At 48.5% G+C, this 61,335-nt stretch overlaps 3 protein-coding genes across 4 annotated transcripts; 1 reads left to right on the top strand and 2 right to left on the bottom strand.

Moving 5' to 3' along the window:
• The first annotated feature begins 10,042 nt into the window (after positions 1–10,042).
• Positions 10,043–20,635, top strand: ITM2C (integral membrane protein 2C). Its single transcript, XM_026040137.1, has 6 exons — positions 10,043–10,063; positions 15,323–15,454; positions 16,837–17,025; positions 17,490–17,600; positions 18,165–18,315; positions 19,198–20,635. Exons 1-6 carry the CDS (start codon positions 10,058–10,060, stop codon positions 19,287–19,289), a joined length of 681 nt encoding a protein of 226 aa, XP_025895922.1. The 5' UTR covers positions 10,043–10,057; the 3' UTR covers positions 19,290–20,635.
• Positions 20,636–26,395: 5,760 nt separating this feature from the next.
• LOC112947932 (G-protein coupled receptor 55-like) lies at positions 26,396–28,082 on the bottom strand. 2 transcript variants are annotated; one of them, XM_026040110.1, is made up of 2 exons: positions 27,742–28,082; positions 26,396–27,512 (listed from the first exon to the last, which is right to left on the bottom strand). In XM_026040110.1, exon 2 carries the CDS (start codon positions 27,433–27,435, stop codon positions 26,503–26,505), a length of 933 nt encoding a protein of 310 aa, XP_025895895.1. In that variant the 5' UTR covers positions 27,436–27,512; positions 27,742–28,082; the 3' UTR covers positions 26,396–26,502. The 2 variants fall into 2 exon arrangements, with proteins under 2 accessions (XP_025895895.1, XP_025895896.1); XM_026040111.1 differs by having other exon boundaries at positions 27,785–28,082.
• A 16,269-nt stretch (positions 28,083–44,351) lies between these two features.
• On the bottom strand, positions 44,352–45,341 carry GPR55 (G protein-coupled receptor 55). The gene has a single exon (XM_026040019.1). The coding sequence runs from the start codon at positions 45,339–45,341 to the stop codon at positions 44,352–44,354; it is 990 nt and encodes a 329-aa protein (XP_025895804.1).
• Positions 45,342–61,335: the final 15,994 nt, after the last annotated feature.

Below are 61,335 nucleotides of genomic sequence, written 5' to 3'. Positions count from 1 at the left end.
TTGCCAAGGATTTATCACAGCTTCATCTGTGTTTTCCTTTTTTTCTTTTTTTTTTTTTTTTTCATTTTGAAGCTTAGCTGCTGTTTATTCTTCCCCTTTCCCTCTTACCTTTCCCTCTTACTCTAGTTATTCTAGACCTTCCCTGGCTTTTTACATGAATAATTTTCCTATCTGTATTGCTTTGCTATAGGTGTCTGTCTACTCGAGCCAGAGAACTATCTCACTGGATGCAGCAGCTTTATTTTTCTCTTGCCRTTTAATTTGTTTCTCCTCATATATCACCACTTTTTGCCCCAAAGGCTTTGGCTCTTGCAGGGCTATTCAAAGTGCCATTTCTTTTAGCTCTTTATGTTGTAATTCAAGATGATGTTCGTGCCACCAGTGAGAAAATATTTCCCCTATTCTTTYGCTTGGTCTATCTTTAAATGAATTCAAAAAATCAATTTAAAGGCAGATGTAATTGCTGAAGAGTCGTTGCCCAACAGTGTGTAGGAAATCTGTATTTCCAAGTGGACCTGGTTGGATCCAGTTGAAATTCCATGYGACTGGAGGCAGGAATCCAAGCATGGAGTGAGGTTAGTAAGTAGCAGGGAGAGCAACACTTCAGTGTGTGGCCTTGTTGGAAGGAAATTGCTTGTTTTGGAGAAAAAACCTGCTTTGCATCTCACTTAAAACTAGCATCTTCTGACTCATCTCTCTAAAAAAGCCTGAGGTATGCAGGCCATTTAGAATATGGATTTTGTTAAATGTGTACATCCACATCAAATTTTAATGCCAAGCTCTTTTTTTAGAGGGTTTGTCTGGAGATGCTGGTGTATTCAGCTGACCTAAGCACATCTTGGCTTCTTGCTCAGAAAATGCACTAGTCAGAACGATTTCTGTCACTTTTCCTAAGTGGAAATTTCATGCCAAAGGTTTCCACCCTGTGTAATGCAGGAGAGTTTTCCAGCCGTGTGCTTGGGAGGCCGAGCCTAGCTCCCGCTTGCAGGATCACGGCTTTGGGAATCATCGTAGGGCTGCACGGGATACCAGCCTTGGTGCTGTGTGGCCATAATAATGTTAAAATTAGAAGCTGGATCAAGGGGGTACGCCAGGAGGATAAAGAATATGCTCATTAAGATGAATTTCATATGTTTCTTCAGAAGGATGTCTCTTGGGAAAACCAAAAGTCATAAAAGCTTAAGGTCCTTTTTAAGTCCATGAGAACAGCTTGGTGTGCACCACTGGAGATAAACGCTTGTGATTGRAGTTGTCCTTTCCCAAAGCTGAGGCAATGCTATGTGTTTTTTTTCCATTTCTTCCACAGCAAACTCCATGTCCTCAGTTGTCCTTGAAGGTGGTGCCATTGCAGTTTCTTCTGTCTGCTCATTGTGGTGGCCTTGAAAAACACCTTACTGCCTCCCACAAACAAGCTCGGGCTCATCAAAAATGTGAGTGTTGAAGTTATGTTCTTGGTTGAAGTTATATTCTTGAGGTAAATCTTCAAGTTCTGTTTGGAAACTTGAAGGAGATGATTCATTTTGTTTCTGGTTGGGACAACAGCCAAGATTAAAAGCTTAATAAGTTTTAGGCCTCTTTCGTCAAATTTAAGGATTTTCTGTAGTCTGTCGCTTGATAAATGTGTACATGTTCATAATTAATTCAAGGCACCTAAAGAAGGTAATCAATGTAGTACAGTACTTGAGATGTGAGCAAGCCAGTTTCTGCCTTAAAACAACCTCTAAAAATTATGGAGAAATCAAGGAAAACATGGCTTTAAGATAAATCAGAATGTATTACAGGCCTTTAGACTCTCAGTGAGTTTGAGAAGTAGAGATGGGGAGCTGCAAAATACCCACTTGGATGTAAGATTTCAGTTGTGACTGCTGAATTTCCTCATCTTTCTCCATCTCAGCAATGATRGAGCACTGGGTTTTGTCACCAAGTACACAGATAATTACATAAATACAGGATTTAAGGTTTTGCGATAAACTTCTGTATTTAGATAAAACTTTATTGCTGTGGAATGTTTCTTAGGAAAGTAGGAGAAGAATGTCACTAACTTAAACAGTATTTTGGCCAAGCTAGAGTTTTTTTAATTGTTTCTTCAGGCTATTAGAACAGTGGGGAAACCCCACAGCTCATTTCCAGCCAGACCTGTGTGTTGTGTGTGTTTAATGTTTAAGGGGCCTTAAGGATATGCAGAAATAGAGATYAGGGTTAAATCTTATCTGTAAATCTCATCAGAACAAGGCTCTAGAAGGCAAGCAAGCACAGGTACAGCTAACATGGATCAGGAGGAACGTGCTGCACCAGTCTATAGACTAGACCTATAGACCTATAGCCTATAGACCTATAGAAAAGCAAAAGATGAATAGTTGGTTCAGAAAAGGAGGTTATGAACAGCTTGTAAATATATTTGCTGTTCAACTCCAAAGGTAAGATGGTTTGCCTTGCAAGGTGGTTGGCCTCTAGGGCACAATCTGTGTAATTTGGTACATACCRTATACTCGTGATTGGAGTTTTGGCTTCAGGTTATCTGCTGGAAGAAATGGGTGTTTTAGGKAGAACGAAGGAGTGAAAGAGCCAAAACGCACAGTGGCCCAAAGTGTTCTTGCCTCTTGAGGCTATTTGGGAAGCTGGAGGCCAGTTCCCAAATTGGTGATGCTGATATTCCCCRTTCACCTGGTKTGGGTAAAACCTGCAGGCAGAAGGSGAGAGGGATAGTGATAAAAAGAAAATGATTAAAATATCAGGGAAAAGCACACGCCGATCCCTCTCCTCCTAGGGATCAAAAGGACATTGGACTTGGCTGCATCCCAGGGTGAGCTGTGGTTATCTTGTTACTCGGAGGTGATTATTCCTATCTTGTCTAAATTAATGCTCTTTTGCATTGCGACTCTCCCTCTCTGGCTTCTCTCCTGGCGACTGCTTCTTTCTCCTTAATTGCRYTTCTCTCTCCCTCTCTTTCTCTGTCTTTCTCTGCCGTTGATTATTTCAGCTTTGAAGCTATAGGGAATATAAAATTCAAGTTCTTGGCACCCACTTTATTCCAGGCTTCCCACGTGCTAGGTGATCGGCTAGGATACAGTCATTGTAAATGTGCTTCCCAGCAATCTTGACCCTAACAAGCCTCTGGAGTAGTCTGGGTCTGCTTTCACAGTGCTTCAGCRAGTAAAACAGGGTGTAAAAAGAGGTACCCAGGGGAGAGAAGGAACATTTGGACATCTGTACTTAGTCACCAAAAATACATGCATGTGCAATATAGGGTTTGATTCTCTTGGATGGCCTTCAACACTACGAGACTGGTTGGCTTTTGCAGCACTGTAGAGAGAAATAATTCATATATTTCTTAACAAATACCACAAAGAGATTCACTGTCGTAGTAAGTACGATCAGGAAGATTTGCTTTTGCGTGGTGAGGTAGAATAGCTGGCTTGTCTAGGTAGATCAGATGAGATAGTCTGGTTGTGGCTGCTGTAATTCACCACTGCTGCAGTAATCAGCTGCATTATTTATTTAGTCATTTATTTAGTTCATGCATCGGGGTCTTTCTCTGCTTTTCACTTRTATTTCCTTACAACCTCAACATATTTTTCCCTTTCTGTCTCTGAAACAAGAGAATAATCTCAAAACTAGCATGGGGTAATTGAAACTTTGCACAAAAACTTGGAAGAGCAGGAAGCTATGGATTTACTTCTTGTGGCTGAATGTTCCTTCTGAGCTATATTTTGTCTTCTAGCCTTCGGTGGTATAAATTAAATTTCTCACGACCRCCTATTGCACCTTTGGTAATTGGCAGCACCAGACAGTTTTGCAGCAGTGGTTTTGGAGTTTGCAGTACTTGCTGTTAGCTGGAAATTTCTATGAAGCAATGAGATAGACAACAGCTATGACAACATCGACAGTTTTTGACAGGCTTAAAGTCCCTGTTCCAAAAATAAAACAATCCATTTTATTCCGTTAAAATAGCTTTGCAAAGCCTAGGAGTTGCTCATAAGTGACTTAATATATATTTTGGCTCGTTGCTCTCCAGATTGAACCACGATCCGTTTTGGCAGAAATCTGCTGGAGAAGAAATTACAGCCCAAGGTGCAGTGCTGTTGTGGCTGGTGGTTTGAGCTCGCGTCCACCAGCCGGGCAGGCCTGCCCAGGCATCTCCGACTCCACGTGCATCAGGTAATCCACCAAAAACACCCGTGCAGAAAACAGAGAACCTGTCGTGATCATTTTTCCATTTTGAAAGCTCAGTCCTACCAAAAAGAAATTGGTAAAATGTCCTCGGGTGCTCCCAAATCTCTTTGCTCCTTTCACATCCAAAGTGCTTGCTTTAAAAATCACAACGTGCATCTTTCTTAACAGATAATTTCAGCAGCAATCAGTCTGACAGGCAAAAGAGTTCATTTTTCTCTTGCAATAATTGTGAYGTGAAGACAGTTACCAGGTGTTTCTACAGGCTCAACAGACGTGGACGTTCAAGTTGATTATGTTGATGCCCAGGAAATAATATTCTGCAGCCCTTCTCCCGTAGCTCTGCTGCTCCTGAGCTGCTGCTCCAGAAGAGGCCCCACCAGAGGGACAGGTAGTGCTGCCTTCACCAGAAAAAGCTCTTGGGATTGAGACCTGTCTCGCAAGGTGACTTAAAGCCACTTCATGGAACCACTGAACCATTTAGCAGACATCCTGGAAAAAAATTCAAGCTTCCAAGCAGGAAATTGCTTGGCAGCTGTAGAGAGGATTTCATGTTGGGAAGGAGAACTGAGAGAGGAAGGGCAGGTCGGATGCTTTAAGATGTGGTAATGTATCTTCCCACTGTGTTTTGGTGCCTGTCTTTGCTTTTGAGCGTGGACCATAGGGATTCATTTCTGAGGGCTGAGCTCACAGGTTGTGATCCAGCAGCTCCTACTTGTGTGCCAGACGTGGACCTGAGCATGTGTTAAACCTGTCCAGACCTTGGACAGCTTTTCCTTCTCTAGCTTGGGTGGAAACTAAAGCCTGCTGTCTTGCCTGCCTGCAAGAAATGCTCACCTCTAATACATATATATACACATACAAAAAAGGAAAAGGTAGAAAATAATAGAATATCAAGTCATCTGGGGTGATGCACAAGCTCCAGGTGTTTCTCGTTTAGCTTGTTTAGCTTTGCACTGAGCACAGTATTTCATAATGTCCTAAGTGSTGAATATTTTGTCTGTCAGAGTGATGCATTTTAATTCAATTTGCTGTTTTAAATTCAGTTATTTGTTCAAGGGACTTTATTGTCCGGAAAGACGTGTTGAGCTTAGACATAAAGTCCTCCGACTGAAGAGGGCTGTTAGGGATATGGATTAGGAAGATGCTGTTTCACATAGATTCCCCAAAAATGGAGATTTCTTTGTCCAGTTAGCTCCATAGCTGGTGGATTTTGATCCTGACTCAGTTCACGTGGAAATTTYGGACCGACGCTGCTCACGCTGGCTGGTTGCAGCAGTGCAGGGTGGATGGGTGGCCTTGCAGGAGGAGGGCTGAGCATCAGAGCCACAGGTAACTTCAGCCTCGGCTCGGACCAGCTGGGAACCCTTGTGGGTTCTTGGTTTGAACTCCTTAAGCGCCTTTAAATAGTGCAAGCAAAAAAGAAAGCTTTACAGAACTCAAGCTATTCTCATCTATAAGAATATACAAAGAATATACAGTGTTCAGCAAACAATTAAACACATATTTGTTTCCATGCTCTTTTTTGTTTGTTTTCCAGGGAATGCTGGAGTATTCTCTGTGCTGAGACTGGAATCTTTCTGTGCTTAGCAGCCCTCTGTCAGCAGATGTCTTCTTTTCTGAAACAGTCTTGCTTTTCTTCTAGGATGTTGTGTCCTTTCCTGGTGTTAGTCTAAAATATTTGTTGCTGTAAAAATATGCTCTTTGTTCTTCTCATGTGCCCAAGGTTCCTTTGTTTCTGAATTTCATCTTTTCTTTGAACCTAAAAGATCTAGCACCAGTTTGACCTTGTTTTCTTCTTTCAGTGTTATCCCATCCTCAGAGAATGAATATAAAAAGGAAACTGGCTTTATCAAGAACATGGTTAGTCTTTTGATCTCCAGAATTACCCCGGGCTTGGCCTCTAATGCRCTTTGCTCAATCTATGCATGGATAAGCAAGGTAATGACACTGCCCTTTAACATAAGGGACCTGAGACGAGAGGCAGTGAAAGATGGTCAAAAGATAAGGAAGCAAACAGATTTTGGATGAATAAACCGGATTCCAGAGGTTGCCCTACCCGCTGGTGCCAGTGAAGCTGTAGCATTTAGCACTGCCTGTGGAAAATTTCATCTGTRGTGCAAAATCTAAGTGTGTTTTGGTCAGGGTAAAGGACTGGTTTGAAAGTTGGGCCTCTCACTGTGTTCTTGTCAAGACAGGGTAATCACTTAGGAGCTAGGAAAGCGGGATCAAAGGAGCCCTGTCTTTGGGGTTGTAAATATCTGGGCAGGATTGTTGGAGAAGTGATGATTAAAGGTCAGAGCACCCTGATGAGAAAGGTATGGAAAAGGCAAAGAAAACAGAGAACTAATTTCAGTTCTTGTTTCGTTTCATCAGGTGCTGTATGAAGGTGGTGGAATAGCTGAACAAAGCAAACTGTGATAATGACTAGATATTTAAAGGAAAGTTGGAAAYAAATGAGTCATCTGCTTCTGTTGAAGTAGAGAGGAATATATTTCAGTTAATTTCAGTGGGGTACAGAGGGAATTTTTAACAAAAGGAGAAAAATCCCAATTCCTWTCAATTCCATTTAATTCCCTTTAAAGTCCTTTTAGAGTATGGAAGTTACCAACAATGTCATGCTATTACCAGAAGCATTATTACCTGCATCCTTCTTTGCAGCTGAGGCGATGGGCCTGGTTGTTAGCCAGCACATCCGTGTTCACGGGTGTGTGTCTCAGGTACCTAAAGCGACATTAGCAAAGCCRGTAGTAGCTGTCACTGAGACACCCAGAGAAGACTCTTGGGAAGACTCTTGTAAGGCCTCCAGATAACATGGAGAGAAAGCAAAGGATTATCTGCAGTAGATTATCCCCTGCAACGCATCATCTGTTCACTTGGAAGTGTGTTTTGTTGGATTTGACATTCTCCAGCAAGAGGTTGAGTATTCAGAAGGAATACTTACTGGGGAAAGATTTTACCACAGCCTTTTCCAAGAGATTCCTGCTGTTTCCTGCAGGTTTATACTTCCCTCACGTTATCTTACAGGGCCTCTTTGCTCATCAGAAGCACTGCTCTTTTTTTTGCTTTGTTTCAGCAGGTTTTGTTGCTGCTTGTTTCCCTGATAGTAAATTAGGCTGCACATGAAGGATGCCTGAGGTTCCTGGCGCTCAAGCAGGTGATGGACCTCTAAGCTCTCAAGCAGGTGATGGACCTCTAAGCCCCCTCCTCAACCGAGTAAGCTGATGGTGTCAGGGAAGCTCCCTCCCAGCTGAGCTGGTCCATATGGTCTGTTCCCCTCCATCCGTGGCTGCGAATACAAACCTGGGAAGTGGGAGGTGGAAAGGGGATCACGTGCGCAGTGGGAGCGGGGGCTGAGGAGGACCAGGCTCACGTGGGTCTCGTCAGCACTCGGTCACCTAGGCGATGGATCCCGCTGCTATGGTAACCTGGAGGCGACGTCACTCGTCGTGTATGAATTTGAACAAGCAGGAGGGCYGCGAGGTGTTTGCAGTGCTGTCCTCCTGCAGCCGTCTGCTGCCCTTCTGAAACATCTACAGGAGTTGTAACACGGTAGTCTGAGTTGTACTGATTGAGTTATTGAAGCTGCCTCCTGGGAAAGACCTGACTTTTGTGCCCAGCTTTGAACTTGGGATATTTTTGAGGAGATTTTTGAAGAATGGCGATGCTCTGGCTTGCTCTAGGCCTTCTGAACGCCAGCCTTGTAGGATGTGTCTCTTGTAGTCAGTTAGCAGCTGCCCTGGACRTCATGTGAGATGAGCTCAGCTTTAGAAAACACAGTCACAAACAGTGAAGTGTGTGTGTGTGTGTGTGTTTGAGATACGATTCACAGCAGCTTGTTTCACAAAGAAATACTATTTCTTCCTCCATCCATTAGGGCTTTTGCCTCCCATGGGAAGCTGAATAAAGCTGCGTCCTGGAAAAGCATCTTCCTTCACTGAACACCACAGGGACCCAGCTCTTCAGGGAGCCGAGATGCAGCTGCCGTGGGCATGGAATCCCTCTCCCGTGAGTGTGATAGGAAGTAAATGAGTTGCTGCAACTCTCTGTTTCTCCCAAGAAAATCCACCTTCACTTCGTTAATCCCTTGGAATCCAACCTCAGTTTCCCTGCTCTGCCTCTCGCCTCCAAGCTGGCTAGAACAGAGACTAATGAAGTAAGGGGACAAGGAGCAGCTGTCATGGGTAGGGTCACCAAATTGCTTGTGCTTTTGTGGAACTGAACAAGATTAGGCCAGAGCAGATTAGGCCACGCTCAACGCTGTGCAAAGGCAGCCGGCCTTGGAGTAAAAGTGGCTTCTGAGTCGGGGATATTGGCTGTCCCACATCTAGATGTCCCGGCTCTGCAGTTGAATGAGAATTAATTTGGCGAAGGTCCTCTCAGGTGTCATATTTGCTCCTTTTTCCTTGAGGGCTTCTGGRTATGAGCATGGCACTTGCTGGATGGGGACGGATTTGCTTTCTTGAGCTTGGATTTGTGTGGGCTGCCAAGYAGAGGACGCTCGGATAGCGAAGGCTGCGCTGATTCCTGCCCATTCCTGATTCCCACCTTGACTTTGTTCAGCGTGTGCTGCTCACGCTGTGAACAGCAGCTCTCCTGCTCTGGAAGCTCCGTGTCAACCACCAAACACGGAGATTTCAATTGATATTAATTGCGTTGTTGGTATTTGTAGGATGCCATGTCGGAACAGGGTTGGTCACTGAGAGAGAACCCCCAAAGGAGGGAAAATCTGAGGACTTCSGAGCACTTGTTTGACTTGGATTTGCAGACTTTTTCATCCGCGTTTCCAATGGGCTGGCCGTGGCTTGGCTGCTCCTCTCTTTTCCATCTTATCTCTGTGTGTTACTGGGTTCCAAGGCAAGAAACCAACAGAAGGGCCATATCTAAGGAACCAGCATGAGGAGGAGGACACCTGCCATGGAGTTTGCAAATGTTTTGAGCAATGACTTGACATCAGGCAAAGAAATGCAGTAGAGACAGACGAGATGAAAGAGAAGAGGGGAGCAACAGGCTCTGTTTTGCTCAGCAACAGTACCTGGGTTTGTTGGTACTGTGAGAACCAATGTCCTTGGCTTTGAAATATATGCCCTTTTTTCCTTTTTTTTCCTTTTTTTTAATTAAAAAGTACTGCCTAAAAGATGGCAGCTAGCTTTTGATAGACTTGGGTTTATGAAAGAGGGAGCTCCAGAGCTTGATAGTTTCCAGGAGCGAGGCTGAGCCAGGATAATTCTTAATATTAGAAGAAAATTACCGACCTGTTATTTCTGAATGATATTTCTGAATTCTTAATGATAATTGACTCCCACCCGCCCTCCCAGGCGGCCCAGTGCTTCCTGCTGCTACCCAGCCATAAACTGGGCCTGAAGAAGGAGAGAGGAGGAACCCAAGGCTCCCTCTGGGATGGAGGGGCTATCCCAGGAAATGCCGCCCAGCTGCAAGTGGAWGTGGCCACATGCCTGGGATCCGGGGGCTGCAGGTGATTGCTTTGCCTCATGCAATTATATGGGGTCGTTAGAGGTAGATTGCAGCAAACAGAGCAAGGCAGCCTCCTCATTTGAGCTCTCTTCCTTTAACATAATTATATGTTTCCCTTTTTTTAAAAAAAAAAATATATGTTTTTTATTGTTTATTTTGTTGTTAACCCGACCTGCCCCTCTAATTTCTACCCAGCTAGCCTGTAATCACTATGGTACAGGAAAGGAAAATAAAGGTTTACTTTTAAACGTGGTTTAGTTCTGCCCGTTTTTACAGCACAGCAACTAGTACCAGCCACTATTTAGAACTGCAGTGGGACAAGAGGATGATTTGAGGGCTTTAAAATTCACATTCTTCTTTGAGCCTGATGAAATGATGGATGATGAATGCACCAGGATGAACCCTGAAACAGATGCAGGTCAGTAAAAGACAAATTCTAGTTGGCTTAGCAGATATTAAAGCAATTTCTGGGGCTATTTCTTTAATCATTTGTGTGTTTTTTGTTGTTATTTTTCCCTAAATTAASTAGTGTGTTTCTGAAGAGTTAAAAGTAGTAACATAGCGGACAGTTTCTCTGCTAGAGGTTGATAAAATCCCTACTGGTCCCTTACCTTGGAAGCGCTATCCTGCTGCTGTGCTTAATGAAAGATCAGTCAAATAAATTGTTCCTGGAATTGAACTTAATTACCTGCAACAGAGAGAAACCTCATTATTGGGAGCTAATAAAATACCGTGTGGTTTTTAATGATGTCAGGAAGGTAGCAGTTTTAAACTGAAACCTGCTTGTTTAATAATGGAAAAGATGCTAGATTTGAGGAAGGTCTTTCGTATGTGGTGTGTCACTCCTCCAAGGAAAGAGATATGTGTTTTAAGCTGTGCTAGTGAGAAACTGCAAATTTTTGTCAGTCCTGATCCCCTAAGCCTCAAACTAAGGGGCCTGGAGCTGGAGGATATTTCTTATTGAAAAATTATCCAGGTCTGTATCTGATRTGAGGACATATTTCAGAAAGACCTGGCTGTGACTGATATGTTTTAAAGCTTTAAATAAGCAGCAGAGCTTGAAGTATTAGGTTTGTAACATGACTCATTTTATCATCTTCTGGATACTTTTCTATAAATTAAAAAAAAATGTTTTGGGTCCTTTACTATTTTTTAAYCTGCTGCTCTAGGGATAACTTGTGTCCCCCACCAATTCTGCATTTTTTTTTTTGTGTGTGTTAGAGTGAAAAATGATAGAAATGCCGGAGCTGGGCTCAGCGGCTCTGCAGCCTCGTGGGTCCTTGTGTGCGTCTCCATTCCCGGGATCCCGGAAGCGAGGCGGGCTTGGGGGGCGACGTGAAGCTGCRTCTCGGTGCCAGCAGCCAGGGAGGGCAGTGGGGTTCAGGGGGGCCCTCCTGCTGGGGAGAGGAGCAAGATGTGGACCTGGACAGGTCGAAAGAGGAGATGAATTGCGTGACTTTATCACGTTATTAGCCGCACGAGCCCTTGGCACCGCTGTTACGGGCGGTGCTGGGGGTGCCTGAGCGCAGGGGCCCCCCCAGGGCGGGCGAGGGGCCCGGGCGCCCCTGGGTGCCCCTCTCGCGGCGCTTTGCAGGGCCGTGTCTGCGTGCAAGGCTCGGCCAGCCTGATGCAGGGACCCCCCTCGGCCTCGCTGCCCGCCGTGCCAACAAACCCATCGATCCGCCGTGACGCAGGATCGCGTGGGGCGGGTGGCGGAGAAGCTCCGGGAGCTTGGCGGGGGCGGCCGCGGCACTCCGCTCCTCCCCGGCGCGCGCGGGCGGCAGCGGCGGCTCCGGGGCCATGGTGCAGATCGGCTTCCCGGCCGCGCCGGCCGCGCTCAAGGCGGACAAGGCGGCAGCAGCGGGAGATGGAGCCGCGGCGGTGGCTGTAAGTGCAGGGGGACCCGGCTCCGTGGTGCTCTGGCAGCATCCTGGGGCTCCAGGGATGGGGGCGGATGGGGAAGGTGCTGGGGGTGGATGAGCCGAGCGCGGCGCCGGCCCCTGGGCGCCTCTCGTTGCGAGCAACACTCCCCACCTCTGGGATCTGCTTCGGGTGACAAGGAGGGCACTGGCTGTATCCGCAGGGATTGCAACCCCGCTGGCAGCGGGAGCAGGGAGGGGAGCGGGGCCGGAGGAAACCAGGCTCTGCATTCCCGTGAAAGGGACAAACCAGCACGTTTGGTCGTCAGCCGGAGGCTCTCCTGACCTGCGGACATCCCGCTCCTTATAGGATGGTCCCATGTYGGAGCGTGAGGTTGATGGGGTTTCCGTTTTTCCACGGCTGGGAATTGCCTGCTCCGTTGTACAGAACGTGCCAGGAGCTGCTCCTAGCGCAGGGATCTCCGGCGTGGAGCACGGACGTGCACATCCGTGCTCCACGCCGGAGATCCCTGCGCTAGGAGCAGCTTCGTGTGCTCTCATGCTCTGGATATGCCCCTTGTATCCTTATCCTCCAAGGGAATGCGGCCAACTGCGATCCTGCAGCCCTTTCCAGGCTTTCCTCGGGTTTCATTATGGGCCAAAGAAGGTGCTTGGCTTCTTCCCACCTTGGATGTGGAGCCCTGCAAAGGCTGCCGGAGAGCTGGGTATCCTGCTGGCCCTCTGGCTCATGCTGCCATGAAAGCAGCTGGAAAATCATTCCTTCTGCTGAGCTGCTCAAGCTCRGGCAGGATCCGGGTCCTCCTCACGAGCTCGCTATAAAAATAATAATTTTTATTATTGAAAAAATAATAAAAATGCAACCAATCATGAATCCTGCCAGACTCCAGCCATCAAAATCATTCCCATTCAGGTCCTGCCAGGTGAATAAAATTTGCCTTGAGTAGCAAATGCTTTTTGGGGCTCCCTTCACTGCCTTGGGTGTTTTTCCTACCCCAGAAGTGCTGTGTCACTCTTTGAAGTCCACGTAGTCTAGAAAAGATATTAAAAATATGTATTTCCAGCTGGTTCTGTGGCCGTCTGGAGCTGAGCCGTGGGACATGGGAGCCAGACGGGGTAAGGTCTGTCACAGGACAACAGGAGACGGCTGATCTTGCCGGCATTGTTTTCCATGACATTCGGGGATGCCGGATTCCTGGGCGAAGGTCTCCTGGCGCGGCTGAGCCGGGGCTCCTGCATCCCATGGACGTCGGCATGGGCTCCCTGTGCATGGACGCGGAGCCGGACGCGGTGCCGAGGCCTCCCGAGAGGCCGAGGATGAGGAGGCTTCACGCGCCGCCCTCTGCATCCCGCTGCCCTGCAGCTCGGTTGGAGCCAGCGAGAATCAGCAGTTTAAACCATCAGGAAATACGTGCAATTTGGAGGCGTTTTCAGCGATTTAAGCACTTGTAAATATAGCAATCCTGTGGTCATTAGAAGGTAGGAAGATTGACCGACCTTGAGTACACGTCACTTCGAGGTTATGCAGGCAGCAAAATATTGTTCTTTTGTTGCTGCTGGAAAATGGTTTCAGATGTGGAATAGCAGTCATGGAGTTTTAATAGAGCTCCAGGCTTACGGAGTGACTTGGGAATAGCTAGGTATGTGTTGAACGGCGCTGGGAAGTGCGATGCTTGTGCTAGTTAACCCCACGGGAGCAGAAACAAGATGCCCACAGCTCTCCAGTCCACACGGGATGTTGTATCTTTGGTTACTTCCCCGTAAACCTTCTGATATTAGTAATGTAATTAGTAATTAATTTATATTTGAAATGAGCACAGCAAAGGGTCTAGTGAAAACAGGAGGCAGTTTGTGAGAGAGAATTACTGTGTCTAGCAGAAATGCTAAATGTGCCTGAATTTGGAACGGCGGCGCTCCCTTTCAGCGAAAAGGTGCAGATGAAAGAGCTGGAAAGCAGCAGGAAGAAAGAGGGGATCCTCCCTCCAACTCCGCCCTTGGGAGGCTTTTTCCCCTCTGGACTCGTGTTTGAATCCCAGGTAACAGGTGGAATCCTCGGCATCCCTGTAATGCCGATGCTGTTAGAGCTTGGGGAAGGACAGGATGATGGGATTTGGGAGAGGGAGGTTGTTTTAGTTGTTATCATCATCATCATCATGTTTTAAATCCGTCCCTCTGAATTTGCTTTGCAGAGTTTTCTCGGTATTTTAGCCTCCAGCGTGTGAAGCATCCGCGTTGGGACCTTTTTTTGCCTCTTTTCTCGGCCGTTTCTTTCCCCTGGGCCCTGCGGGCCGGGGGCTCTTGCTGGGGGTCTCCTACGAGCAGCCTTGTTTTCACAAGGGGCTTCGCTGCCTCTGCTGGTGCCATGGCTGGTTCTGCCCTTTGGAAACAGGGGAGGGAGAAGCTGCAGCTGGAAGTTGTTGTGCCTGTGCCAAAAAGAAAAGCCCAAAGGAAAATAAGAGCGTCACGGAAGCAAATTCCTCACTCCTGTGCGAAGAGGGGGAAGAAGCAGCCGCTTAGTCCCAGAACGGGATGGAGAAGGAGAGGGGCGGCCGGCGCGGCGCCGGTCCCCTGTGGTTGCTTTGGAAGCTGTATGTCCTGTGCTGTATGTATCTATAGCTGTGTGTATATGTGCATATGGTCTTCCCCCTGGTCTAAAGCCTTGGCAGCGTTTTGAATCTGGGATGGCTCTGCTGTTYGTTGTGGGTTATAGACCCCCTCACCCCACCTTTACAGTCAATGGAGGGAGTTTTAATGCAGGTCTGTACATTCTGTAGCTGATTTTGAAGCCAAACATGGGACTTTGTATGCTGGAAACGGAGGCCTTCAGGTTCTTTGCGTTCCCCTTGAGTCCATCTTGGCCTTTGGTTGCTGAAGTGAATGGGGAGCAGGATCCATCGCCTTCCCTGCTGTGTGTTTCTCAGACCCGGCTCCTCCGGGGACACGGCGGCTGYCTGGAGCACAGCTGGAGTCACGGAGCGCCCCGTCCTCCTGCTGCGCGCTTCCCTTGGAGCAACGAGCGGGATTCGGCTCCGGATTCCGTTGCGTGGGATGGAGGCCTCCCCTCGCCGCGGGGTGCTCCCCGTGCCGCGTCCCACCGCGTTTCTCTCCTGTTTGTCGGTCGTCAGAGCCACGGCTTTGAACAGGCTCCCTCCTGGAGGTGCCTCTGTAGACACTGGCCAGGCCGTGGCCTCTTCCTCAGGCCCTGCTCCACCTGGAGGGAAAGGAAGGGTTGGGAATCTGCCCGTCTCGCTGGGCTGAGGGTCCAGGGCAGCTTTGACCTGGAGCCTCTGCAGAACCTCCCGTCCTCTGCCCGTGTCGGGGGTGTTCCTTAGTGGTGGTCCTTAGGAACAGGAGCTGCTCGTTCCCTTTCAGATCCGGCTTCCAGCTTATAGGGACTGTCAGGAAGGAAGAGACTTGCCTTCCTGCCTCACGTTTTGAAGGATTATGTTAGTTGTGAAATGTTGAGCATCTTGAGTAGGGTTGACTGGTCCTAAGAGGTGATGGATGCGACCTTACAGGCCACCTTTTGACGGTCTAATTATGTATAATGTGTGTATATGTATAATAAGGGTATAATATATGCATATATGTGTGTGTGTACATAAATATATATGCACAGGAGGCGGTGGGAGAGGCCTAAAAACGCCTTTCCCTCCATGCCAGAGGGATCTGTCACCCGGCGGCAGCTTTGCAGGGCCGCGGCCTGCATTCCCCAGCCCCACCGCAGGCCCCGGTGCTGTGGYGTGTTATAATATATAATCTATACATTCACCTGACTAACGCTCTGCCCTTGCCCGCAGGAGGAGCCGGCGGCGCCGGCGCGGAGGGCGTCGCTCAGCGGCGTCTGCTACCTGAGCGTGGGCCTCCTGGTGCTGCTCCTGGGCTTGGCCTTCGCCTCCATGTACGTCTACAGATACTTCTTCGTGGCCCAGGTATGGGAGCGCCTGGGGGGCTCTTGGAGAGGGGGGAGCCCAAACTCCTCCAGCCTTTCCGAGGGGGCTGCTCCTTGCTGCTCTGCAGCGCGGCCGTTGCCCCGGAGAAATGGGGCATGTCTGAGGTGGTGGCCCAGGCTCATCCCCGTGCAGCTGCTGGATGGGCCTGTGGAAATTCTCCTCTTCCSGCCCCTTGTTGCTTCTGACTCCACAAAAATATCCTGCCTTGTAAATGCAACCCTACAGCTCTTAGCTGCAAACYTGCTTTGGAGAGTGGCTTCTTGTGGGGGCAGAGGAGACACCGAATCCCAGGATGGTTGAGGTTGGAAAGGACCTCTAGAGACCGTCTAGTCCAACCCCCTGCTCCAGCAGGGACACCCGGAGCAYGGGGCACAGGGTGGCACCCAGGCGGGTTTTGGGTCTCCTCTAGAGCAGGAGACTCCACAGCCTCCCTGGGCAGCCTCTGCCAGACCCCAGAGGGAACAGGGAGATACAGGCAAGACAGAGCATCTTTTTGCCATTTTTTGTTTGTCTTTGAGCCCCGCACAGCAATACCATAAGCACAACAAAAATAGCTATTGCTATTAATAAAACATGTGAAGAGTAGGTTTAGAAAACTAGGTCAGAGTCTACAGAAGTTGGGCCTGCAACCTCAGTACATTTTGGCACCTCTTTCTTTTTGCACCACCTCCCCAAGCCTGAGCACTGCACCGGTCCTGTTGTGCACTTAGGCAGCAATGGTYGGGACATTAAGAGTGAGACAGAGCAGAGCGGCTTTGGTAGGAAGCTGCTGAGCTTTGGGCTTGGCTCAGGGATCGCCCGGCAGTGGAGTCGGGTTTTATGTGAACCAGGGTGCTTCAGGGAGCCGGGCTCCTGGGCCTTCATGTTCCAGGTCTGCAAGGGCCACCTGTCATCTGTGATGTGAGCGGCTCCAGGAGGCAAAATTGCAGTTGGTTTCGGTGCCTTTGCAACACGCATGCTAAGATGTGCTTAGAAATGGTGCTTTACTCACCGTGAGCTTATATGCCCTGTGTAGGAAAATGCAATTGCTGGAAGTTACCGATGGAGGGATGTGGATAACCCTGATGTAAAATGTAGGGCTGGTAGTTTGTGAATTCTCTTGTGGAATCTGACATGGAATTCAATCCATTTGAATCTGGTTGGTGGGAGGGGAGACAGTCTTGCTTGGATGGGACGCAGAAGTGTCCTGGACAAGGGTTTTCTGCCCTACCTTCCTGACAACCGTTTTCTGTTGGAATGATCTTGAAGCGTTCCCAGGTGCCTGTGCCAGGAAGGGGTCTCCCTGCACTGCTCCCAGCGTTTGTGTGGTGGGAAGCGGGGCCCGCCCGTGCAGGATGTGCCCCTGGCTCTGCTCCCCACAGGTGCCCCGCGAGAGCCTGTTCCACTGCGGCGTCCTCTACGAGGACTCCCTCCACTCGCCCCTCCGCGGGCAGCTGGAGCTGCGCGAGGACGTCAGGATTTACCTCGAGGAGAACTACGAGCAGATCAACGTGCCCGTGCCCCAGTTCGGGGGCAGCGACCCGGCCGACATCATCCACGACTTCCAGCGGGTGAGGGCGCCGCTGGCCRCCGCCGCGGCGCGGGCGGCGCGGGCGAGGAGGAGGAGGGCAGGAGACGGCGCAGGGTGATCTCTGGGGTCCATCAGTCCCCAAGGGTCATGGTACTGAGCGCTCTCCTCAATGAGGAGAAACCTCTTTGAGGTTTCCCCCCTGCCTGTTGTGCCGTGGCAGTGAGTCCCTTGGGAGCCAAGGGCCGGCGCCTTGGTGTGAGGGAGATGGAGGCGAGGGCAGCAGAAGGGCGTTTGTGGTGGCGGGAAGGGCCACCAAAGGGTTGGTGAGACCCCCGGGTGGAGGTTAGAGGCTGCTCTCCTGGGATGAGAGTGATCGTGGAGGAGACCCCTTCCCCGCTCCATGGAGGAAACCCCTTCCCCGCTCCCCGCGCCCTCCTCCTCCCGCACGCGGGAACGTTTCACCGGGAAGTGCTTAATCCCTCGCTCCGTCTGCCTGCCCCGCAGGGCCTGACCGCCTACCACGACCTCGCGCTGGACAAGTGCTACGTCATCGAGCTCAACACGTCCGTGGTGATGCCCCCGCGCAGCCTCTGGGAGCTGCTGGTTAACGTGAAGGTGCGGCCAACGCTCCCGTGCGCCTCCACGCTCCGGGCAAACCAGCTGCCGTGTCCGCAAAGCCTCGGCCCTGGCAGAGCTGCGTTTGTGCTCAGCGATGGCCTCGGGGTTTTTAGCCATAAATAGCCCAAAATGGGGCTTTTGCAGGCTGCACATGGGCACTGGGATGCAGGCAAGCCCTKGGTTGTGCTCGCTGCAGCTGCAGCATGGCAGGGTTAAGCTGAGGGGCAGAAAGTTGGGACTGGGGTAATCCCTCCCTTGGAGACATGCCTGGTGGCCGGTCCTTGCCGTGCTCCCGCTTGTTTGCCAGCATTCCCTGCCGTTCATCCTGTTGCCGCGAGGTGCCGGGAACCCCTCGGGGCAGCGCTGCGTTTAGCAGCAGCTCGTGCCCAACCAGCCACAGCTTTGGGTGGTGGCAGGTGGCCAGAGCCTGGCACAGAAGGGAATGGGAGAGCCGGGAGCACGGAGGCTGGCAGCGGAGCCTCCGGGGAATTAGCAGCATTGGGAACGCTGCGCGCACCCGGAATAATCAACGTCCCTTTGACGGAGCCGGTGTCGTTTCAGAAGGGGACGTACCTGCCGCAGACCTACCTCGTCCAGGAGGAGATGGTGGCGACGGAGCCCGTGCGGGACGTGGAGCAGCTCGGCGCCTTCATCGGCCGCCTSTGCCGCGGCAAGGACACCTACGGGCTGCGGCGGCGGCGCGCGCGCCCACGTGAGCGCCCCGCGCGCCCTCCTCATCCTCCTCGGTGCTCATAGCCCTGCCGGCCTCTCCGCGCCCGGAGAGGAGCTTTCCCAGGGAGCACAGTCCTATGGGAGACCCTTGGGGGTGTTTCAGCTGTGCCCACGTCTATAGCGATGCTACTGCAAGCGAGCGCGGGCCGTTTGAAGTATTTCCATCGCTGTGTCTACCAGCCTCGTAGAGACATTGATGGAAGTGGCTGCAGGAGCCAGCACTTGGTTTTCACGCGGGCTTCTGGGGCTGGACCGATGGCAGGGCTGTTGGGAACTGCCTGGACAGCTTCCCTGCTGGAGACACCTGCTTCAGTGGCAGCTCTGCAGAGTCGATTAGACTGCAGACTGCCTTTAATTAATTAGGTTCCTAGCAGTATTGAGAGAGCAGTGAAGAGGCAGCCTTAGACTGCCTGGTAGCGATTTCCTGAAAATCAGCAGTCCTTGCGTCCTGATGCCAGGGTGGTTGCAAAAACTCTGTTTTTGTGTTTGAGCGTGTTTGATTTTAGATACCGAGGTCTTTAAAGCCTCCTCAGAGATGTTAACCTGTATCTCGGGGGCAACCTCGGGGTGCTGAGGGCCTGCAGGTCCCAAAGTCCCCTCGGCTCTAGTTCCTGGTTGCTTTTCCAGTGGGAACGGCAGATTTCCAGGCCTTGCCTGGCTCTGTGCAATGCTCAGTGGGAAGCACGTGGGGCACACGCTGCGTGAGGCCAGTCCCCTGCCTGCCACCCACCCCGTGTGCGGTTCCCTCCTGTCCTGAAGGGGCTGTAGCCGTGAGATGCTCATAGATGGGAGCATTAATGCTTATTATTATTAATACTTGATTTCTTTTTTCCCCACTCTCCTCTTTTTTCCTCTCTTCTAGGTATAAGTCGACGTGAGGCCGGGAGCTGCCGTCGCATTCGTCACTTTGAGAACACTTTTGTGATCGAAACGGTTATCTGCAAGACGTCGTGAAGCCCCTGTGCAGCCCTGCTGTTCCTTGGCTTTGCTTGCACACACACACATGTTTTTAACCCTCTCTTTAGACACGATCACCCCYCTTGCTTTTCTTACACCCTTTCCTGCTTGTGCAGCTCTAACTTCTTGCAGCGGCTTCTCTTCTCTCTGTACTCCCTGCTTGAGACGTTTTGCTGGGCTTAAATTTACGCCGTGGTCAGAGAGGACCTGTGAGTAGAAGCGACCTGTTTGAGGCCAGGGGTGCTGGAAGGGACTGCCCTCTCCCTGGCCGAGGGGTTTTGTGCTGGTGCCGCCGTGGCAGAGCCCTGGGCTGTGCCAAGGAGCAGGCTAACGGCTTCGTTGGGGCTGTAATGGTTGGAAATATCTGTTGGGAGGTGCCAAGGGGACACACGGCAGCGAGGCTGCAGACACTGCTCTGCAAAGCTCAGCAGGTTGGGGGGTTTGCTTAAACCCGGTGCCAGGCAGGTCTGTCCCTGCTGGGCCCAGACCTGCCTATGGAGCAGCAGGCAGCGGCCTGTGCAGAGCAGATTCCTCGCTGGTTTTAAGAMAGAGAGAAATCTGCTCTCATATCACCCCTGATGAAAGCAGGTTCATCTTCAAACAGGTTTTGATAGCAATTCCTGCAGCCATTGGCACGATCTGCAGACACCATCCTGGCACAGATATGTGTAGAAGGGCAAGATTCAGCAGACTGATGCACTGCCGAGAAATTGGTGAACAAAACTACATTTCTGTTGATCATCAGAGGGAGGAATTGTAGAGTAATTAGATATTCTTCCCTCTGTTCCAGAAATACAGTTAAAATTAATTAGGCTCTTGAAATGCAGGCAGTTTTTTGGCTTGAAAGAACAGGGAGAGTTTCAAATTGGCACGTTCTTGGTAATTGGTTTCCAGCAAATCTGGACTCAGTCACCATCTGTTGAAATGAGTTTATTGTTTCAGAAAGAGGAAGGAAAAGGAAATGCAAGTACAATCATTAACTCAGCACAACCAAAAAATGTCAATATATTTTAGAATGGAACTTTTAAGTAGAAATGATGTGAGCTAAACAGATGAAAAACAAAACAGGATCCCAAAGTAGTCGCTTTGTATAACAGGATTATGGCCTTAGAGGCTGAGAGTGGGTTTTTGGTTAGCATAGAGTTGGCCAGAAACATTGTGTGTAAGCAGCTAGAGGAGGCTTTGGTCCTGTGCTGCCTTGTGCTTGATGTAAAATGAAGAATCTCAGGCAGGCTGGTGGGGAAGGAAGGTTTTCCACTGCCACAGGGGCATTTGCTTTCCTATAGAAGGGCTCTGCTTTCTCAGTGCAGCTTAGTCTTAGCTCCAATGGGGCGCTGTGGAGCGGGTGACAGCGAGGGACATGGAGGCTTGTGTCTCGTGGTGGGTGAACAGCAAGCTGGTAAATTTAAGCCCTGCATTTGTGCTTGTTTGTGGGAGGCTCGGGGATCTTCTCCCCTCCTGCTGGCTCTTGTGGGTCCCCGGCGGCCAGGACGGGCTCCTGGCGAGGAGCTGCCGCCTCCGGGATGCCTGGAGGGGCAACGTGCAAGTGCTCCGTGTCCGTCGTGCGGTGGGTCTCTTACCTCTGGGGGAGCATCTGTGGGGTAAATAAAACCTTCCACCTGTGGTGTGCGGAGCGTGTGCTCATTGGGGAGCGCGGGGCTGCGTGGCCGAAGCTCTGGAGCTGAAGCTGTTGTCCGTGGTGGGTGCCATCAAGGTGGGACTGCTGCAGGTGGCAACGGTGGCTTTGGAGCCGTGTCTGGAAAACGCAGCGTTCCTCTGCGCCTGTTCCTTGTGGCTTGCCCAGGAGAGAGGCCCGTGAGCAGGAAGTTGGGATGTGCGTTGTGCGCCGCCGAGAGATTTACTGTGAAAATTAAAACGTGCTCTCCTAAGAAATAAATAGGGAATGCTGAGGAGGTGAGTTCATTAGGTATCTCGTAAGACCACGGATCAGTAAAGACAAGGAAAAAGTAGATTTTGTGTTGGCTACAAACGCCTCAATAACCGCTCCTTGCGGCTACTCATTTCTCATTGTTACATTTCCCCTTCCCCGATCGCTCCGTCCTCCTGAGGTGAACACTCAGTGAACCCAGCTGCCCGTGCTTGGAATAAGATGCCTGATGTTTATAAAACTGGCATCTTAGGATGCCTGCGTAGGGCAGCACAGGGTGCTGCCGCTGCTCGAGGTGGCGGCTGCGTGGAAGGGACACGCGCGTCCCCGGTGCTGCGGGAAGGGCTCCGGTTTGGRCACAAGTTGGGAGCTGCAGGATCAGGAATCGGCTGCTGCGTTTCCTCGGGGAACGGCACTGTCCTGGATGTGGGATTGCTTTGTGCTGGCTCTCATTAAGCGTCCGTGCCGCACAAAGATGTTCCTCGTGGAAGCCAGGAAGTTGCTCTGTTTATCGGGTTAATTGCTCTGGAAAGGCCAAGTCTGTAATTTCATACTTGAACTTTCAGCGCTGTATTTGAACAGAATTGAAATCAGACCATGGGGTGCTTGAAACAAGGCCTGAAGCTTTGGGAGAGGAAGCAACCGATGGGAGCATGTTGGAGGAAACTCCCAAATTAAAACTCATCTGCTTTTGAGCAGCCTTCTCTAGGACACTGCTCTGTTCCCCATCTGTTACTCGTGAAGTGAAGGTTTTCACGCCCCTGTTTGCTGGTTTCCCTCTCCTCMTGCAGGGCAGCCGACAGCTCTGAGCTGGAAACAGCGGTTTCACAAGGCGATACCTGCGTTGTTGCTGGGACGTGCACCCCTCTCATCAGCTCCTGTTCATTAAAACAAGGTTTTTAAAACACGCAGGGCACAGTGGTGGGTACCTGGGGGTACCACATGCCCTGGGGTTGGCCACTGTGGCGGTGCTGGCCGCCCCAGTCCGGGCAACGGGGCCGCATCCAGCAGCACAGACAGGGCCCTGCTGGTGCCGTTAGGAAAACGCACAGTGGATTTGAGAAATGCAAGAAAAATCTCAGCTCTGCTCTCGGTCAGCAATGGCAAACGGCGCTGGTGGTGTCGGTGAGCACCCCTCATGCCACCCGGGACATGGCTGTCTGTGTCCCTGTGTCCTGGTACAACCCTGGGAAAAGAACTGCCTAATCAAGCACCTCGAGAAGCCTTTGAGAGGATTTGCAAAGGAGATGTTCAAACCTGAAGCTCCTGCGAGGAGAAGGAGCCCGACGAAAGCACAGCCCRGAGTGATGCGACTCGGTACGGTGCCCAACACGAGGCGTGTTTGCAACGAGCCTGTTGGGCCATCCCGCTCCGAGCTTGGCAACCTGCCTCCCCAGATTCCCCCTCCTCCCTTCCCTCTTGCAGAATTTTTAATGTTTGGCCAGGGAAGGTACAAGGAAACACAGGACAAAACCCAACCTGGTTGCTTTCATAATAGCAGGTACTAAATAACAAATCAGCCGTGGTTGAAAGGTTACAGCAGGGAGAAGGAGGCCTGTCCATTCTGCAGCGAGGCTTGCCAAGAAAATGCACCTTGCTTTTGTTCAGCGCTTTTCATGAAGTTGTTTAATGGCACTAGAAGGTAAATGTTTGGTAATAATCTCCTTGGCAATTGGGATGTGTTCAGCATTTGTAGCTGTGCCTGAAACGCTGCCTCTCTGCAGGGGCAGTGCCCTGTGCTTCCCCACGGGGACCTCGGGACTCTCTACATTTGCAGTTTATTTTTTACCCCAAATGTTTTATTAAGTGCTCGACTATTTCAGCGTGACGACTACTGGACAAGTAGTTCCACCCGAGACTATTTGGAGAAGTTGCAGCTTAGACTTTAACCTCATTAACACGYTTTAATATTGGCAACCTCTGAGCGCGTTCAGTTTATATGCTGTAAAAAGGTAGGAAGGGCGACAGCCCAGACACCCCTCAGCATCTGCCCCAGCTTTTATGCTGCAGAACAACCTGCTTTTCTTCTGCTCAGGCTGCTTTCCCAAAGTTTGGACCTCGGTGTGGCAGGAATGTGGGATTGTGGTGGGGCGGGCGGTGCTCGGCACAGGATGGGGTTCAGGGCAAGCAGGCCGGCTGCTGTCGGATCTCACCAGGGAAAACAGAAAAATTGGGATGCTGCTGAGATAAACGCGTGCAAAATTCATACGGACGCTGAGAACTGGCACTGCACGTGCCTGTGATGGGGGTTCTTCCTCGGCAGCGGCTGAAGGGCTGGAGTTCCCCCACCGCTCTGCTGCTGCATTTGCTGGTTATTAGCTGCCTTTTGCAGATACTGCCCTGGCTCCAGACTTGCCCTTTTTCCTGCCTGGTTTCCCAATCCAGGTTTTGCTGGGCAGTGATTTGAGCTGTCCCAAGGACCTATTTGGAGATGGGCCTTGGAGATCTATGGTTATTTGCTACCACCGTTCTTTTTTTTTCCTTCTTTTTTTTCATTTAAAAAATATTTTCTGCTTTAAACGTTTTGTAACTGATGTTAAAAATGGCTTCCTCTCTAGGGAACAGGACTTAAGTGACAAAAAGAAAGTTAAAGCAAATCCACCGCTAGCTTTTGGTAACGTCTACAGCCTCCCATGCAGGGATGCAAAAGCACATCTACAGACAGTCTCATTTTTTGGTTTCCTGTTTGAAAAGCAGCTGATGCCTCTTGAAAACCCTTGGGCTGAGAAGCTTCTGCTGCTTAGTCTCTGCCTGTTCTTTTTCTCCTCCGTTATTCTGCCCCGTGGATGAGATTTGCAGACAACAAGACCTCCCAGTGGATGAGATTTGCAGGACAACAAGACCTTTTCTTTCTCAGGAGCTGTCCCATCTCCGTAATTCCCCCTTTGGAAGCTACAGTGTGTGCAGGGAGACCCTTCACACTCCCATCCACCCTGACGCTGCCCTCATTTCCACAGCAACTGCCTGTGGCAGAGAGGAGTTTCTACCTTCAGGTGGAATGTAAATGGTAAATGTTCAGGTATAGGTAATAGGTTCAGGTAAACGTGGCCCTCGGAGGCTCCCGGCCCCGCTCTGGAGCTCCCAGGTCTGGGAACTTGCCCGGTGCTGCCGAGCTCATTGACGCTCCAGATGTCCCCAGACTCGTGCAGCTCCCTGCCAGGGTCACCCACGGCCTCTGCTGCTTTGCCTGGCCTCTCTCATCAGGGAAAATATCTGTATCCTAAACAATTCTGCAATGTTTGGGTAAGAGGGAGGGCGACTTATGGGGGTTCTGTGCACAGCTGTGTTTAAGGGACACAGAAATGTTAGCTGTAAGCACTGATGCTATGCACTTAGCAAGGACTTGGGAAATAGGATTCTTAGAAGGATTTCTTGGGAAACAGCCTCTCAGCTGAGGCTGGAAGAAAATGAAAACCAAGCAGCGCTTCCATGTGCTGCAAATGAAACAGGTTTCAGCTGTCACACTGTGGAAGTTGGACCACCTGGCCAAGGAAGGGGGGACAGGGCAGTGTGGGGTTTGCAGCAAAGACGGAGAGGTTGTCAAGATGTGTCTGCTAACAGGCGGATGTGGGCAACACAAGGGAAGTGAGTGACACGAGAGTTACATAAGAGCACGGGCTGTGCTGCTGGTGCAGCAGGTGTGACTGTGCCCAGAACGGGCAGCTAGGGTGAGACCGATGCTGCGTGATTCCGGTGCTGCCGGTGCAAACCGAGGGCTCGTGCTGGTTGGGATCTRCTTCCACGCTGCCCGGGGGGACGCACGGAGGGTCTCACTATGAGTCAGAGCCGTGGCCGCGTGTGCCACGTCCAGTTTGGTCCTGCAGCCATCCCTCTGCGCTAGCTCTGCTTGCACCATTTCGCTGTGGTTTAGTGTCCTTGATCCCTGGTGATAGAGGGGAACGTTCAAGGATCCCCCCAGGGCACACCAGCCCCTTCCACGTGGTGACCAGGGTGCCCRCGGGCTATTGCTGCAGGAAGGTGTTTCTTTTAGCAATTCCAGCCTGCAGGAAGCAGACAAACCTGCCCGTGGGAGGGCCCAGGCACTCACTTCACCCTCCTTCCACCTGGGCTGTTCTGAAGCCACCTCACTCCCATTGGTGTGGATGAGGTGCTGCTGGGCTCTGCTCCTCCTGTGCTCCCCTTCAGACTGCGGGAAGGTGTCTCGTGGGCTCGGATCCTGCGGCTGCTCGGGGACGTCAGGTTAGAGCTTGGTCTGTACAGAACGGTTTTGCCAAGGTTCCCAACAGGAACCGAGCCGWGGCAGTTTGTGGGAGCCTGGTGCCAGAGCCGCCATTTAACCTGGCAAAGGCGCAGCGTTTTTTTCCAGGAACACCAGCACACACCTCTGTCTGTGTCAGGTTAGTGTTTCCCTCCCCAGTAAATGGATTTATTTGGTACAATCTCATACACAGATGTAGCAACTTGGAGAAAAAAAATCATCATTTTTACAGGCTGGAGTCTGCAGGTGCAAAGTCACCAGCTCTGGGAGGCAATCAATACACTGCACAGTTTCCTTCACCAAAATGGGCAGTGAAAAGGCCGGGATTAGCTCCCTTCCTGGAGGATGTGTTGCAGGGAGGCAGCTCAACATGAATGCAAAAGCTAACTGCCTCAGTTAATGAACCTTGGTAAATGTGATGGTCTCTCATTGGTGCCTACCAGGCGCTCAGTGCTCCTTAACGCCACCTTTCCCTGAGGACCCCCTGGAGTCCTGGGATGTTGGGAAGCTCCAGCAGCCCGCGGGGCCGCTCCGGTGGGAATGAGCCGCATTGCTGCTGGCCAGGAACCCTTCCTGTAGGCCAAAGTGCTGTGAGCAGGGGGCAGTTGCCAGCGCTGCCCTCCCCCTTGTCCCACTGCTAAGTAAGAACAGAGCTTTTTTTCTCAAAAAGAATCACATCAACAGAGACACGTAGGACCATTTATAGAAAATAACTGAGTTTCTTTTTACCCATAAACGTCAACACATAATGTGGTGCGAGATAAATTAGGAGTAGGCTCTTGGGAGCGGTCTCAGTTTTGGCTTTCCTGAAATATTTTCAGACCTCAATATTTAAAGCCAAKGCCCTTTATAAGCGGTTACCCTGCAGCACCTAACAAAGCAGCTCCGTGCACCGGGGSTGCTTCAAGCGGTCGCTTCACCTGGCGAGCAGCTTTTTGCCTCTGCCTAGGGAGCTGTGCCCGTGCCATGGGGTACCTACCACGGGGAACCTGCTGCTCCTAGGACGCTGGCAGGAGACGGCACTGGCTGTGCTGGTGGCAGGTCTGCACAGCCAGAGACACCGTCAGGACAGGCGTCCCAGTGACCACCGTGCAGCACGAGGCTCAGAGCCTGCGCCTGGATGTCTTCTGGTCGCTTTGCAACGAGTCTTCCAAAGACTCCTTTAAGACAAAGTAATAACAGATCCCATCCAGACAGCAGTTCAGGTTGGCCCAGCAAAGGGTGCCCTGGAGGACGGCTCGTAGGGCTGGCTGTAAACTGCTGTGAAGGACGTTGTTCTTGACCAAGAAATACAAGAGGAATGCCACGTGGTAGGGAGTGAAGCAGACCAAAAACGTCATGAGGTTTGTCACCACTATCTTCTCTGCTCTGTTTATTTGGGAGCAGGCAGCGTGTCTGAGCTTTCTCAGGCATCTAAGGGTCTGGATGGTGCAGAAGATCATGGTGGCCATGCTGCAGAGGAAGGCGGTCTCCAGGGCACTGAACAACCCTTTGTTTTCCCACGTACTTTTGGAGAAGTTATGGAAGCAGGATGAGAAGTTGTGGTCCTGTCCGTGCAGCTGGAAAGTGGAGGCGGTGCCGGCTGAGGTGCCCAGGCAGATGAGGGCGCAGACCAGAGCGGCCTTCTTGGTGGATCGCAGCCTGAGAGCCACAAAGGGGTGCCGGATGGCCAGGTACCGGTCCACRCAGATGCACAGGGAGATGAGGATGCTGCCGTACATGTTGACGAAGTAAAGGCTTTCCAAGAACGAGCAAAACGCGGAGCCCAAGCTCCACTTGTTCTGAAGGTGGTAGGAAACGATCTTAAAAGGAAGAGTAAACAGCAGCAAAGTATCCAGGAAAATGAGGGCTACCATGTAGACGGTAGATTCGGTGAGCTTTTTAACCTTAAAGAACAGGAAGGACAGAGCCATTGCGTTGAAGAGCAGCCCCAGAACGAAGGTGGGAGCATACGTGAGCAGCTGGAACAGCTCCACCGTGGCGCTGATGCTGCCGTGAGCGTGGGTCTCGTTCACGTCGCTGCCGGGGGAGACCATATTTGCCACAAGGAAGGATGAGTGCTGCCTTTGAGACCTGGCACAAAGGTTATTGAGGTCAGCAGGTTTCCACAGACCTAGAAAACAAAAAAAAAAAAAAAAAAGAAAATTAGAGATGTATTTTTTTTCCCCTTGGACTGCTGTATGTCAAGACTTAATAACCCAGGATCTGCCTTGAAATGGGCACACTTAACACAGCTGGCACACTGCTGTCCATTGAGAGCTGCAGCCTGTCTCCCCTCACCACCAAGTGACTGAAAATGCCCAACTACAGACCCTCTGGGCAAGAGTTTTGAAGGAATTCACCTTTCTTCTCTGGCCAAGGACTCTAGCACGATCCCAGGTTCACCTGGTGGGAAAAGAGGCTCCCTCCTGTTCCTGCAGTCCCGTTCTCCGTCACGATCACAGGAAACCTTCGTCCTTTATCCCTTCAGAGCAACCCTAACCCATAAACGCACGCTCCTGGCCTTCCCTCGTTGCCTGGAAATGGTGCCGCTCTCAAACGGTGGCTGCTCCTCCCTAATGCCTTTTTTCCACCCGAGTTACGGATCCCCACGTTGTTTCCTCCCAGCCCAGGCAGCCTCTTGCTGGCAGCGAAGCACCCGTTTCTCTTCCGAGGTAAGAGCTGTGCCCTGCACTCCGAGGGAGCCCTTGGTCGGCACCGGGGAGAGGCGTCACCTAAAACCKSMGGTTTTAGGTGACGCCTCTCCCCGGTGCCGACCAAGTATTTTTTTTTTCTCGCCTTGTGCGACACCGAGGGATGGAAAAAAATAAATAATAAACCCCTCTGAGCTYGGGGTGGGGGGTTGACGTGTTGTTTTACTGCTGTTTTAAACGCAGCGCCCGCGAGCGCGGGCTGAGGCGGCGCCGGGCGCTGTGGGGCGGCGCCATCTTGTGGCCGCGGGCGGCAGGCGGMGGCTCCCGAAATGGCGCCGCGGGCGCTGYCCCCGGTTCGTGTCCCCGGTTCGGGTCCCCGCACACGGCCCGGTTCCGATCTCAGTCCCTCCCGTTACAGTCTCTGCACCCCGGGTAATTCCCCGAATGTCTGAAGCGGGGTCTGGCTGAGGCACCGCGGCGCAGGGTCTTGTCGCAGCCCGTAAAACACCTCTGAGAAGCTTCTATACCTTTCCCCTACTCTTATAATTAGTTATATCTGCCTTCAACAATTACCTTTGAAAAACCCGAAGCAGCATTTCTGTTTTTAACAAATAAACGATCTCCCAGTAGGTCAGAACTGCAAAATTGACTTCCAAGGGGACTGTCCGGCCATTATTTTGCAAGAACCGTTAACCTAAGGATGAAGGTGACTGGAGGCTTCGTGCCACTTTCCTCAGTCAAAACAGGCACAAAAGGTGATTTTACATATTTTGAGGTGGTGGGATGGTGTTTGGTGCAGGTCCTTGTATAGATCATGCTCGCTTGCAGGCCTGGACCAGCACGGTCAGCCCCTCGGCCAGGGATGGAAGATGGTTGCACCTCGTTATGAAAAGTAATAACTAAACAAGAAGATTGGAACGGGTGTTCAGGTGAGAGCAAACTGTGTCCAGTGCAGTATCCTGTCCGTGGCAGCAGCAGATGTGCTGGAGAAGAAYGTGAGAAACAGGGCTCTTCTTGCTGGCATTCCTTGGGAAAAAAAAATATGAGGTTGTTTCCGGAGTTGTTCTGGTTAAATCCCATTAGCRACTTCCCATTTCCTGCTTTGTTTTYCTTGTGGTGTCCTAGAGACCTATGGTTTGTATTTAGYGTGATRCACRAGTAGTCGTACACTGAGCTCGTAACTCYTCATGTTTTTATRCTGAGAAATGCCAGTTTGTGTTTTCAGGTCATTCAGGTCAATGATGGGTTATATTCCACTGCCTTGAAGGACAGCAGATGTTGTGGGTCTTGTTGGGTGACCAGCATCGAGAGATGGTAGTTAGCAACCAAGTCTGAATAGTCAGAGTTTATATACACTGATATTTCRTTGTAAAATACTTCCCTTTGGGAAAACACTGTTGTTTTCAAAATATTTGGAAAATACTTGAAAAAAAAAAAGTGGAAATTTTTATTTTTCAAACTCATTGCATTCCTTTACTTCATTGTATGAACTGTGTATAAACGACTGTCTTGATTCAAATGGCAAGTCGTGGTATAGTATGAATTTAATGGGGCAGCAGTAATGCATTTGTTTGCAGTATTRTGAGATACTTGGATATCACGTCTGTGTTATTAGCAGAGGGAGAATGCACCACCAGAGGATTTAATTAATAAAATTTGTTTTCTTCATCTGTTTTAGCCGTCCTGGAGACTCCTTCCTGTTGCCAGCGTTGGGCCACGTGTGCCACGTGCAGAGCAATCCCGCCTGGTAAAATCTTGCTGCCTTAGGCTCAGGTCCTGGCCATGCAAGTTGGGTGTTTTGCTAACTTTGCACCCTTTTTATCCAAAATCATCTGYGTGGGGCATTGTGCTGAGGTGGCACAGGGCTTGCTGTGCCTGAGCTAGACGTTAGGAGGCAGCTTGAGCATCTGAACATGAAACCACAGCGCTCCTCTGTTCTTGCACCATCAGAATTTCCGTGGCCGGGTGCTCTGTGCTTTCCTAAATGTAAGTGTCCTTGTCTCATCCCGTTGACATAAGCGAGGTCTCTCATCTTCCCCATTGTAGCAGTGGGAGAACTGAAACATAAAAATAAAGGATTTTCCAAAGGTCATGTGAGAAACCTTTAGTGGAGTGGAGTTGCCCAGATTCAGATACCTCCCAATGCCAAGATGTTACTTCTAGGGTCCTCCTTTCCTGGGACCAGCTCCCTTTGTGCAGCCAACGTTGCATTGATCATGTCTGGACACCTGCATGTCTTCCAGAAGTCCTGTCTTCAGAAATGACTGCTCTGTCTGCTGCTTCGTACACCAAGTTAATGTTCAGATGGTAAGTGCATTTCTTAGTGTTGAAGTGCTTAGTGCATGCATATGCAAGACAAGAGAGTAATCAAGAGTAAAACATATACTTGATGTCGTTTTCCATATACCAAGCCAATTTTCTAAAATTCATTTGAGTCTTTATTGATTTAATTTCAAGACCAGACCTCAATTTCTAAGAGGTGAGGTTACGTATATACGATAAAAGCAGTAGCATCTCTGCCATTGTGTTGTGTGCAGATTTTGGGGAGGATTAAGAGAAAAATGTGCTTCTCCCTCCTTTTATTCCCGTAGCTGAGCTCAGGAAGTGGCTTTCAAGCGGCTCTTGCACTGTTCTAAGTGTGTTAATTGGGGTGCAGACCTTGTGYGGAAACATTTATCGCTGAGTCACCTGACATTTCATGGAACTTTGCTTAGTGCTCGTAATTCACCGTGTTTTTATTTCCYCTCTATGATTATGCCTATTAGAACCGTCCAGCTTGGAACTCTGTAGGTCTAAATACTCGGTTTATTTGACCAAGAATTCACGGCACATTTAACAAAAAGCATCCTTTTTCTTTCGTTTGCTTGCCTTGCAAACAGAATTTCTCTCATTGTATAGGCAAAGGTGCTGAAACATCAATCTGGCTAAGCTCTTGTGGTGCTGCTGAGGGTAGCATTAGATGACTGTCACTTTTTCCCATGTGAAAATGTGTGTGTGTGAGCGCCCACATGTATTTGGTCAGTGAAATCAGTCTTGCTTTGGCACCTTCTTGCTGCTTTTTCACACTTTTCTAATTTTCTCGAATTTGCTCACCGTTGATGCAGTTAATGTTATAACGTGTCTTTTTGTTGGAGTTGTCCTTACTGATTTTTGTAGTTTTCTCCTAACTGATTTTTGTAGTTTTCTCCTAACYGATTTTTGTAGCTTGGGGTGCTGGCAACACGAAGTTTACCCTGATGGGAGGCCATTCCCACATTGCTTCCATGCTGGTGTTTAACGCCAGGAAAGCAGGTGCCATCCGAAGCGTTGTGTCCCTCCTGGGCCCTGCTGCCTTGTGCATTTGGGTGCAGACACTGCCCCAAGGGTCGTCCCCTGAGCCCCTCTGCCTTCTCATAAGCACTTCTGTGCAGTGGCTAAACTTGGGTTTGCAGAGGGAAGCGCCTCCAAAGCCAAGTTCCAGTTGTGCTGTGGACTGGGCTGCCTCCAAAAGGGCTTTTTGCTCGTGGGCATCTTCATGTTGGAAGGGAGAGGTGCACGAGGGGAGCTCTCCGTGGGGCTGGTGCAGAGGACACCTCTCTTGTGCTCCTTGGAGCAGGARCCAGGCATGGACTGTGCCTCCAACAGGGCTTTCGTAGCCGGTTTGAGCAGCAGCTTCTTGTCTGTTCCCATCCATCAGCCTCGCGCAAGGGCTTCATGTGTGTGGGAAACCAAATCAGGGAAGCAACGCGGCTGAAAAAGAAGTTAGAAGCCAGTGGTCCCTGGAGTTTGGTAACGTGGATAATCCCCTTGCCTGAAAATGAGGAACCGAGGAGCTGTGATGTTTGTGAGGCTGCGCGTACGGAATCGGCTTGTTGTTACCCTGTCCTTAGGAAAACACTGCTTGAACCGCATTCAGGATGTAACTGACACACTTAAAAATATGTTTGGAAAAGAACAGAGCAGGTGATAGATTTAATTCTCTGTGGCTTGTAGTACCAGAGACTGAGGAAAGAAAGGTTTGGGCATTGGCACAAGAAATAGCTTTAAATAACCTGTTTTAAGGAACCAGTTCTTCCTGAAACGAGTTGTTAGCATCGTTGTGTGTTATTCTGCCGTCTTTGAGGCATCGCGCCTAGAAGAAATGCAATTTAATAGCACRCATTCTGTTTTTGCCTTGTGGAAAAGGCAGTTTTCTGTCGTGTCTACAGTGCAAATAAGAGTTTTCCATTCTGATTTTCCTRCTGATGTTTCCTTTATGCTTTCTTCCCTCCAGATTCGATTGTTTTCCGAGCTCAAACCTGCGGCCGTTCTCTTCTCTCCGAGGTGCAAGAGCAGAAGGGTGGTGGCCACCCCAGGTGGGTGCCCTGGTGGCCAGTGCACCCGGCACGATGGAGCCTCCGCTCGGGCTGCTCCTGGCGAGGGACGTGTGACAACAGTGCGACAGGAAGGGACAGGCAGCAGGTTTGMCGACCCTTCCTGATATGGCCGAGCTGGGAGGGTGGCAGATGTCTGCCCTGATGGGCATCAGTAGGAGGTTCAGCTCTGGTTCAGCTTTGCTGTTCRCCTGGTTGTGGTTCAGTTACATCACTCATATTTAAAATATGTATATATTCATTTATTATTATCAGTAAGGAGAGTTTTTTCACGCTTACTACTTTTCCTCTCTACGTGTTTCCATCTGTCCGTGCTGTCCCTACTATGCAGAGCTCGGAGAAACTGCTGAGGTTGCCTGAACTCTGAGCAAGCCTAAATATCTCTACATAACTACGTATAGCTGTATGCTATGATATAGATGCAGTTAGGCCAGTAGGCTCTATAGACAGGAGTCTTCCCATGGCCTGGAGGGTGAAAGGGCTGCTCTCTTCCCTTGGTGGGAGCTGGGGAGGTTTTAATAGATCTTTTTTTCTTCACCGTCAGTAAAAGGCTAGAGGACTTAGGGAAGACTGTGGCTGTGARGTCAGAGGGTTCTGTCTTTCTGCATGAGAATGGATCGTGTTGAACAGCTAACAGTGTGCACTGGTACAGGTGCTCTTTGGACTTCTCACCCTCATTAATTCTTAGCAAAATGAAATTCATGTGAATAAATGCAACCCTGATGAGGTTGTTAAATACTCCATTTATCAGGCCACATCCTTTTCCTGTTTTCCCCCTCCRGTAAGCAATTCTAAAGACAAGTATTTAAACTTTTTAGCATTTTTTTGTAAATAACCACAACCACTGAAGTATAAGTAACTAGTGCTATAGTCTTGATGCTTATTTAGCAATCAGGCTTGTGATCTGAATTAATTGAACTCTTGTGCTTGCTTTCCTCTCTTGCTGAGCTGGGTTATTGAACTAAGACATATTGACCCTTTCTGTTTAAGAGCATTCTCACTTATGACTCTGTGCTCAGGAAAAGATGCGAGTTCAGAGGAAAAACTGCACSTGTGAATGTTACAGTAATTCCCCCAGAAGCAAAGGGCCACCACACATAACCACAGGTTGCTGCTGTTGTGCTCAGCAGCAGCTTCCACCCCAGTGTCGAAGGGGAGGGAGGATAGAGGGAGATGCTGCTCAGAGTGGCCAAGAAATTTAGCCTCCTAACACATAAGCAACGGGCTAGGAAAAAAGAGCTACTCAATCCTTTTGTAAAACCATTTGTGTTTGTTATGTCGGTGCTAATGATGACATGTCCCCCCCACCTTTTCTTTTCCTATGTGGTGGCACCGCAGAGCAAACGCGAGCGCTTGGTTTGGTGCTTTTGTGTTTGGCTGGTTCACATTCAGCCTCCGAGATGCAGCCGGGTCCCATTCCGCATGTACAACCCACTGGAGGAGTGGAGCGGGCGCGTGGAGCRCAGGGGGAGCTCCCAGAGAGCACCTGGACGTGGGCATGAAGCTCCTTGACCATCTCCATGTTCTTCCCATGAAGAAGGGCTGTGTCCTCCGCGCTTTCGTACCCAAGAGGTACCCCAAAGAGGGGCAGCTGGGTGGCATTTGGCTGCTGAGAGAGTGTGCGGGCATCTTTAGGGCCAGTGATGGGAAACGGGATCTCGGCGCTACACGGTGGAGCTTCTGTGCAGACGGAAACCAAAGCACAGAGTCATTTCGTTCCTCTGCTGCTCTTTGCCCACCGGCACACACGGCACCCTGGGTCTCCCTGCTTGCGTGAAGGAGGAGGAGGAGGAAAGGTGACTCAGCCCCTGCTACAGCGCTCGGCGCAGCAGAAGCTGCAGCTTCTGCTCAATGATGTGGGAAACCGGGGCCAGATTCTCCAAAGAGAGAGTCTCGGCTCTCTAGCAAAGGGGAAGCCACCCTGAGAAGAAGTGACTTTCTGGGAGGGGAAGGAACGTGTGGGAATCCTGGCGTGAACCTCAGAGACAGGRTTTGTGGGCAGGGAGGCTGCTGGGCCGCCCTGGGACACGGCTGGTGGCCRCAGATGCTGCAGGGGCTCTGTGGCACGGGCCGCCGGTCCCCTGCCCCGGCCCAGCGCTGCGCTCCTGCCCGGGGTGCAGCCTGTGGGGACGGATCAGCCTGTGGGGACGGATCAGCCTGTGGGGACGGATCAGCAGGGCCAGCTGAGTGAGGAACCTTCCTCGCTTTGCGGCTCCTCTGCCTCAGAGCAGTGTGATGTGGAACATACACTTAAAGCGCCGAGTTTTACGTGCAAGACTTTAGAATGGGAGTGGGGCCGCATTTCAGCCAAGGCCATGGAAATTTGTCGCCTGAAATACTAAAGATTTGAGCAGGCAGTGCTACCTCAGAGAGCTGAGGGGAGCTGGATGTGTTTGGTACTTTCCAGGACTAGGAGAAATAAATCTCAGTCTGAGCATGTTTCATAGGAAGTATTTGCTGAGAGGCTGCAGGTGGTTCTGGGATCATCCTGTCCGTGTGTATTGGTAGCTTTGCCTGTGGTGAGAAGGAGCAGGCAGTGATTTATTTGGATTGTTTCATGACATATTTTGTTTCCACTTACTGCTATCAGTGCTCTGATTTTAGATTGCTCAGGCCTCTGCTAGGCTCAGGCTCCATAAACCTCTCTGCAGAGAAGGAGGTTTAAGGGTCCATGTCAGCTTTCAGTTCTGCCCTGAGTGGATTTACACTCTCTGACAATTGAGAATGAACTTCTAGAGCACATGCACCCCGTAAAATTGTGGATATCTATCACTACCTTTAATCACTTGGAAAAATTTCAGTATCTGATGCCTCCTAAGAGCTGCCTCTTSGAGATGCTGCTGGCTGCAGAGCTAAGTCGCGGATGATGTTGCTGATTTGTCAGATGTTGCTCGCCAGCAAGGCTGCCTGGCAGGGCCATAGCCTGGCCCCGGCATCACTGCCGGGCCCTGAGCTCTCCCAGGGGCTCTGCAACTCCTCTTCAAATCTACCCAAAAATGGGCCTTGATGGTGGGGGCTCGGGACCAGTTGGGCCCCTCCTGGGGCGGGTGTGGTGGAACAAAAGCCCAACCCAACCGTGTTAGCACCCGCTCCTAAAAAGCAAAAGTGCCACCATTTAAAACCTTTGTTAGAGTGACAGTTGATCTCTGGGAAGCTGCAGAATTCTCCTAAGATCACGGTGTGTTCTTCACTTTGCAGCCAAACTGAACAAGCGAACAGCAGACTACTTGTTTTTCAGGAACAAATGGAAAAAAAAATGAGAACTGGAAGCCTAGGCTAATGATGGTGAGTGCTTGTCTTGATGCTAACTCTGCCATGGAACAGAGTTTCTGCCACACTAAAYTCTAGTTTCTTTGCAAATAAATTCAGGGTTAGATGTCGAGAAGGGGCTCTGGGTGAGCTGGATGCAGACAGGATTTTAAGATGATTTGGTCACGGTGCTCGGTTTGTGCAGGGGCAGGCTAGGAAGCACGGTGCAGCAGGAAGGAGGAAACAGCTTAAAAGCAGGAGACCAAAACCCCACAGCTGTGTGAGTGGGGCAGGGGGTATAAAAGGCAGAAAGCCGGTGGAGAGGTTGAATTGCAGACCAAGGGTAAGGCAGGGGTTCCTTGCTGCTCTCTACTCCTATGCTCCGAGAGACATGTACTAGGAGAACTCTGTATGTTCTTTGTGAAATAATTATGTATTAAATCTTGTCAGCTTGTCACAGGGGAGAAGTCTTGCTGGCTTGTCTGCTGGAGCTGACAAATGTGAAATTCTGTCCTAAAGATCAACCCAAGCAGCGTTTTTGCATAGCAGACCTAGCACTCGGTCACAGCCAGAGGATCCTCAAGTGCTTTTATTTCACGGTGAGACTTTTTCGCTGCTTTTCTTACCCTGCCTACACTATTGAGCCGACACGAGGGCAATTCCCGCCGAGTTAAACTGAAATCTGCAAGTGATGATACTCGAAGCCCTCAGCTGTGCTCTCAATGAGTGCTGGTGTAATGGAGTGGGCTTTTACTTTCCAGCGTGGTGCGGAGGGCAGCGCACGCTGCTTCTCACGCCTGCAGCTCCTGCTCCCACTTGCCTTTGTGTATTCCCMAAAACCAGCCCTTAGACCAAGTTGTGCAGAGCGTAGCCAACATATAATGTGTTTGACTGGGATGCATGCATAAGGGTGATCCAGCTGAATTCCCCAAGGTAAATTTCCTGCAGTGGAAATCAAAGGAGGAGAGAGAACTTTTGCTGTGCACATGAGGGAAATATGATTTCACTTCATCTAGAGAAGCAGGTGACTCAAAATGAATCGTGCTGTCAACCTTTCAAAAAAGATTTAATTCTCAGAGTGCCTGCGTTTCCACTACAAAAACCTAAAAAGAAGCTGGTTTAGGAAGAGATACTTTATGTGATACCTCACTATCTCTAGTAAGGTTAGTGCTTGCTATTTTGTTCAAAAACAAACAAGCAAACACACTTTGCGAAGTTTTATTTTTGATAATTTAAGCAGTCGAGCMATCTCCTGAAGTTTCAATGGAATCCAGTCACTGAGGCTCTGCTTTGCAATAATATCATTTTGGKAAGTTAGAAGCAGGGAGCTGGAGATGGGAGTAGGTCTCTGATTTTACTGGAATTGTGCTGCACGAGGCATGCCTAAGAACATACGGAGAAAGGGAGGAAAAGCTTGGGAAGAATTCAGTGTAATTATATTGCAGGATTTTAGTGGGGGTTTTTATTGGGAATCTGTAGGTYCGTGAGGTTGTTTTTTCACAGGAGGGGGGAAAAAAAATCCTGTGTTTTTAAAACTTTCTGCCTCTAATGCCTTATAGGGAGCAGCCTGTTTCCTGCTGTGCTTCCAGGTGCAACCGTGGGCTTCCAGGCRGGAGTGGTGCTGGGATGCAGCTGGTGCATCAGCACCCAGGGTGTTTGGGCGTCAGCCTCGTTGCAGAGAGGTGCTGGACATGCTGCACAGGGCTGTTGCAGGAGCTCCTGGAGGCTTTGCAGGACTGCAGAAATTGCTGGGTTTTCCCACCCAGGAGCGATCTTGAAGGCTCTTGCTGCTGTTTTCTGCCCAGGGTTGTGGAGCAGCAGATGTGTCTGCCCAGGTGGTGCGAGGGCCCTCGGCTGAGAGGCTGCACAAGCCAGGGCTGCTCCTCACCTCGCGGCGGCTGCGTGTGAAGGACTTGCAAAGCGGTGAGTCGAGGGCAGGGGAGCACCAGGGCTTGGCTGCTCTTGAACTACTGCTTTTCCTGCCCGCTTTGTGCAGTCTTTTGAGGTCTAGACTCAAGTCTCTTGAGGTCTGAGACTCAAGAGACTTCACTCAACTGCTCCTTGGGCTGTCTCTGAAGGTTTTTGAAGGGCTTTTGTATAGGCACCTGGAGYATCTAAAAGCAACCTGCATGATGTGGGGGCAGTGCCAGGCGCTGGGTGAGTCTTTTGTAGTGAAGGGTCTCAGACAGCAGCCCCGGCCTCGGGTGACGTCCCGCTGCCCACATCCTGGTGCTGCAGGGCAGGCTGCACTGCAGCTCTCGCTGCCTTTGAAGCCGCACACGATGCAGCGGTGCCAAGTTGGCTCTAGAGACGAGTCCCCAGAGCAGAGGTGCAGCTGCAGCCTTCCCTAAGCCGCATCTGCAAGGGCGAAATGGCAGGGATTTAAAAAAGAGAAGAAAAAATTTCTGCATGGATTTGTCCTTGGCGATGCCTTGGCCATGTGGCATGATGCAGTGAGAATTTCCATATAATTTTATAGGCGTTTTCAAGTGAAGCAAATATGAACAAAACTTCYGATGGAGGCCATTTGTTCTGCTCCATGGATGCAGAATCTCCTTATACGGCCTCCTGCATTACAGTATCTAGTGTGTTACTCCCTAATTTACCCTTTTTCTCCCCATTTTTATGACTTAGTTGAAGAGCAGTGTACACACCAGAAATAATGCTTCTCCTCTTGAGGCACTCTCAGTTCCTCAGATGAAAGACGCTCTAGAAATACAGCTGTTCTTAGTCTGGTGATGTGTGTTTCTCTGCTAACACTTTAATCTCTGTATTTGCCAGATGTAACAAGATAAACAGCAGATTGCTTGTGTGGGCTTGACGTGTCCCTGCTGGAGGGCTACGTTTTGTATCTCTGCAGCTTTCTGGCTAGCACCGAGGACACAGAACTGCACAAGCTCATTGCATAGTGATATTTTGTGGCAATCAGTTCCTAAGAATCCTATTCTCRTGTAAGTAGCTCTCTTAGCAACAGAAAGTCATTTCAGATCTGATTTTAGAAGCAGCGCAGGGTTCCCCACGCGTATTTACAGGATAAATATTTTTAGCCGTTCCGAAACCGCTAACTGTAGCTGAAGGACATGGCAAATCTGTGTGGACCTCTGCCTTGGTGTCCRTCCTGATGTGTCTGTGGGGTGGCAAGCAGAGCACTGCAGGGGGGACTTGCTTGACCCATCCACAGAGACACTATTCTCTCCCTAGGCTGCAAACAGGGGCTCGCTGTCTCTCATGTRTTTATTCCAAGAGCAGATTTGGGTCTTTCTTGGCAGATTTGGACTGAAGCTRCTTCAGGTGGTTTCCCATGTCAAACTGCAGCAGTCTCAGATCTCCTTTGGCGACAGCCACCTTTCCACCACATGTTGCAGCATCCTCTTTCCCTCTTCCTCCAGGTTTCCTTCCCCTCTACAGAGAGAGCAGGTCGGTGTTAGGAGAAGAAGGTTCTCCCCATTCTTTTGGTGGCTGTGGGCCTCGGAGCAGTTCTGCTCCTGCTCTACGTGTTGGCAACGGCGGGAGAGCTGCCGGAGCGGAGACCGTGTCCGTGTAGCTCATCTCAGTGTCACTCTCTGCATTATTAAACACACCAAGTAGCGATCTAACCATCCCCGTGCAGCGTTCTCATTCTTACTCTTGGGTAGATAACAAAGTCACATAGATTTCTCCTTGATTTGCTGTGTGAGAGTGCGTTTCTGCCCCGTTTTGCAGTGATGGTTCTCCCTTTCCTTCCCTTGAGAACCACCTCCTGGGAAGACTGGAGTCCTCTTTGGTGCATTGTGGTTGGCGTCCCTTTGTCCTCCAGGTGTTGACCCATGTGGTGTCCCTGCGGCTCCCACACACTGTGTGGGTGTGAATGTGCCCATGGCAGCATGACCATGTGCAGGATTGTCTGAGAAGGCAACAGGTTTGCGTGCAGAGCTCTTGGTGCATCTTGGTGCAGGCTCTGCTCGGATGGAGAGGCTTCGTGGAGGACCTGGACACTCAGGAGCTCGTGTCTTCTCTCCCTTGCTACTGGGGCCTCTCAGCAGATGCTGCCTGGCTCCAGCTCCTCYGCTCTGCTCTTGGACACCTCAGTCCTTCCACCCAAACTTGTGGGAAGGAATCAGTCTAAGGTGACAAGCTAGGGGGAAAAACTTCCAAGTCATTTTGGCGCGAGCCTCGCAAAGCTGTGTCCTTCTCGGAACACCCTCAGCCTGGTTTCTCTTTCATTCATTTGCGTGCATGTTGGACAGACTAAGTTGTGGTGTTGGAGAATAACCTTTAAGTAAGATATTGTTTAGAGCAGCCCACAAAGACTGAGGTTTAGTAAAGATATCTCTCTGAAGATCAGTTTCAGTGTGTCGGCCTGTTCTAACTTTATTTTGTGATTTGCAGCTGTCTTAGGTTATGAGTCGGCTGCTCTTCTCACGAGGTGCTAAAGCAGCATTTAATTTACAATCCTTGGGTTTTTTTGAAGGTAGTTTGAGAGGAATGGCTGCTGCTCATTCTCTCATGGAAGCTCTGACCTATTTAGTGAGATTAAAATGCCGCAAAGTTGGGCCAGGAGAGCGTGTCCTGGCTCTGCCCACTCCAGCCTGGCATGAAAAGGCAGGTGGAAATCATCCCTCAGAGGCTCTTTCAGCCTCCAAATCTGTGTGATCAGGTTAGTCTCTGGATGTATTGGAACAGAATAGGTTTGGATACAGCTCTTTCTTTTCCCCTTTCTTTCCTGCCTTCCCTTCCCCATCCCAGTCGGAATTGGGCACTTGATTTGTTTAAGTATGAAAGCAAAGCTAGGTTTTTATCTTAAAGGCAGTTATGTGAAGGCTGTAGGAAATTGTCTTCTTTTTAAGATCTTCTGCTTGCTACTAAACTGCTTGAATTCACAGCATTTTAGTGGGGGGTTARAAGTCATTCAGATTAGTTCAAAGTGGCTTTCAGGGCAATATTACCATTYTTTCTTTTTCGTAGCGTTAAGAGGCTCTGCACAAGCTGCAAGGTGGCCCGTGCCAAGCTAGACCCAGCACATGGGACCCCAGAGCCACGATGACAGGTCAAGGTGGTACCTCATCTGATAACTGCCTGCACACGCTTCCCTCATGGACCTCAGAGCATAAATATGATCCACAGAGGTTTGTGCAAGGAGAAACAAATTCAAAGCAGGGAAAGTGCTAAAGCACCRTGCAAAAATGTGGGAAAATTGGAGTGAGTGTAGAAGTAGTAGCAGAACCYGTGGTGGTCTCTGCTCAAACCCTGAGCCTACCGAGTAAAAGGAAGTGTGACTTCTTTTTTGTTATTATTACTAGCATTATTTTAGTTTTTAGGCTAATGGTGGTTGTCTATTTGTATAGCTTGCTTAGTTTGAGAATGTGTTCACTTAAGCAGATAAAAATCTTAGATCAGGAATGAATTCCAGTCTCTAAGGAGTTTCATCATTAAACCAGGATTTCTGTCATTATGCAGGTCAGATTACTAGCGGATGCAAGGTCAGGGCTTTTTTAACCAGCATTATATGATAAGTAACCATTGGTATTTCCTTAGTCAATTCTGCTTTAATATCTGTCCATGCCTCTACTGAGCATGAGATTGGGTACAAATGAAACAGCTTTTTATGTGTATTCTCAGCTGGATGTTCCGAAATGTTCTTTTCCGGAAGACTTCAGATTAAATTCACCCACTCTTGAAAATCTGTGGTTAATTGCATCAGCTTTTCTTTAATCCAGGAGAAGAAAGCAGGATGGAAAAAAAATATTTTTTAAAACTGGGACAGTCCTTGTTTGACACTGTAGTACGGATGATTCCCTGTGAGGAGAGCTGGATATTCTTGGGGTTCCCAGTTAGGTTCCCCCCATCTTTACATGCATTACAGCTAACATGGAGGGAAAAGCGAGCATTAGTTTGCAGACTGAACGACAGAAGTTGTGAACTTGTATTGACTCAGGAAGGCTTTTGTTGTTGTTTTCAAATGTCAGCTCCTTTTCGGTTTGATTCAGCATCAAAAGTGTGCGTCTTCTCAAGCTGCATGGAATTTTTGTACTCGTTTTGGTCACTGCACTAGAGACACAACCAGCCGGAGGTTCTCCCGCGTTAACAGCATCTTTCCTTAGGGGAGCCTGCATGGAAAATCCTGTTTTCAAAAGAGCTGTAATCTTAGCGGTAAGTCAGGGACAGAATTTAAGTGTATTATTCAAATGAGTGTGCGTCTTGAAAAGCAGTGGCTTGAAAGTGACATCCTCTTAATCAAAAGATCTGCTTTTCTATGATAAAAATTTGACTATCATAATAGCACCGTGAAACCCACACGGCTGGACTCCTTCCTTCTTTCTCTTCCTTCATTGTCAGAAAGCTAAAGGGTGTTTAGGCAGGCTGCTCTCATTTACATGTATGAGGCAAAATTTGAGACAAATGGTGTGACATATAAACTTATATGTACCTAGATTGTGGTGGTAATGATAAATAGGAGAGAAAATAACTTTTGGGAGCTGTGACTGAGTTTTCTGTGCTGTATGGGCTGAGTAGGCTGAGTCTGGGGTACTTATTTGACTGGGGTACTTAGTGGTCTCATCTCTCCCTGTTCTTAAGAGCTACATTTTACAGGCAGGTCCCTGTGCCCTTCACTGAGAACAAAAACTGCGGGTTTCTTTCTGAGAGTGGAAATCCCATCCAGAGAGGGCTGCTCCCCRAGGAGCTCCTGTCTCCCTGCCCATGCACGCTGGGTCTGTGCTGCCAGGTAGGCTCTGCTATAAACACTAGTTTAGCTAAAACTTGGTCCCCCAGGGCCTGGGCACCAAACTTCTCCCATAGGCAGCTGGGAGAGCCTGAAACATTTCTCTCTGCCTGCTAGGTCTGTGCACTTACTCTTGTTCCAAATATGAAATGCTCTTTTCCACATGCTCTTCCACGTAACAAGTGCAGCCTCAGTAATATAGGGACATGTATGTGTGTATATGTATGCAATACAAGTAGACACAGTAAAATCTTTCCTATATTTGTTGTATTTGTTCCTGTATTTCCTGTATTTAATCCTGCCCGGTGTCCGTTCTCCCTCCATCACATGAGCAGTACCCGACCAGCTCGTGTCAAGCCAGGTAAAAGTCTGTCGTGAAGCAATCAGATAAGAATAATACACTGCCATGCCGTTGAGGAATTAAAATATATTTTAAAATCACACAGCTCGTGCATACAATTTGTTTGGGAGAACATGTTCTTTCTCCCACATAGCTTTCAGATGCAAATTAATATCAAAGGTGCAAAAAGGCAGRCAAACTCATATCGAAAAGGCTGCAGTTTCTGAATGATCGAGACAGTAATAAATAATACTTTGAGAACCCACTGTTTTGGAAAGCTGTTCCTCTTGCTACTCTGCAGATAGTGGTGGAGATGATAAAAACCTTGCTTTTCCTCTGAGCTCCTTCATTCCTCAGCTGTTGTCATGCTTTTAGTACTAACAGGCTTTAAAACATTCACACGGTAGATGCGTGCAGCTTTCTACTTCCACAATCAGTAATTTGTACAGAAATCAGTCGGCTGCAAATTTTATTTTCTGAACTAGCAAATTAGCCCCTTCCCCTTTGCATTTTTTTCTCTCCAGACAGAAGCAAATTTCTTTTCACATTTTGAATAAATAGAACTTCCACACTGGAACAAAGACCTGCTTCTGAGCAGCCTAATGCAATTACTTTATGTGAAAATGTTCCTGCTAAGGCAGCGTGAATCTTACCAACATCACAGCTGAAGAAACTGCAGGCTTGAGTTACAAGAAGAGAGCCTTTAGTTTAAATTCAGGGCTAAACGGGGCATCGGGGTGGTGAAATGGCAGCAGAGCTGACAGAGAAAGGTCGTGAGACCTCTGGATCCAGGGGTTCGTAAAGCAGAACGGGGAAGGCTTCCCCTATTTTTATGTTCTCCTTGCTTCCATAATTCCTGTCCTCCAAGAAAGCATGAGAAGGCAGGCAGAAAACGTTAATGCATGTGTCATACTGTATCTTTGGCCTAAGTTTAGTGATAATTACTTACTATCATGTGGGATCGGTCGCTAAGCGCAGTATTTGAAGCCGTTCTTTTATTTTCCATGTGCAAAGCTAGTTTAGAAAATGCTAGTTTAGAAAGTGCTGATTTCTCAGCGTGGATAATCACAGAAGCACGGGGCTCAGCGCCCTGTACCTGGCAAACTGTCCTCTGCCTGCAGAACGGGGCTGCTGGCCTTGGTGGTGGCCCCGGTCGGTGTTTATTGCGTCCAAGGGGCTGCGGTTCAAGGTGACAACAGGCCAAGCTGCTCACACCACGTTCTGGTGTCTGCGTTGAGCTGGCAGCCTCGTGTAGGGCTTGCAGACACGGGGAGCAGAGTCAGGGTGCTGGCCCTGTAGTGCTTGGCTGCCTTCGAAGCTAGGAAGAAGCTTTGAAATGACTGTTTCTGTTTTTGACCGGTCCTAGCAAGTGTCTGAGCATGCTGGCAAAAGGGAAACCGGGGCAGCGATGGCGAAGGCTGATTCTAAGTGGCGTTCGGATCACTCTGTGGTGCTCTGCTCTGGCAAGTGTTTCCATGAAGATACCATCAGCAGATACCAAGGTGAAGGACGTAATGCTATGACATAAATTCTTTTTTTTTTTTTTTTTTCCCCCACTGCTTTCTCCCTTTCCCCATTGAAGGAAGAGGCTCACATTCAGCAGGAAAACCTTGTCCTTTCTCCTCCTCTGCCTTCCCGTCTGCGGTGACCGTGCTGCTGTGTCAGGGATGGGTGACCTTCAGAGTCCTGCAAGGCGGGTGGGAGCCGAGGAAGAGAAGTTCTTCCACTGCAGGCAATCCTGTCTCGAAGCACAAGGCTTGAAGGCAGGACATAGTTCAATAACCTTCTTCACRCTCGTTTTCTCACAGAATTCCTTCACGGCGAAGTAATAAAAGATGGCATCCAGGCAGCAGTTCAGATTGGCAAATATCATAGACATCTGGATGAAGAAGCTGATGTTTTGCTTCAGGCTGCAGTCTTCTATGACGTGCTGTCGCACCAGGCACTGGAGGCAGATCCCGAGGTGGACTGGTGTGAAGCACACCAAAAACACCACCAGGTTGATGGTAATGACTCGTAAGGAGCCGCTGTCTTCTTCRTGCTTTTTCCCTCTGCTTTTCTGATTCAGAAGGATAAAGATGTTTTGAACYGAGCAGAAAACCATGGCTGAGAGTGGGATCAGGAATCCAAAGATCTCCACCGAAACAATGAGGGGGATGCTCCAGGCCTGCTCTGACATGTTGTGAAAGCACTTCAGGTTCTCGTTCTTGTGGAACGCATACATGGGGCTGCTGCAAAGCCAAACTATTGCCCAAATGAGGCAGCAAATCAGGATTGCCCACTTGGGAGACTGGTTAGCCCGGCCTTCGAAGGGGTGCCGTATGCAGATGTATCTGTCCACCGTGATGCAGACGATGATGAAGATGCTGCCGTACATGTTGACGAAGTAGAGGGACTCGATGAAGGCRCACAAGAGCCCCGGCGCTTCTGTGACCGAGTAGTACAGCTTGAGCGGCAGCGAGAGGAGCAGCAGGACGTCCGCGAGGGCGAGGTTGATCATGTAGATGGACGTCTTGGTCTGCTTCTTCCAAAAGCAGCAGAACATGGAGAGCGCCAAGGTGTTGAGAACCAAGCCGAGAACGAAGGTGGGAATGGAGATGCCCAACTGGAGGGTCTTGGCTAAGCTGTCGATGGTGCTAAAGTCGCATTCCTCGCTGCGGTTGCTCATGTCTCCCTAAACCACACGGAGAAGAGGTTGGGAAGATGCAAGGCCCCAGGTTAGTTTCTGGATGTATCGGAATAGATTTGGATACAGCTCTTTCTTTTCCCCTTTCTTTTCCTGTCCTTCCCTTCCKCCTCCCAGTCTGAATTAGGCACTTGATTTGTCTAAGTATGAAAGCAAAGCTGCATTTTTAAGCACAGATCTTTCCATTTCCATTCTGAATGTCTTAATCTGTCCTAAAGGAGCCTGCTTCTTGCAGGCAAGTGGTCAGCATCCACTATCTGGTCAATGCTTTTGAGAAATCTGAGATGCTCTGGTTGGAGCAAGTAACTGGTATGTACATGTCCATAATGCTTCTGTTCAGAGATGTCATGACACAGAAGTTCATCCATTGAATGTTCTAGTAGGTCAGGTCAAAGTGATGGCTGGGATATACTTTGAATACCAAACACATCTGTGATTCCCTATGCGTCARTAGCTGTTGGTGGTAAGTTCTTACTGCCTCTGCACTCATGTAGACAAGTTTATTTCATATAGTGCTTGTGTTAGATGCAGTTTTTGAGTAGGGCAGCTGAAGACGACAGGCTGGGCTGTTGCGTAGGGGTGAATGGAGTAGGCAGTGGAGAAGGCTCGAGAAGCTCATTAGAAACAGAACTTTTGCTTTGGAGGACAGAAGGTGGCAGGCAGCAAATAAGCATTTCTAGGCAGGGCTGGAATTTGCTAAAGAAACAACTATAACAAAAAAAACAGTTGTATTTGTATGATTGCAACATATATATTTATATATAGAGAGAGGGAGAGTGCRCGTGTGAGACTGAGAGCGAGTGCATATGTGGGAGCCCGAGAGGGGAAGCGAGAGCAAGGGGAGCTGCTAAATGCTAATTAACGAGCTGGGTAGACTTTGGGCTTTGCCAGATCTGCTTTTGATGGAGATGATGATGTTTGACTGGATGTCAGAGCTGGGGTGACTTGCTGGAATGAATGAGTGATAATAGAAATAACTCTCTGAATTGAGAATGAGCTCAGAGCTTAATRTGCTCAGGTTGGGGAAACCGGGTGATTTCTAGCTCAGACTTCTGAAAGAACTGGCCCGAAAAGCTGCAAGTTGGATCCAGGATTTTTTATGGAGTTTATCAACTAGGTATGGAAGCAGTGGATCTGGAAAACAGTCAGGTTTGTGTATCTCTATAAGGAAACAGGGTCAAATGCAATTAAAGCAGCTCTGTATCTCCTAGCCCAAAGCTTCGTACAGATTTTAGTTTGAAGAATAACTGAATAAAAAGCACAAAGCCTTGCCAGACCTTGCCAGGGTAGCRTTGCCTTTGGTGAAATACCTGATTTTTCAGCCAAGGGAAAGGCACAAGCTCTAGGGCATTTCAGTAAAGCACGCTAGGAATAAGTAAATACTGCAAGTAACACTAGGGGTTAGTAGAAGGGTTGTTAAGTAAGTGAGAACGYGGTTACCAGAAAATTGATGAGCACAGAAGAGCCAAGAGGAGGTTGCTCAGGGTTTCATGAGCTCATGCGAGTTTTGTCCTTTGCAGGAGGACAAGGAACAAGGAGGACCCACAGCAGGATGGAGGGAAGAGGTGGCAGCTGAGGGACCTACCCGGCCCCACTGCGGCCAGWAGGACTGAGCCGCAGGGGCAGGAGAGTCACAGCTCTGTGACCCGAGTCAATAGCAAAGGAAATCTGATCGTTATCGGTAGGTTCTTCTRTCGGAAACGAGAACAAACGAACACCTTGGTTTGTTACTCAACTTGGGATTGATTCAGTGCCTTTGAGGTAGCTCCATGTGAGGCAGCTGCCTAAAGGAATCCTGCGGTTGTGGTGCTCGCTAGGTAAGGTAAATAAGCGGGAGCAGCCCTTAGTTGGGGAAAAAATCAGGTGAAATCGGGAGAAGGATTTATGGAGAGGACCTGTTAATCCAGCACTTCATGTCCTACATGAGCACAGCAAAAAATTGCTTCTGATCTCTTCTTAAAAGACAAATATAAATTTTGATTCYACTTTTTTCAAGTTTGCACTGAATGCATTTTCTTTAGAATTTGTTAGTGCAATTGCATGGCGTGTTACTCCTGAAAATGCTTAGTCCCAAGCAAATGATGTAGTAGCAGATTGTTAAAGGTCTGATGTTTTTGATGATTTTGCGCTCCTCAAATTTTAATTTCACATTTTGAGTGATCTGCGGGGATTGTTCCCAAACAGTCCACCCAGAGCAATGTAGCCCAACGTGATTTGAAGAGGCATTTTCTCTAACAAATAAGCTGCTAGTTAGTTAATAAACATCTTCCTTATCATGTTGTCCAAATTATTAATAGAAATACTGAAGATACTGGCCCCTGAAAGAGCAAACCTTTCCTGTAAGACTGAAACTCATGAGTATCTCGGTGAGTACCGATGTGTTGCTCGCTCATCACATATGAGTTTCAGATAGATCATGTCTCCTTAGCTTGATTATGAGAATTTCTTTAGAGATAGCATCAGGTCAATCCCCCCACCCCCACCACTGTCCCTAGGTGCTGTCAGTCCGTCCCTAAAGCAAGTTGGATTATTGTGATTTCAGTCCTTTTCAGGCAAGTTTGTGCGTATGGCTACTTACCGCTGTGCTKTCTTCAGGGTGCTTGACAAAAGGGTTTTTGATGGATGTTTTCAGTATTCTTCCAACTCTTGACACAATTTCCCAGCGCCTCCTTTTCGACCTTGTTTAGAAACAGACTCCATGTTTTTCTTTTCCCATCTTCTGAAGGACATTCACTCTCCCCTCCATGAATTTTCAGAGCGAATTGCCAGCAGCTCAAGGACCGTTTTGGACAATATCTGTAATTCAAAAGATAATGGAAGGGCCTGTTCCTAACACCATGTAAGAGAAAGACTCTCAGCCAGCCTAGACSCAGCGTTGTTGCTGCTCCAAGCGCTCCCAGTTTCTCCTAGAGAGTGGGAATTTCTCTCTTGCTACGAGCTAGTTAAGCCACCGTTATGGCTTAATGGTGGGCAGGAGCTTGAGGCAAAGCTAGTAGCAAAGTTACTGGCCTATGAAATGGAACAGCAAGGCTTTACAGTATTGCCTCTGCTGSCTCTTTTTTTGCAACACAGCAAAAAAGGAAGAAAAAAAAAAGTGGTATATATATATATATGTTTGTTTTTGGAACTCGGATCTGAGCTCATCTGATGCTTGTTGGTTTAGCCCACTCCGACCAACCGAGGGGGATGGATTAAGAACAAGCGGATCCACGGAAGCGCCGTGGGTAGGAACGTTCTCATCAGAAATCTGTAACTTGCTGTGAGCGTAGGTGTAGCTTTAATAGTGAGGAAGCAATAATCAGATGACACAAAATGACAAACCCGTCTTTTTAATTTAGCTCTGGCACAAAAGAACGAGGCAAATTCAGGTCACTGCTTCAGCGAGGACTTTTGCAGCGCTAATCAGTTCCGYTCGTAATCAGCGCAAGCCAAATCATGTTATTGCTATGAAGCTGCTAGTGTTTATATTTTCTAGATCATTATTCATATTAGATATAAATTACTGTGTTGTGGGTGTGCAAGAGAAACCGATTTAGTGCAATAAACGGCACGTTCCACATCTGTCGTATATTTAATTGGTAGTTGGATAGTTTCTTGTCATTTTTTGTAGATATTTTAATTTTAAGAGAGAATATATGCACACCACTTAAGCTGGAAATCTTCCTACTTTAAGACAAACAGCATTACACTTCATCTTAGCTTTTGATCTTTACAAGAAAGAATCAGGCTCTGTTAAAAAGCGTGCTCTACAATCACTGCTTCTATGAAATTCCTGAAAAAAAAAAAAGAAGACAAAGATGAAAATATCCATTACTTTACCTGAATTCCAGCCAGCAGATCAGCAACACTGCTTCGGTCAGGATTAGCCTATACAATTTGTCTGCAGATGATACTCTGCAAAGAACTCTTACTATATGGCATCAAGTTTTTACCACATCCTTTTTTTTTTTTTTCTCTTTTTTTTTTTTTTTCCTATTTCAAAACACACTGCCTCTTTTTCTTTATATAGACCAGTGCAGGTGAAAGAGTAAAATGTAAAATCCTCAGCTGCTTTCCAGAGGAAAGCAGTTGGTCTTCCAAGCCAGGCTTAGCTTGGGGCTGSTCCTTACTTGGCGTGAAGCCACTGGGAGCTGTACGGTGGGTAGTGCCTAAYGTCACATTGCAGATGATTTCATGTGCTGCAGGGCTGCTGGGCAGGTGACCGGTTTTAGGAGCAGCTGTCATAGAAATAGTCCCTCTTGCCCACGTTTTTGCCCCATTTGCATAGTGGAGATGGGCCCTTGGCTGCTCAGATGCTTCTGAAAGGCGCCGCTCCTCCCGTGAGCGCAGTTTTTAGAGCTATTGAAAGGCCACGTGGCAGTTTTGGCTGGTTCAGGTGTTGGCTTCCTAGCTGCAAGCTGGCAGCCAGCCTCGATGGGCAAGGGGTGGGAGGTGTGTAGAGCTCAGAGCTGCGGTGCCAAGGCGCAGCCTGGTGCTCTGAGCCCCATGGGAGCCACGAGATGCTCGTGGAGATGCACAAGCCCCCCAGCTCGCYGGGCACGCGTGGAGTTTGCCACAGTTTGCTGCCAATAGCTTTGTCCTAATGGATTTTGAGGTGGCAAATCCTAGTGGATTTTGACTGATGGCAAMCGAATTACGTGATTTGGCGTAATTTTACTGGGAAAAATAATTAACTGMAGTTTGATATGAGTGAAACAGTCTCTTAAATCACAGGGCTGTCTCCAAGCACCAGTCCRGGAAAAGGAAAGAAACCAAGTTCAGGTTTGTTTGTATGTGCACATCAACACGGGAGCTGGATGAGAGCAAAGAGACCCTCTTCAAACCCTGCTGGGGGACAAAACTTGCCTGCTAGTGCTGCAAACCACTCTGGAGCGTGGAGGTAAAAGCTGACTGCTCTTTCCTGACATTCTGCAGCCCTTCAGGGGGCACTCAGTACAGAAAGAAACAGCAAAAAATCCACAAATCGCTAATATTTTTCAAATTGTCAYCTGTATTTGGAGATAGTTTAGTTATCAGAGGGAAGTTCTGTTCTTTTGCAGCAGGAACGGTGCCAGCGTTCACGCCACAGGACTTGGGGAAGAGATGAAAGGAATTGTTTCTCAGCACGTGTTTTTGCTACCTGTCACATCTGAAAATGAGGTTTGAAAAAAAAAAAAAAAAAAAAAAAAAAAAGAAAAAAGGCACAACCCAAAGAGAGTTTGGGTGAGCTTTGTAGCAAAATCACGTGGCAGAGGAAATGAAGCCACTGTAATTCATACATTTTGGGAAATAAGTTACAGAATTGGGAGGTTTCGGGGGCTTTTTGACTTCCGTCTGCTCGGAGCTGTGGGTAGTTAGAGCCTCAGCAATGGACTTGAGTGGTTCTGGGATCATGCAAGAGGTCTGCGAGTATGACCAAATATTAGTGGAAAACAAAGACCCTGCAGCTGTGTGTGACACTTGAATGACTTATATGAATTATTCCTTATCACAGACACCTTAATTTCAGGTTAGCTCTTCCATCCTCTCTCTGCAGACACAYTCCAGACTTAGCTTCAAGATGCATTTTAGTTCTCAGCGCTGAGAACTAAGCTCCCTGAGCCTGCCGTTCCTCAGGACTCCCCGCCTGGTGTCGGTTGGTGTCACAGAGCTAAAAATCAGCATTTCTGCACCCATCAACCACACGGCTGCTAAGCTACAATTTGCATGTGGGTCGGTTCTCTGTTTGTAGGTAAATGGCTGGTTTGCTGCTGCACTGCTAAATGCTGCTCTTTTGCAGCCTGGCCCTTGGCTGGTTCGAATTAGGGCACCGATAATGAGGTCAAGCTGAAAATGACTCACCCCCCACCTGCAGATAGATTTATCAGCTGAGAAATTTGGGCTTAGTTCCCCCTCTTTGGCCACCGCTTCTCTAACTGCTCACCACAGGTGCTATATGTGAGCATATGCAGCAGGAAATATGTCCAGGACCTCGGGGCTTCTCATACATTTATCATCCCATGCTCCTGCTTAACGAAAACTGAATTCCAATGCAGCTGCAAGGCTCTGAGGGTTTCGGTGGGAAGGAGAGGGCACAGTTTGGTTCATTTCAGCTTTTCATTAATTGCAGCGCTGTACTTAATGTATATAGTGTACTTAGAGATGATGTATACTTACAGATGACAATCTGATCAGTAAATTGATAGTAGCATCTTATGCTTTCGCTGTTAGTGTGTGCCAGCTCACAAATGTATAGAGGGCGTCGGGAAAGGAAGAAACCCAACTCTGAGGAGCCCAAAGGAGGTGTATGAGCAAGCAGCTTACAATGTCTGGCAAAAACGAGGCATCCTGTGTATGTGCCTGGTGAGTTTTCTCCCTCCTGAATCCTGGACGTGCAGTAAATGCTCATTAAGCTGGTCATTAAATGGTCATTAAGCTGGGCAGCAGCAGTCAGCGCTTGACATTTTCAAAGAATCAAAATCTGCTTCAGAGGAAACAGTTGTACAGTGATAAGCCACATTCATTTGCATTACATCATAAAATCTGCTGCTGCTCTTTTTTACTGGAAAATATATGAAAGCAGCTCAGCAGTTCAGCTTGTACAACTGGCTAAAATATGTGTTGACTTGTATGTAATGGCCAGAATGGAATAAGATGGATTTTGAATCTGGAATTAGGATACTCTAGTGCAAATGGACCAGATCTCAAAGACAGGATGTGATGCGATTTTTCTGGCACCGTGAAGGCATGTGTGACYTGTTCTCCCACACATCTATTAAGCTTAGTCTCAGGTAAGGAGACTTCATTATCCAGGGTGAGGAAGAGTTGGGAAAAGATACTGGTCAAGAGCTAGGAGGCAAATGCAAAAACCAAGTTGTCTTTATGTCTGGATCGTGAGCCCAGACCTGAGCCCGAGCCAGCCTCCCATAGCTCCTGTGTTGTGCTGTGTCAGGTTTCTTGTTCTTTTATGTGTCTTGAAAAGTTTCAAAACCTGGATGGTTAAACCAGCCTAAACTGACAAGCTGTCTTATTCTGTGCAGGCTCCTGTGGCTTTCTGCAACAAAAGATGTGGCCACTGTTACTGAGCAGGGGAGACTTCTTGYAGCACCAGCTCGTGAGCTGCATGCAACGGAGACCTGCCTGAGGAGAGGGACGCTGCCACMTTAATTTCCAGGTAAATTAAGGAACAAATTCAGTTTTCAGTAGTGACTTAGAAGTTGTTCTTTTTGTTTGGATTGGAATCCAGGCAGCATTTACTGTAGCGGGAGCGTTTTCGCTTCATTCTAGCACTCTGTGCTCTGCTCAGCACCGTGTTCCTCACGCCCATAAGCTGAATGTTCATCAACAGAGAGTGGTTTCCAGTGAGCTGTCCTAAGCATTCTGGGGAAATCTGTAGGGCTAGGAAGATTTTGGTCATGTAGCCACCCCTGTGCAGCAGCTGCCAGAGAACAGTCCCGTGCAGCCCCTCCAAGGTGAGACAGAGGTCTTTAAAGACAGTTAGAAGTGTGTATTACCAGGACAGAGAAATGGTTGTTTTTGGTGCTAGCTAGACATGAGTGGAGAGTTTCTTTGTCTGTGGCATCCTGCTCGTCCTGCCCACCCTTCAGACTCCAGCTCTTCCAAAGCCAAAGGGCTGGACAGACGCTGGTCCGTCTGGTGCCTCTGAGGATGTGGGTTGAAGGGCCAACCTCTCCCTGCTCCAAGGCAAAGCTAGTGTAGAAGAGGACCTTGTGCCTGGTCAAGAGCATGTCCACTCATGGACAGCTCACAGGGAATTGCTTTCCTTGTGTGATCCTCTGCAGGGGCAGCAAGTCAGGCTGTGGGTTCGTTTTAATGAAACTGCATAAAAATAGATACAGCTTCCTGCCCGAATGTGTGTCTGCCACTGTCGTGTTCACCAGGACCACCCCACCTGCTTGAACTGGAGAGGGGGACTGGTCAGTTGAGAGAATCTGTGGTTGCTTTGAACAGAGGGAGCAGTGCTGGTGAAACAGAGCCCATGCAGATGCAGTCTGCCAGAACTCATGCACTGCTTACAGGTGTTTCCATGTGGGATGTCAGGACTCTGTCTCTCTGGAGCGTCCTGGAGACGTAGCAAYGTGAGGATGCTGAGTTGCTCTCTTTAAATAGAGAAAATAAATTAATTTAATGAATAAGCCATGTTCACCAAACGGTGTGTCTACCAAAGGAAATCGTAGGTGTGTGCAGCGAACTGAAGTTTCAAAGGAAACCACCAGCTTAATTTCACAGCCATGCAGAAAAGAGATTTAATGGTTACTAGCATGAGGATGCAAACGGGGGATCTAAGCAGAGACCCTCAGCAGGTTCCTGAGCCCTTCAGGCTCCTGTTGGCTATAGGGTCATACTGCAAAAAATAGGGTATTTCTATGCCCTGGCTTTGCACTCCAGTTATTGCAATATACTCMTTTTCCTTATAAGTGCAGCGGGTAGGTCCTGGAATCATGTCATGTTCTGTAGTACGCACCATATGCCAAATAGATGCAGCATCTAGAGTTTTTCTTTCCTTTTCTTAGAGAACCTTTTTTTTCTTGTCATTTGCATTGCCTTTGGTAATGAAATACATTATGAAAAATACTTCCATTGCATTTCCATTATACCACATATTACTTTTGCACAGCTGACTCACACATCACTGACAAAAGTCAAAAGCCATCCATGTGATCCAGCAATTACTGTTTATTATTCTTATCCCTAGATGAGTCTGAGGCCCAAGCCATCAGTCACTTTATTCTGTCATTTTGTGAAGCCTAATCCTAATTTTATTTCCTGTGTGACAGAGSGCTAGCTTGTTTCTTCTAATCTGTTCTGTCCCTGAGTATAGAAATATGGCCTTGAACAGAATTATAATGAACAGAAAAGAATAAAAGACTAGTAAAGAATAAAAGCTCATAAAATGTTGTGAAGACATCCACCTCCTTGATCCTGTTGAGCTCTTGCGGGCGTTGAGACAGGGACTTTGAGCAACCTGGTGCCTCTATAGGGAGCCTGGAGCAAGCACGTTGTGGGTGCCAYGGGGTGGCAGCCGGTCAGAAACGGGGTCGTGGCTCAGCCTGGGGGTGCGGCTGGAGCACGTTGGTAGATCCATAGCCCCCGGTGGTGCTGGAAGGCCCCACGGTGGCAGCCTGGAGAAGGCTGTGCAGGAAGGAGGCAGCAGCAGCTGCGCTGTGTGTACGGCCTCTGTGCACTCATTCCTGTACATGGTCCCGCACAAAAAAGTAGGAGCTGCCTCCACTGCAGGGTTTCTGCACCCTTCGTGTTAAGTCTTTCTGAACAGCCCGTCTCTGGCTTGCACTGAAGAAGACTCGACTTCCATAGCAGTCAGGTCATTGATGAATGAAACAGTRTTCAGAAACCCACCACTGACATGTGGGGGACACGGCGAGCTACAGGCTTCCAACCAGACTTTATGCCACAGCTCTGGCACAAACGTTTTGAGCTCTGCTCTTCAGGGGGTTCTCGGTCCATCTTACTGTCCACTTACCAAGTTCTCTCTTCTTGAGCTTCCCTACGAGGATGCTTTGGGGAACGGTGTCCAAATCCTTACAGAAATCAAGGTAGGCAACAGCCACTCCTTGATAAGCAGCATCAGCTTTGACGGGCTGGAGGGAAATGTGCAGCAACAATCCAGTTGCAGTCTCTGGAGAAGCTCTACTGGAAGGGTAGTGATAGTAACAAACATTCTGCCAAGCCTCCATTCCATTAAAAAAACAAACAAACAAAAAAACCCCAAATAACAACCACTGAAACAACGACAATTACATTGTAGTTAYTGTGAAGGTGGTGGAATCCTCATCCTCCACCTTTCATTTGATCTGCTGCTGGTCTGGAGGGGCTTACTGGCCAAATACTATTTTTCAGGTCACTACTTGTCAGACTGTGCGGTTTTCCCTGTCACCTTCAAGTCACTCACAGACTTCCCATTGTGCCTGACTCTTTCCTCTGGACATGTTTTTATTCYGCAGATCCAAGGAGAAGGAAGCAGCAGGGTGGCTCCCCACACGACACGTTTCCTGTGCTCCRGTGCTTTTGAGAGATGAACAAAAAGGCCTGTGAAATAAGAAGGCTGTAAATAAGAGGTAAATGATTTTCTCCAACATCCCAGGGGGCCTTAAATGAAACCTATTGTGGGACTCTTTGGGAAATAAACACTAACATAAAAGGATGTGAAAGGCTTCGTAAATGCCTGTCATCTTTGCACGCTGAGTCTTTCCCATTTTAGCTTACCTGTTCCCTAAGTTGCYGTTAGCTATTTATGGTTGTCAGAATATTCAGCTGTGTGTTCATCAGGCTGCTCCAGGGTGTCCCAAAGGATTGCAAAGGAGCAGGATCGGCTCTGTATTGGTAGTATAGCCAAAAGGACTGTTGCTAACCCAGAGACGACATGTGAGAGAGGGTTTGTTTTTCATCCTGGCAATGTCTTAAGTCACTGTTGTTAACGTGCTCATGGCCTGAAGTTTCAATTAGCTCTGTGTTTTCTTGAGATTTCTGGAGTGAGAAGAGCTCTGCCATGGCTTGCATGATGGGGGTACATTTTTAAATGCAGCCTGTATCCTTTGGTCCTGTGGCTGCAACTTTGGGAGGTCGGGAATTGCTTTCAGCCCTGTAGGAGCCATTGCRTCTCCTCAGAAGTGTCAGAGTGTTTAAGTCCCAATTCTGAGAAACAGAAGATCCCAGAAAATGGGGAAGGAAAAAAAAAAGAATCACAGGAATCCTTGCATTTGCTTCAAAAATAGGTAGTTTTGAGGTGTTGCCTGTGCTGGTAGAGAAAATGCAACCCAGCAGTGCCATCTCGGGGCAGTCTGTGTGTATGCACTGGATAAGAGCCCCATGCTGAGACTTGACTTGACTTTTCCTTTGTGTATTTGGCCTTTTCTCTTTACAGCTGTATTTGTGGGTGCATCTGTGCTGGAAGGACCGACTATCGTGAGTCGCTCCTGTTCATGCGGGTTATAGGCAAGCTTTGTTTTGCTCTCATCTCCTCTAATCTCACCTTGTCTACCTCCTCTGATTTCAATAAGAGAGTTAGATCCAGGATGCTATAGGAGAGAAGCAAAGTCTTAGCTGAACCCCCTTCTATACTTTGGCTCTGTGGTGAGCTTGAAAGCTCCTCTGCAGCTGCCTTTCAGCRCAAAGCAAGTGGCTGGGCAAGGTGTGGGCATCTGGAATCCACACCCGATCTGGCATCTGAAGAGGAAAAGTAAGGAGGTATCTTCAGTCAGGCTTGTTTCTTTCTTGCACTTCCACAACTGGTTTTCTGTCCTTCCTATCAGTGCATCCTTAGTATTTCAAAAAAATCACTGATGGCTCATGGTCTCAGGCTCTTGGATGCCTTGTTATGCTGCACTCCTCGGGGTGAGGGCCTCTGAGGACTCTGCTAAAGGCCCTAATTTCTGGGAACAGCTCCACAAAGGAGAGCCTCTGGTTTTGGTTCTGCAAACCGGGCTCATCCTGAGGGCCTGTCTCATATGTGAAGGGCTGAGGTGGCTCCTTGTGGTAGGAAGGGCATGCATAAACTGAATGCAAATGCCATCCTCTGCTCAAAATCTACCATGCCAGCCTGATGGGCTCCAAATAACCACTCTGTTCCTGTGTGAGGTGGGAAGGATGGTCGCTCAGGGCTGTTGTGTACTGGCTTGACCACAGTGGCCAAGAACCTTTTGAAGGTAGGTCWGCAGGTAGGAATTCACTTATGTTGTTGCCCTGAGTCTTGGAAAGTCTTGGGTTCCCCTGCATCTCCACACTGACCCCAGGAGCTGCCTTGTTTCCATGCACGATGGGCAAAATATTCTGCTCTTAGCAAAAGAGGCTATAGATATTTAGAGTAGTCCTTGAGAGACTCATGAGCCATCAGTCTGCTTGTTGGAAGTCACACAGCCCCGAGCCCGCTCTTCAGCACTTCTGTTGTGACGTTGACCTGAGACTTATTGGCCAGATGGAGAAGTTCCYGAGCAAATAATTTCTCCAAATTTGAATCTGCAAATTGGCTTGTCCTGGGGCACCCAGATGTGGATGGGCAAGTGGCCACGTGCACAGCTTTTTCTGCAGTTCCACTTGGTGATGAGCTAGTTGTGTCTCCAGCCTCCACGGTGTGGGCCAAGGAGACTTGTTACCCAGCTACTAATTAACAAAAAAGCAGAATTTGACTGTTGTCCCCCCTAGACACAGGCTTAGAGGTCATGAGCACGTGTGACACACTGGCACTTTCAGTCGTCTGACAGCTTCTGCCAGGACGTTTCTTAATTCTGAGTGGTTTTAGCCCTGACAGATTTGGTCCTGTCGGAGATGGGGTGAAACAGCAGCATCTTGAGAGTCTCAAGGTGCCTGGTTAGCGGTGCTGCACGGAGCCCATGCGTGACTCGTGGCAATCTGAATTGTCCTGCCTCACATGGAGATGGAAGTTCCTGTGTTTCAACTTRTACCCATTGCTCCTTGTGTGGCCAGGGRTCCAGGGGCCACSACTGAGAAGAGTTTGGCCCCTTCCTTCCTGCATCCACCCTTTAGATATTTGTACATATTGATCAGATCCCCTCTCAACCTTTCTCTTCAGGCTAGACAGGCCCAACTCGCTCAGTCTAGACTTTATCCAGATTTTGCAGCCTGTGGGAAGGGGCTTTACCTTTTTGCTGCCTTTCAAATATCTCTGACAATTTACGTAGTCCAGAAGTTGGTGCCTAAAATAGAGTTCTGGCAGATGCAGTGACTACGGTAGTATTTTTATGCTTCTGTGTAGGCTGAACCAAAGACACGTTGTCTAGTAGAAGGGAATAGAATAATTCATGGTGCTGCAAAACAAATGCATATAGTTGATGACTGAGTAAACATACAGCTTTCTAACAGTAAAATTTCATATCTAATAACTCTTTGGGAATGAGAATTACATTCTCTGTCTGCAGCCTCCTATCCCAAGGCTTACCTCTATTTACAACCTGTTTAGCTGAGAGTGAGAGAGCTTTAAAAGTCACATGCAGAATTTGAAACAGTCTTGGCAACTTGAAGATATGTCTTGGAGAAGAAACGATGCCATGAGGCCTAAGAACATATGGAAACTTGTGCACATATGGAGGAAGAGTCATTAGCACGGAGGTGAGATTTGGGTGAACTTGGCAGGCAGCAGATCTGAAAGAAAAGACACATGGGGCTTGCAACAGATTGTGAATGGAAAGTGAGTTGTTATGCTGTTGGAGACAAAAGCCAACATGGCTATGGGAAATGCAAATGTTTAAGGCATTAGAGAGCTGTGTTCAGTCTTGAGACTGTGTTCACTCGTCTCTAGAAAAAAAGAAAATAAAAAGAAACCCAATCCAGGGAGAGCCTGGAAAACAGGTGCAAATATAGCAAGGGTTTTAAAATGGAAGGCAGAAGTAGCTGTGTTCATTTAGAGTACAGGTGTTGAAGCGGGGATGGCATATAACACATTTTACATAAATAGCAGCTAAGAAGGGGAAGAGAATGRTAAGTTTTGTGTATCCAGATAGGAAAAGAAATAATGAACTTGCACTTGGGATACTCTGGTTAGAAATTAGAAGAAACCTGACTAATACTGGGGATTGTTAACTCCTACACTGTGGGATATTATTAAAAGCAGCTTAGACAAAATTCTGCTAGGAATAACCTGGGAATACTTGATCTGGCTTCTCTTTACGTGACTTCTTAAGGACTCTTCCTGCCTTTTATTCAAGTCTATRCCTTCACATGCAAGAAGTGTAAAGATCTCTCTGAATAACGTAACAGAGATACCCCTGAGTACACAGTGAATCAGTGTAACTCCAGCATGGCAGCAACTCTTACCGCTGCATTATTAGAGTTGGTATCATCACCAGAGTGCTTTAAACTGTSTCTTTAACCTAAAGCTAATCCAGCACAAATGTGTTTCTTCTCAACAGGGGCCCCAGCTGACTGGAATTGAGCAGTCCTGTAGGCCCTTATGCTGCATAACAAGACACCCAGCAGCAGAGATTTTTAAAGAGAGGGGAAAGAAGAGAAAAGGATGTGGTAAGAATTAAGCTGATTTTCTTCAGAGAGTTTTTTTGTGAGCCGTTATCMAGAGATAAGAGTAAACTTCAATGAAGCATTCCCTCCTGCTATGCTGACTGAAATGAAGGTAGAGGAGCTTGCATTTTAAGTCAGATGACAATTTTCAAGAGTTGGCAGCAGAGCACTAATACTRACTTTCCCTGCTAATTCTGTCTCATTAATTAAAAGACAAAACCAAAACAAGAAAATCCCAACCCCATGAAAAGGTAATATTCACTGTATGGTGCTTTGTCTGGCAAAAGAACAGAGATCATTTTCATATCATTTTGTATCGTCTGACTAAGTGTCCAAAGGCCTGTAATTCTACAGTCAAAATGTAAAAGAAAATGGCAAAAAGAACATGCTGCTGCTGTTAAATAGACAGCAAGTGTGGGGCTAGCTTTTGACTAAGTTACTCTTGTCTTGTGCATGCCCAATTTCTTTGGTTTTGTTTTTGTCCTATCATGGGTAGTAATCTAGCAAACAAATGCAAGCAAAGTTTCTGCTTAACAGGTAAAGAAATGGGTAATTTCTACTGCTTCGTAGAAAAGCTTATGATAAATTCTGTGCAATTTTKCTCTGCTGTACTGAAATTCAGTGATTTGAGCTTGCCCAACTGTTATGCTTGAATTACAAGTAAATTAATCATGATCATGATTAATTTTTTTTTTTTGGTTATTTTAACTTTTGTCACTTATCTAGAGTTTCCTTAACACCAGAACTGCATCTGTGTACACTTCACCGACAGATCTGACCCGTATGAACAAGATTTATAAACACAAGTGTTCATAGGCGAATAGATACTTATTTCATTGCTGCCATTTTCCTGTTGCTCAGGGAAGCTTTTTGCCAGTCTGTAGTGCATGTTTACAGGCATATGTACAAATATTGTGTGTTTATGTATATGTGGGTAGCACATTTTGCAGTATTTGTAGAAAAATGCTCCTGCACAGTGAGCAGAGGAGCACAGTGCTCCTATAGATGCACTGAGGGGGCTTTTGGGTGTAGCAGTTGGATTCAGTCCAGTTACAGAAGTGCAGAAATACCAGTTTTTYGATTGATTTCTGAGCTTTAGAGAAGAAGGAGCAAAGAGTTACGCTCCCTGCTGATGGCACGTGGCCGTCCAAGTTTTTCTGCTTATTTTTCCAGTGAGGATGGGATGGACACGCGGACTTACTGGCTGCTGGGGATGCCCRTGTTGCCGTTCGAGTAACGGAGCGATCTCAAGGCACAGGGATCTTTTCTCAAGGCTTGTGGGATCTCTGCCCTTCACCTAAACACGGCGTGAAGGCAGCACTACCCATAGCTGGTGGTCACTTGTAGCAAGGTGAGGGTCAGCTGGCAGAAAGTGYGATGGGAGTTAGGTAGGACAAAGTGTGATGGAAACAAGAGGTGACAGTTTGTTGTCTTTAATCCATGCTCGTTGCTGGTGGGAAGGGCTAGGGCTGGAGCTGGGTTTGAGCCTGGGCTTTGGGGAAGGAAATATTCTCTAGCTAGAAACAAGTTCTCTGGTTATCTTGGCTTGGGAGCTTTCTGTGCGGCTGCTGCTGGCACGGGCCTCTTGTCAGCAGGGGTCAGTGGTGACCAAGCAGAGAGCTGCGTGATCCTGGTGGTGATTCCAGCCCTGGAGCTGGGCCCGGAGCCGGGGTTTTTGACACGGAGCAGTATCAGGCGTTCTAGTGTTGCCAGCAGCACAAGGGAGGGGACCTCTGGTGACACCTCTCCTGGAGTATTGGGGGCAGTTCTGGGCTGCCCAGGACAAGAGGGATGTGGAGCTTCTAGAGAAGGTCTGGTGGAGAGCAACAAAGATGGTTAAGGGGCTGAGGCATCTCTATTACAAGGAAAGACTAAGTGAGCTGGGCCTGTTTAGTCTAGAGAAGAGAAGACTGARAGGGGATCTGATTAATATGTCTAAGTACTTGATGGGAGACTGTAGGGAGGAAGGGGACAAGCTCTTCTCAGTGGTGGCCGGTGACAGGACAAG

The sequence above is a fragment of the Nothoprocta perdicaria genome, unplaced genomic scaffold (assembly GCF_003342845.1).
Source record: "Nothoprocta perdicaria isolate Ctin4 unplaced genomic scaffold, notPer1 scaffold_25, whole genome shotgun sequence".
Taxonomy (NCBI): Eukaryota; Metazoa; Chordata; class Aves; order Tinamiformes; family Tinamidae; genus Nothoprocta; species Nothoprocta perdicaria.
Note: the sequence above shows the minus strand (reverse complement) of the source record. Positions and strands in the feature narration are given on the sequence as shown.